Here is a 72,089-nt window from a genome sequence, read left to right as displayed (position 1 = left end):
AAATCTTTAAATTGTTGTAATGTGTGTGTCCCCCACCCCCTGTTTTTGTCTTAACGAATGTTTTACTTTGTTTTTATTCTGTTGTAAACCACCCAGAGATGTAAGTTTTGGATGGTATAAAAATGTTTTAATATAATAATAATAAATAAAAATTATACACCAAAGAATCCAAACACTTGAAAAATAGTCACCACACATTTTGCTCCATAGCTCCACTTCTACAAGGCCCTTTTAAAAAAAATGAAAGCTGGGAATCTGGAGAAAGTAATAGGAGGGATCCAAATCTCAAATTGATTTGAATAGAATCATACATGATTTGATTCGGATCCAAATCTAGCCAATGAACCACAGGGTTGATTTGTTTTGTCTCCAAATCACCCAAATCAGCTAGATCTAAATCGATGATTTAAACCCGAATCAGTTTACACATCTCTAGTTTTTATTACATTCCTATATTCACAGCAACTATGTCCCATCTCAACAGCTCAGGGAAATACTAATTCTCCAAAGAACCCTTTCAAACATTACATCTTACTTCGTTCAATTCTTTTCTTCCTTTAAAGCCAATTTAAAAGTTTCACTAGTTCAACTTGCTCTAATGCATCTTGATCATTAAGTACATGAAAGCCGGTGAACCGGGTTTCAATATCTCTCTTCTTCACGAAGCAAGGTGTAAGGTTAATACATTAAAGCAATCATTCTTATTGTACTGACATCAAAGAATACATGAAATCAGGATCATTCATGGCATGGAAAGTGTCGAATAAACCTTGGCCACACTTGGAAAGCCAATCACGTTTGCATAACCACTTGTTTGAATGGTGCAGAATAACCAAAAGAAAGCGTTCTTGATTTATGGAGCTTCCAAAAGTTAAACACTTTTTCCCAGGTGAATGTGTAGTTAACTTCTGTGTTAGACTGTTGTGGTCAAAAGAACATGGATTTGAAGGTGGGCAGGATCCCGTTGGAAATCCCTGGGTGATGTGATAAGGAGACTCTACACACGATCAAGATGGAGAGCCTCAAGGGGTCTGGTGGGGGGAGCAGGTTTAGCCTGCTCTCCCCGCACATGAGCAGTCGCTCATTGCTGGGTGGCCAGAACAGCTGGACGTGTGTTCCTGAAGCCAATACAAAGTGATGGAAGGTTCATTGGCCAATTTTAACTTCTGTGGAAGCAAGGTAGGAGGAAAACCTGGGTATAACTGATTGTGTGGAAGTAAGGTAGGAGGAAAACCTGGGTAGCTTTTCCTCCTAACTTGTTTCCACACCATCTCTTCTACCCAAGTTTTCCTCTAACCTTGCCTTCACACAACCAAAAATTGGGAGTACACACAGCTCCCAAATCTGTGTAGAACACAGTTCTGGGTTGAGTGAATGATCTCACTGTTGTAGTTCTAAGTATATTTACTCACCTGATCCTCCTTGAGCCTCAGTATTTGTCAACTGTAAAATGGGACTTCATGTTTAATGTGTTTTACTGTTCCATAAAACTGCAAATTAAAAACTATATGTGGCTGCTTTCGGTGTCTATCTTATGTTTCTTTTTAGACTGCAAGACCTCTGGGGACAAAGAGCCAGCTTGCTTGCTTATCTATCTATCTATCTATGTAAAATGCTTTGGGAACTTTTGTTGAGAAGTGGTATATAAGTAGTATTGATTGACTGATTTGATTTATATACCACCCTTCCAAAAACAGCTAAGGGCAGTTTACATCAAAATAAAAACAATTAAAAACAATTAACAATTCAAATCAAAGCTAAATCAATTAAACAATTCAAATCATTTAAACATTAAAAGCATTCACATTAAAATCATTTAAAACCAACATTAAAAATTTAAAATCCTGAATCTAATTAATAGCCTGGGTGTCTTCAGTGCCTTTTAAAAAGTGGCCAGAGATGGCAGGGCTCTTATTTCAACAGGGAGCGCATTCCAAAATTCAAGGGGCAGCAACCTGAGTAGATGCCAAATGAGTTGGCAGCAACCGCAGACAAACCTCTCCAAATGATCTTAACAGGCTCATGACAGTGATAGTAGTTGGCCACTCAAAGGCTATTTAAAGGGCCATTATAAATATCCATTGGATATTGTAAAAAAGAATGCCACTACAGAGCAGAATAGTTAAGGGATTCCAGAGTGCCAAGATCTGCTGAATTCCTTGTCTAGGCATCTTTTATTGATCATAGAAGCCACTAGGCCCTCTCTCTGCTCTGAGCCAGCATAGCATAGTGGTTAGAGTGTTGGACTAGGGGCAGGAAGACCTGGGTTTGAATCTCCATTCAACCATAAAACTCACTGGGTAACTCTGGGCCAGTCCTGTATCTCTCAGCCTAACCTACCTCACAGAGTTGTTGTGAGGATAAAGATAATGATCTGTTATTGGTCAAAGACCGAAATAAAGACTGACCTGAAAATAACCATCTAGGCTCCTTGGAGGAAGAGCAGCATACAGTATAAATGTTTAAATAAGATACAGATAAATAAATCATTCCACACTTTTCCTCGGGGTTTTGCTGCTTCTTCTATTTGGAGTTTGGATTTCGTCAGACACTGCAGTAGAGGTCTGAAATGTTTCCATGATCTGGCACGTTTCAAGTAGTGGTGTGGCTGAAGCTTAGTGGTAGAGCATCTGCTTTGCATGCAGAAGGTCCCAGGTGGCATCTCCAGGTAGGGCTGGGAAAGACACCTGCCTGAAACCCTGGAGAGCTGTGTCAGGAGGCTCCCCAGAATGCCCCGTGCACTCAAACAGGCTTTTTGGGAGGGCCTTCCAGGGGCCAGATTGCCCCAATCCTCACCACCCCAACTGGCTCTGTGACAGAGTCAGTAATCATGTGGGTGGTTGATCCGGCCACCCAGGGTGGGCTCCATACTCATCTGCAGGGAAAATGGGTCAAGCCCACTCTCCCTGCAGAACCCTCCTCAGCTCTCCAATGCAGAGAACCCTCCTCAGCTCTCCTCATGTGGAGAGCCTTTTGTATCTACATCGGTCTGTTCATCTGAATGTGTCTTCCAAGTGGGTATAAAAAGCCACAGATATACTGATCATGCATTTAAAAGTATCATCTGATTGGGCCCAATCAAAAGAAGCTGTGTGGAGAAGCTGTTTCATCTTGGGAGGAACCCTGACACTCAACTTTCAATTTCACTTTCTCCATAAAGGAACCTGAAATTTGCTTTCAATTTTCACTTTGGAGAGATTTCAGATCCAACTCAATTGCAGAAGCTGGGGTAGGTCTGCCACAAAGACTTTCACCCCAAGCTGAAGTGATAAATAAGAAAGGGCAAGGGAAGGGCTGTCTAGTGCTGATTTTATTTTATTTATTGTTCAATTTATAGATTGCTTTTCATTAAAATAATCCCAAAGCAATTTACAATATATTTAAAACAATGCACAATTAAAATACAAAAAGTAAAGGTATTAAATATAAATATATTATATCTCTACTTAAAAGTTTTAAAATGAATACCAATATGACAAATATGTTTATACTACTTTTCAACAAAAGTTCCCAAAGCAGTTTAAATAGATATAAATAAATAAACAAAACAACTTTATGTAAAACAGTAACACAAAAAATACAGCAGCAGCAAAATCTATACTCTAAAATAAAATTAGAATATTTATTCAATTTATATACTCAACATATACTGAGAGAAACTGGATTGGAAGAAGATGAGAGTGGCTATAAAATTGGAGGAAGAAACATCAATAACCTGCGCTACGCTGATGACACCACTCTGATAGGTGAGAATGCGGATGATCTGCAAGCTCTAGTAATGAAAGTCAAGGAGCACAGTGAACATACGAGACTAGACTATATGTAAAGAAGACTAAACTAATGACAACAGGTAGAGCAACTAGCCTCAGAATTGATAATGAAGACATTGAAGTGCTGGATAGCTTCTGCCTTTTAGGATCAACCATCAAAAGTAAAAGATCCAGCAGTCAAGAAATACGTCACAGACTGGCACTTGGTAGGGTTGCAATGAAGCCCTTGGAAAGGATATTTAGATGTTGTGATGTGTCTATACCTACAAAGATTAGAATAGTTCGTATAATGTTTTTTCCCCATGACACTCTATGGATGTGAAAGCTGGGCTTTGAAGATGCAAGCTAGAAAAAGAATTGAAATTTTTGAACTTTGGTGCTGGAGAAGACTTTTGAGGATACCGTGGACAGCCAGGAAAACAAATAGACCCTAGAACAAATGAATCCAGAATTTTCACTTGAGGCACAAATGACCAGGCTCAAACTATCATACTTCGGACACATTATGCAAAAATCCAACTCCTTTGAGAAGTCCCTAACGCTGGGAAAAGTTGAAGGCAAGAGAAGAAGAGGATGACCAGCAGCAAGGTGAATGGACTCGATTACTACAGCAATGGATGCACCACTGAGAGACCTTAAAGGCCAAGTTGAAGACAGATCATGCTGGAGAGAATCTATTGATGTGGTCGCTAAGAGTCAACACCAACTTGATTGCACTTAATCAATCAATCTATCAATATAAAATCTTTGGTGAAGAGCCAAATTTATACTTGTTTTCTAAAAATCATGATTGATGCTGAGGAATGGATGCCAGCTGGGAGAGCATTCCAAAGCCTGGGGGCAATGACTGAGAAGGCCCTGTCCCTAGTGATCACTGTCAGCATGCGGAACAGAGCACCCTCCAGTGATCTTGTCAAGCATTCAGAAACCCTTGGGAGCAGATATGAGATACCCTTCAGATATCCAGGACCCAAACGATCTGTAAAGGTCAAAAACAACACCTTAGATATGGACACAGAAGCAAATTGGTAGCCAGTGCAGGTCTTTTAGAATGGGTGTAATATGATCCCAACAGGCAGCTCTGGATGAAATCAACTTTTGAAAGTTGTATACAATGATGCCCTGTGAATATGCTGTCTGAAAGACTGCGCTGTTGTTGAATCTGTGAGTGCATGCCCAGATTACTATTGCTTTTTTAATTCCATCTATAATACATTATTATGAATAATTTCTTTTGTCACGGAACTCAAACATACATGCATGGAGTTCCCAGGGGCCTTCCCATCTAGGCAATCATCAGACGTAGACCTCCTTCGCTTCAGTAAGATGGCTGTGTCATGTGCCCTGGGACCATACTCTAGGGAAAGGGGCAAGGCAGTGATTGTTATCCCCAAATCCTCTTCCCACTACAGAGCAGTTTCAGCTCAAAAGAGAAATAGCTTGGCATTAGACATTTGAGAGTTGTATACAATGACGCCTTGTAAATATGCCATCTGAAATGGTGCACACATTCCAGGTCATTAGCAGCAGAAAACAAGGAAAGCATGCTTAAAGCCAAGTTAAATATTTATTAATGAATTATAGTAATGTAATTAGCATGAGATTAGGAGATACTTGAAATATGATTAATAGTTAATTAGTTTGGCTCACATGGGAAATCGTTGTTTCTATAAAGTTTGTGAAGCTGAAGATGATAGAGGTAGCTTTACTGGGAAAGAGTGGCAGAGGTATAAACAGTGCCATTATGTGGTAAATGCTTGGCAGAAATCTGGAAACTCAAGATGGTGTGAGCTAAGAAGTGAGGTGAAGTCTGTAACCTTAATGGATCAGAACTGAGATACTACACAACAGACAACAGCTTACATTTCTGATTGTTATGGCCACAACCAGCTCAGAAGGCAATACATCTGATTGCCTTGGAGGCATAATGCCTCTCAATACCAGTTGTAGGGGAGCAACAGCAGGAGAGAGGGCATGCTCTCACCTCTTGCCTGGGTTCCCCAGAGGCATCTGGTGGGCTATTCTGTGAAACGGGATGCTGGACTAGATGGGCCTTGGGCCTGATCCAGCAGGACTGTTCTTATGTTCTTTATTATTATTGTTGTTGTTAGCAAATTTATTGACCTCCTGACTTCCATAGACTCAAGACATTTTACATCACTTAAAACAACAACGAAAGTAAGAGAAAAAGGGGGGAAACATGTTCTTATGGAGCCCCCACCAAAATGTTCTTACCCTGACTCCTGGGGTTGAGGTGGTAGCTCAGTGGTGCTTTGCATGCAGAAGGTCCCAGTTTCAATCCCTCGCATTTCTAGTACCCTTGGAGAAGCCACTGCCTGTCTGAGTACACAATACTGAGCTAGATGGACCAATGGTCTGGCTTTGTATAAGGCAGATTCCTATGCTCCTTTAGGCCATCGGCCTTTTGTGTGTCTCTCATTTTCTCTGACAGTGATATTAATGTTTCCACCATGGTGGCAAGATTTTGTCACATTGCAAGCTGTGTAAAGAAGCAATTGGAACAATCATGAGTGTCGACTGTACTATATATTGTTATATTGTAAATGGTGGTTTGTAAGAATCATGATTGCTGGAGTTTACTACTTATCTACTGTGTTGCATTTTTGTCTGGTCAATGACCAAAATAAGATTCCAATCCATTCCTATGCTCCTAGGTTTTAATCCATTCCTATGCTCCTAGGTTTTAATCCTAATTTAATACAGTCTGACTGGAAGGAGAGGATAATATGCCTTTAAGAGAATTGAATGTGGTATGGCGCAGAGGGAAATGACTAGCAAGCATGAGGTTGCCGGGAAATGACTAGCAAGCATGAGGTTGCCGGTTCGAATCCCCACTGATACCTATATCGGGCAGCAGCAATACAGGAAGATACTGAAAGGCATCACCTCTTACTGCATGGGAGATGGCAATGGTAAACTCCTCCTGTATTCTACCAAAGAAAACTATATGGCTCTGAGGTCGCCAGGAGTCAACATTGACTTGATGGCACACCTAACCTTTACCTTTATGATAGATATAACTCCAGTCTTACTTAATCTTCACTGATTACCTCTTCATTTCCAAGGTCAGGAAGGTTTACATCAGAACAAAAACAATTAAAAACAATTAACAATTAAAATAAAAACTATTAAAATCATTAAAATCATTAAACAATTAAAATCATTTAAAACCAGCATTAAAAATTTAAAACCATGAACTAATTAAAAGCCTGGGTGAATAAATGTGTCTTCAGTACCTTTTAAAAAGTTTCCAGAGATGGGGAGACTCTTATTTCAACAGGGAGCACATTCCAAAGTCCAGGGGCAGCAACAGAGAATGCCTGTTCCTGAGTCTTCATATGTCCCTGAAGGTTGCATAGCCAACACTCTGCAATACATGATGACCATGGGATGTGGTTAGTGTCTGTCTAAAGCAGGTATCCGTAACTGTTTTGCATCTATAGATCTCCCAGAGCCAAGGCTGGCCCATCCAATAGGTGAACTAGGTGGTTGCCTAAGGAGCCAAGTGGGGAGGGATGCCGATGTCTGGGTCACATGCCAGCCAGTGAATTGAAAACAGGGCCAGCCCACCCACTAGGCAGACTTAGTTGTCTTCCTGAGGCAGCAATCTGTGGGGTGCACTGTTGCATCCCTGCCCCCATTGGCCTTTCCCATTGTCTATGCACCTCCCATTGTCCAAGTGAACCCAACCAGTCACCCACTTGCTCACCTTCCCATTTCCATGTTGGAAGTTGTAATTTTTACACCCACCCCCCTGATTAATCAGCAGAGCACTAAAGAAGCTACCCCCTCCAGTTACAGTGTAGTTGCAGAGTTTAGTTGTCACAGCTAGTTAGAGAAGACACATGGAGATTCTTGTAGAATAAATACTAAACATTTATTGGTGAAGTACACCTTTGGATAGGAAAGACCTAATCCTTAATCTAAAGAACTACATCATGAATAGGAAGAGAGAGAGAGAGAGAGAGAGATGTTTCCATCTGCTCTCTAAGAGGAAAGGAACGGATTCTGACTCAGCACAGGAAATACATGTAGAGTCATACCAGGGGTCATAGAGACAGGTAGAACAGTTAGAGAGACCCTTACTCACTATCTCTACTCCCAATACCCCTAGTGTTCATTAGGATAGTTGGTGCTGAAGGTCGATGCACTGGAAGTCCATCTCCAACAGCTAGTCTGCCACAGCACATCAGAATCGCATTGCCACACTGCGGCAGGCCAGCTGCCCAGAAGAAGCTGGAAGCAGCAGAAGCAGTGGGTGAAGGCAGCAGAGCGGCGAGGAAAGCAACTGGGCAAATGGACAGGCAACAGGGGATGTCCACTCACTTGCTTGGATTATCGAAGGCACCTGTCTACACTGGCAAATGAGTAGAGGTGCCAAAGCCAAGCTTCGCCCGAGGCACCAGAAATCCTTGGGCCAGCCCTGCCCAGAACCTCAATGATTACCCATGGAGCGCACCCATTGATATAGTAAGGCTCCAGTAAAAAAAAAAAAAACCTGGAGAAAATAAGTACTCATTCAGGAGGATAGTTATTGTCAAGAACTTTCTTCTGGCTCACCAGGAAGCAAATTAAATTCAGTGCAGCAAAGATTTTCCATGGACCCCCCTCCAAAGAGATCCATGGACCCCAGGTTGTGAGCTGCAGTTCAGGAAGGGAAGAGAGGCCGTAAATAATGGTACTTCGCTTGTGCAAGGCATTGACTCACCCACCCAAGAAATTACTAGAATCCTCTGCAAATGTAATAAAAGGCAGGCCAAAGGTTGCATATTATTATTATTATTTTCAGAGTAAAGGCTTGGTTGCATAATGATACCAAAGCATAATAGCACAAACACTTGGAGTGCAGCCAGCAACAAGCCTTGTTGGAATTGTCTGGGTCTCATCTTGCCTTAATCAAATCTTGCCTTTTCTTTTCTTTTTCATACTCAGTCCTAAACTCTCTGCATGGATTATAATACATGTATAAAAATCGGTATAAAAATCGAATACATACATACATACATTTAGAGGTTTCCCTCTGGAAACCACAAGAAAATACAAGGTTTTAAACTTGTAATTCTATCCCATGTTGCACTGTTTCCCTGCTCTTGAATCCTTTACTGGTGGCTGCAATTTGTTATTTGATGATTACTTCTCTGGTTTTATTTGTGTAGTGTTTCGCTGTACGGTAGGAGTCTTTGTTTATGCAATCTGTGGCATGCATCATTTGTTTTAATGGAAAGGTTTGCTCAAAAATTATATAGATATATAGATATATAGATACACATACACACACACACACACACATGCTCTAAAACAGCTTGGCTTGGCAAAAGAGGCACCTTTTACCATGGTGATTCTCTTTATTTAGCAGGGGGAGAGTAACTGGCCCTATCCACCCCCAGCACAGTACTTCCAGTGACTGTTGCTGGTGTGTGTCTTATGTTTCTTTTTAGAATGTGAGCCCTTTGGGGACAGGGTTCCATCTTATGTGTTTGTTATTTCTCTGTGTAAACCACCCTGAGCCATTTTTGGAAGGGCGGTACAGAAATTGAATTATTATCTATATATATAATTCTCCTGGGTGTGCCCAGGAGAAATGTGTCCCGGCAGCCCAGCTGATTGGCTGGGCTGCAGGGGGTGCCTGATTGGCTGGCAGCACACCCAGGAGAATTCGCTTGCTGGGTGGCTGCGGAGGCAAGGCGGCGGGCCCAGGGCCGCGGCGGCGGAGCCCAGCGAGGTGGTGGGCCCAGAGCGATGGCGGCGGGCCAGGCCGTGGTGGCGGGGCCCAGCGAGTGGTGGGCCCAGCGAGGCGGGGCAAGGCGGTGGGGCCCAGTGAGGCGGCGGGGCCGGGCCCGGCCGCGGAAGCGAGGCGGCGGGACTGGCCGGGCTGGGCCTGGCCGCGGAGGCAAGGCGGCGGGCCTGATGGCGGCACTCTGGGGCCGGCCGCGGCATCGGCGGCGGCACTCTGGGGCCGGCCAGGCCCGCTGGCGGCAGCGGCCGCACTCTGCCCCACCGGAGACGGGGGGCGGGAGGAGAGAGAGAGGTAGCCTGGCCGGGCCGGGCCCGGCCGCGGAAGCGAGGCGGCGGGACTGGCCGGGCCGCGGAGGCGAGGCAGCGGGACTGGCCGGGCCCGGCCGCGGAGGCGAGGCGTTGGCGGCTGCACTCAGCCCCCGCAGGGCGGCGGCGGCCGCACGGGTCAGCTAGTTATTATTATTTCTTGTTTACACAGTCAGACAGGTGTTATTGACTGGTTTGTTTTATCCAGACATTGAGTCCTTCCCAAGGACCTGGGATGGCTGAATTTTATTGTCAATTGTTATAGATATTGTTGCAGAATATAGGCTGTTCCCAGTAAAGCTGCTTTTTGTAATTGGCTGATGGTGATTTCTGTGGCCCCGATGGTGTTGAGGTGCTCTTCAAGGTCTTTTGGAAGTGCACCTAGGGCGCCAATTACCACTGGGCTTATTTTGGTCTTTTTCTGCCACAGCCTTGCAATTTCAATTTGCAGATCTTTGTATTTGGTGATTTTTTTCGATTTCTTTTTCTTCTATTCTGCTATCCCCTGGTATTGCTATGTCGATTATTTTGACTTGTTTTTCTTTCTTCTCAACTATAATTATATCTGGTGTATTGTGTGGCAGATGTTTGTCTGTTTGTAGTCGGGAGTCCCATAATATTTTTACATCTTCATTTTCTTCAACTTTTTCAATTTTATGGTCCTACCAATTTTTGGCTACAGGTAGCTTGTATTTTTTGCAGATGTTCCAGTGTATCATCCCTGCTACCTTGGCATGCCTTTGTTTGTAATCAGTCTGTGTAATCTTTTTACAACAGCTGATTAGGTGGTCCACGATTTCATCTGCTTCTTTGCAGAGGCGGCACTTGCTGTTTGTTGTTGATTTTTCAACTTTTGCTCTTATTGTATTTGTTCTTAGTGCCTGTTCTTGCACAGCCAGTGTTAAACCCTCTGTTTCTTTCTTCAAGTTGCCATTCTTAAGCCATTGCCAGGTCTTGGTGATGTCTGATTTTCCACTTATATTGTGCAAATATTGACTATGCAGGGGCTTATTTTTTCCATTTTCCTGCTTGGTTCTTGACTTGTTCTTTCTTGTAGGCCTGCTTTATTTCATTGGTGTTGAACATAAGAAATAGTTTTATTCTTATTCTTATTCTTATTGTGAATAAATGAATGAATGAATCATCTAGGCAGAAGGTAAGCTGGATCATGCCTTCTCCCTTGCCCTTCCCACTATTCACACATGCCTGTGTGAATAGCCTTAATAAGCAGGGGCAATTAGAGTGTAGGCCTGTTCACACAACCATCAACATCAAGGTAGGAGGCTGTGGAACCTGGTTTGCAAGGGTGTGTTAATATGACACACCTATTGCAATCACTTTATATGCTGCATAATATGCCAGTGTAACATGGGATAGAATTACATCAGCTGATGATGTAATGTGGCTTGCCAGTTTACTGGCAGCACAAGGCATGTTGGCAGGAGCGTAACTATAATAGGGCAAGGGCAGACAGTTGTCTGGGGGCCCACTGCCCTGGGGGCCCCCCAGAGACAAGTCACATGACTGACTCCCCCAGCCACACGGGCTTCCTTCAGTTGTATTCATTCTCCAAAACTGATGTGAGTGTTAAGACCTGGAGCTACCAGAACAGCATCTCTTTCTCTAGTACCATTAAATGACTTGCATCATCCACAATTTACAAAACCTTTTAAAAAATAATTTAGGATGATGTTCTATTGTGGCACATAGGTTATATGTTACACACACAATACATATACACACACATACGTGTGTGTGTGTGTGTGTATAGATAGATAGATAGATAGATAGATAGATAGATAGATAGATAGATAGATAGACAGATAGAGTGTGTTACCACTATTCAGCCTCATTTAAGATTTCTTTACTTCATGAGCTGAGCTTCAGTGAGGGGGGCCCATTTTAAAATCTTGTCTCTGGGCCCACTCCAACCTTGCTATGCCCCTGCTTGTTGGGAAGGTCTTCTCAGCCTTAAGGGGACTTTCTGGGCCTCCAGCTTCTGATTTAATCAATGGAAGCCTCGCTTGGCTTTTTTGTGTCTCTGTGTGCGCTGTATTTGGTGACCCAACCCCCCACCACGGTCCACCCCCATATTGACTTATGAAAGTCTCTTGTATAGGTTACATGGAATATACAAGTTTGTGAGTAAGTAAGGTAAATCTCACAATGCCGGCAGCCATTGAAACCATAGAGAACGGGGGAAGGAGTGACCCGGCCTCTAGAGTTTCCATAATGTACTGTGTTGCTTGTGTAGTGCATTGTGGGATATCTGGAGGCCAGGCTTCATTCCCCTGGCCTCTAATTGGTCATGCCACGTGCTGCAGTGTGGATCATGTGGGTGTGCGAGCAGCACAGCTGCAACAGAACAGCGGTCATGTGGGGGAAGGTGGGAACAATCCTGCCCTCAGCCTTCCCCAGGCCCGGGTATTATGGTCATAAAAATGACTTTATTGTTAAGTATGAATGGGTTATTGGGAAAAAGCTTTCCCATCCCTTGAGCTGGGAAATGTTCATTTATTGTAAATGTTAATTTACCAGGCTAGTGAATATAAGTTCTTTCTTCCATTTATATACCTTTATCAGCCATTAACAAAGGTTCTGCTCCAGAACTGGGTCCCCATTCTGATAGGGCACAGTGTCTTTCATCTGCAGTTCAGTTTGTTACAGAACAAAGCACACACAAGTGAGGTCCTACTATTGTGAAACCAGTCCACACAAAACACCTGGATGAATTGTAATAAACAAAAATTGCCATTAAACTCTCAGCTTATGCCATCTAATATTGTGTGAATAAATTTCATTTTCTAACATTATGGAACAGCCAAGAGTATAATAAATTACCTACCTAAGCCCTTTGAGAATTTTTGCATAATTTACCAAAACAAATTGATTTTAGGAGAAAAGCTGCTAATTTACATGAGTAGGATGGTCTTTTCTTAGCGTGATGAATTTAATTTCAATTTCCCTGTTTGCATGAATTCACTCCAGCAATTCATCACTGCTAGAATTAAATAGCAGCCACATTTTAGGTGAGGATGTTCATAACTTATAATATATGTATGAATGACAGTAAAAGGATTGAAGGGTAAAAAGAATATTGTTGGAAACAAGGACAAAATCAAGAAAAATACCCCTCGTGTGTTGATGTTATAATATTGAGCACATTGCTGCCAAATCTACATAAAGGAAGCACAAGACAAAGGCCAGAGCTGTAATTGGGTGGCCAGGTTCAAAGAAGCCGAGTCACCTGGCTCGCCCCTCCCCCTGAGCTCTGGCCATCCTCATTGTCATGTGGCTTCATTGTCTTCTTTGATTTATCCGCTGAGTGAAGGAGACCATTCAGCAAAGTTGTCTGGAAAATTAGCTCCAAAGGGCCACGTGGTACCTTACCAGTTGCTGGTCATGGCCCCTGTGTGTGATGTCACATAAGAACAGTCCTGCTGGATCCGGCCCAGGGCCTATCTAATCCAGCATCCTGTTTCCCACAGTGGCCCATCAGATGACTCTGGGGAGCTCACAGGCAAGAGCTGAGGGCATACCCTCTCTCCTGCTGTTGCTCCCCTGCAACTGGTGTTCAGAGGCATCTTGCTTCGTAGGCTGCAGGTGGCCCTCAGACTGGTAGCCATTGATAGACTTGTCTGATAGCCATTGATAGACTTGTCCTCCATGAATTTATCTAAGCCCCTCTTAAAGCCATCCAGGCTGGTGGTTGTCACCACATTGTGTGGCAGAGAATTCCATTGGCTAATTAAGTATTATATGACAACATTACTTCCTATTATTGGCCTTAAATTTCATGGCAAGTGGCCGAAGTGCAAACAAGGTGGGGGGGCGTTCACGGACAGGTCGCATCCCCAGAGGGTGGGAAACGATTTCACCAAGGGGCTACAAGCCCAGTGTTCCTTCTAACAGGGATTCCCAGATGTTGTGGACTACAACTTCCAGCATCCCTAGCTGCAATGGCTTCTGCTTGGGGATTCTGGGAGTTGTAGTCAACAACGTCGGGGGATCCCTGTTAGAGGGAACACTGTACAAGCCCTGCTGCTTCTCCTCCCATTGCTTCCACTTCTCCTCCTCTTGGCGTGCTCTCCCTCTGCTCTCCCCTGCTCGCCAGTCCAAGTGGTAGCAGGGAGACAACTATAGCAACTCACTTGAAACATATTGAACAAGGCATCCCCAAGCGGCAAAAAAATAGGAACTGAATAGGAACAGTGATTTGCTACGGATAGATTCCAGAAAATAGGGTCAATCCCTGAAAATAAGGACGTTTGTCCCTATGTAATCACGAGGCTATTCCCATGACAAGGAGAAACTGGGCGACGCGGCTCCTGGCAGCAAACCTCATTGATTCCCCCTCCCCTTAAATGAGGTTAGAGGAGCCAGTAATCATTTGGGCGGACTAAGCCTGCTCTCCCCACAAACCACCTCTAGGTGCTTCACTTTGATCGTGTGAAGTGCACCACAATGTATGTAATCACATATGGCCTGATATACAACATATGATATATAATATAATATGATATATAATATTGCTCACATTTCCAAGAGTCGTCGAGAAGAAAATTGCAGTTAAAAAACCATACATTTGGCCTGTCCATGAATTTTGATCACAAAACCTGGTATTGTGTTTTTTTAGAAAATGTGATCAATGTAATATAGTGATCAAGCAAGCTTTTCTCCCAAAGTTCACTCTGGGAGAAAAGCTTACTTGATCAATATGTTACATTTTGTAATAAAATGTAATAAACCTCACTTTTTCAATGAAGGAATGCTGAGATTCTCAGTGGCCAACATACTGCGCAGCCCTCCCCCCCCCGCCCCGCGAGTGTTGTTGTGAACAATATGAGAGCTGCTGAATGCTCTTAACAGCAGAGTTCACACAGTTATGCAAGAGCATGGTTGTGCAAATACCTGAACTGCAGAAAACACAGTTGCACAATGATATGGCCATTGGAAATAATGGCCAGGCCATCACATTGCATTTATGTAATTCCTGCATTGCAAGACAGCCTGGATATTACTGTTAAGAGTGTACAGCAACTCTCAGAGTGCTGATACCACCCGCAGGATGCTGCACAGTAAGCCAGCCACCATTTTTGACTAGACCCACCTGAGTTCATGCATAAATAAATCATTCACATGGTAGATCCCACACTCAAGTGAGGTGACCAGGATCCAGTGAGACTTTTGCTATTGGTTACAATGCAGTATGGGAGCAGCATGTTAAAAAGTGGGCAATCCTGTGCTTTATTTTTATGCATAAATGATTAAACATGAAATCTACACTTTTAAACCATGAGCTGTTCAATCTAATAGTTACATTCCCCGCTACATCTTGAAATACGTCCTAAACAGATGCATTCTCACCATAGCTTTTATCACCAGCTCCTGCAGTAATCCTTCTGGTTAATGATCCTGATTTAAAAAATCATTACAGTTAACAACTACTGATATTTTACTTTCAGCATTTTGGCAGTCAGAATTGCTTAAATGAAACAGTTCAATCTTTCTAAATGACAATAATGGTTCTCATTATGGCAACCTGCAGGACTTCTACTTTGGTGCATTTTGATCTATTATAGCCCCTGATCCTGTCGTCATTAGCACAGTGTTACAATGCTATAGGTCTTAGTCAGAAAGTTCATCAGAAATTTTTGTTGGAGGCCTACAACCAGGACCTTGTAATGAATATCTGCTTCTCTGTTCTTTCATTGAAAATAGGCTACAGGAATTCTATAACACAACAGAGAAATAGTTTCACTTTATGTTCTTTAATTAATGATACCCAGCAAGGCTATTATTTGTTTTGAACAACTCTGTTGCCCTCATCCAGTAATTATTTGCATGAGTGTCTCATAAACGCAGCAGTGCATGGCACGAGGATCTATTATGGACCTCTGCATTCAGTTCAAGGACTTCCACATTCGGTTTCAAGGACTTGCACAGCTGTAAGAGACTCCCCATCTCTTAAAACTTTTAAAAAAGCAGTCAAGAGCCATTTGTTCACCCAGACTTTTAATTAGACATTGTTTTAATTGTGTTTTAATTGTGTTTTAATAGTTTTAACATTTTAAATTTTAATTGTTGAAATGTGTAAACCTTTTTATTGGTTGTTTTTCTTGTCTTGTAAACCGCCCAGAGAACTTGTGTTTTGGGCAGTATAAAAATGTGATAAACAAACAAACAATCTAATTATTTATTTGATGAGGTGGTTCAGGAGATGCATATAAAGGACTTCTGGGAACCCTGCTAACTGAGCAAAGAGACACCTTTCAAAGTGGTGATTCTCTTATATTTAGCAGGGGGCAACTGGCCCTCTCCAACCCCAGCACAGCATCCCTCCAGTGGCTGTTGCTGGTATCAGCCTTATGTTTCTTTTTTGATTGTGAGCCCTTTGGGAACAGGGGGCCATCTTATTTATGTATTATTTATTTTTCTATGTAAATCTCTTTGGGTATTTTGGTGAAGAGCGGTATAAATATTTGTCGTCGTCGTCGTCGTAGTAGTAGTAAAGGTAGTGTGCTGTCAAGTCAATTTCGACTCCTGGGACCCACAGAGACCTGTGGTTTTCTATAGTAGAATACAGGAGGGGTTTCCCATTGCCTCCTCCCGCGCAGTCTGAGATGATGCCTTTCAGCATCTTCCTATATCGCTGCTGCCCAATATAGTAGCAGTGGGAATTGAACTGGCAACCTTCTGACCGTTAGTCAAGCATTTCCCTGCTACGCCATTTAAGGTGGTTGTAGCTCCTCCTATACTGAGCCTATACAAATGAGCAAGTTACCATGGGATGAGTCTCCATGAGACGTTACACCCACATCTGCCCTGCTATGCTTGTGAACTTCCGTTCTTTTGGTTGTCAGCATTCAGTACTGTTTTGACACTCTCTGACCAGTTCCTCTGGCATTGATGAGATCTCTTGACAATCCCAATGAGGAGGTAGTGCTACTCCCATTCATGCAATGAAGAAGATTGCTTCACCCAGAGAAGTAGAACAGCAAAGTGATGCTTAGGGTTGCTTCACAGAACTGCCTGTAAGTACTTACAAAGCAGGTATGAGAAGAACCAGAGATCAACGAGAGCACGTACTCCCATTGGGTCTGACATCTGTCCAAGTCCAGCTCTTAATATCAGCTGAGGAGCGACTCCTTCCCTCATTGGCCAACCACTGTCACGTGGAGGGGGAGGCAAGATGGCACCCATTCCGGCCTCATGTGATGGGGGCAGAACCCCACCCCTGCCTCATCACGCTGGCATGGCGGCGGGGACTGGCATTCTGTTTATACCTATTTATTAATTTCTTATGCATTTACCGGTGATTGTGTGGACCTATTGAAAGAACCCATTCATAAGAGGTAGTGGGCAATTTCTACAAGGGGGAGAACTGCACCAAATGGGAGTTTTTTGTTGCATTTAATTCATTTGGAGCTGAATGGAACCCTAATGGCTCATGTCAAAACTGGGCAGGTATTTGCTTGAAAGATTTCCTGTTTTAAAGTAGTGCTTCTGTCAGTATCCCTGTTTTTTCAAAGGTAAAGAGAAAGGTTGTGCCATTGAGTCGGTGTCAACTCCTGGTGACCACAGAGCCATGTGATTTTCTTGGTAGAATACAGGAGAGGTTTGCCATTGCCATCTCCCGCACGGTAGGAGATGAAGCCTTTCAGCACCTTCCTATATTGCTGCTACCCAATATAGATGTTTTCCCATATTCTGAGAAACACACCAGCAGGGATTCAGACCAACAGCCTCCTGCTCTCTAGGCAGGTTGCTTCCCGGCTGCACCATTTTGCGCCATCAAAAGGACCACAATAAATTTGACAAATGAAATCAGATGAATATAAATATATTAACATCATAAATATCTGTTTCCTCTTCTCTGCAGTTATTATTTAAATCTTTATGTGGAATATTAAGCTATCATTTGGATTTTGCTGTCTTGTCTTTATTAAAAGCTACATCAAATAATTAATAGATGCTAATATCATTTCCGCAAGCTACGCAGATTTCTGTCTCTCCCCTCCCCCATTATTCTCTTTGCCAATGACAACATGTATTAGGATCAGCTATTTTAAGCTTTATTAATGCTCCCAGAACAACATATTTGTGAAGCCATTTTGGCTGTTAATATTAATAACTCTATATAAGTTTCAACAAAAAAATATATGACTTTAGTCAGCATATGATTGCCTTATAATGATATCCATCTTGCTATTGTGATTTTTGAGGACTTGGAGATTATTAGTTTTGTTAAGGAATACTTATTTGCATTTTAATAATAAAAGTAAACTAGTTTTGAGGTCTGGATCGGTGGAGGTGACTACAAGGGCAAAATTGCAATCAGCTGACAGTATGAAGAGAATGTGGCAAAGAACCAGAGAGCAGAAGATACTTGGTACAATTCTGCAAAAGTTTCATCAACATACTTAAGTTGCATGTAGGTGTGTGCACAGAACCGGTCTGGCCGGTTCAGTAGGAATCTGATTTGCACCAACCCGGCCCAACCAGTTCTGTGTCTGGCTGAACTGGTATATTTGGTATACAAGTATATTTGGGAGATATACTTGTAAAGGGGAATCCTGCAAGTATTCCCATTTTAAAGTATTATTATTTATTTTATTTTTTTACATTTATATCCTGCTCTTCCTCCAAGGAGCCCAGAGTGGTGTACTACATACTTAAGTTTCTCTTTCACAACAACCCTGTGAAGTATGTTAGGCTGAGAGAGAAGTGACTGGTCCAGAGTCACTCAGCAAGTCTCATGGCTGAATGGGGATTTGAACTCGGGTCTCCATGGTCCTAGTCCAGCACTCTAAACACCACAGCACACTGGCTCTCATATCAAGTAAAGGGGTATTCCCCAGGTGGCAGCGGCGAGAGGGGGGGCAAGCTACTTACCCCAGCCTCTCACCACCACTTGACCTTCCAGCGCAGCAAGCACACTCCCCCCTCCACGCACATGTACGGATGCCAGAACTGAGCTGACTCCTAGCTGGCAACTCAGTAAAGGAGAGGGCAGCACTTGCCATGCTGGGCAAGTGGCAGTGAGGGGAGAGCATAAGCAGCCCCCCCCCACTGCCGTCATCTCGGGAATGCCCCTCTACTTCCAAAGGGAAATCCTCACCAGATTGCCCTTTACAAGTATATCCCCCAAACCAGTTTGGCCCAGTTTGGGGGTCAAACCGGACCAGACCTGGTTTGGCCAGACACGGAACTGAACTGGCCAAACCAGTTCTGGATGGTAAGGGTCAAGTTTGGGCAAACTAGTTCGGGACGGTACGGGGCATTCCCGAGGCAGCAGGGGTGAGGGGGGGAGTTGCTTACCCTGGCTGCTCACCACTGCTTGCCTTCCCAATGTGGCACATGTGCTTTCCCCTCCTTTACCAAGCTGCCGTCAATTGGCTGGCTCGGTAAAAGAAGTGGGGGCATGTTTGCCACGCTGGGAGGGTGAGCGATGGTGAGTAGCCAGGGTAAGCAGCTTTCCCCCCCTCTTGCCACCACTACCTCTGGAATGCCCCTTACCATCCCGAACCAGTTTGCCAATACTTGACCCAGTTCAGTTTGATCACAGACCGAACCGCCCCAGTTCAGTCCATGATTGAACCTTCGAACTGGCCCCATTTTGAGGTAAACCAGTTTGGGACAAATGATTTGTGCACATCCCTGGTCACATTCTAGACAAAGGGATCATCATGTGGGGAAACTGGCTGACATCTAGAACACTAGACATGATTGTGAGCACTACAAGATCTGCTGCATGCTTATAGAACTTCATTGATGCAGTTGCACAAGAGCACTCTTGGGCAAGCATATGAAGTTGCAATTATGGAGTTGTGCAATGGACAGAGTTTGTGCAATTGTGTGCATTTGTGCAAGAGAGCTCTTGTGCAATTACATCAACAGTTGTTGCCTGCAGGATGCTGCAGTATGTCGGCCATCTTCCTTCCCCACTGCCACTGCACTCGCATGTGCAGGGGGAGGGATTTGGGGACATCTTCCATGCCTTTGGAAATGCCCTGTGCTTCCAAAAGCAGGAACAATTATCCTCCTGCCAGTGCAAGCACAATGGCAGTGGGGAAGCCTCCAGTTGAGAGAATCCAGATCCCATTGTGTTTTGTTCTGAACGTCAGCCACCATTTCATGACTTCAGAATGAAGAAGAGTGAACCTATGAAGCATGTAACTTATGCTACTGAGCAATAATCTTCCACACTGGATGCTTGCGTGTCTGAGTTACCGCCAGGTTAGAATAGATGTGTTCTGGCAGAGCAGGAGCATACATTTCATTAGCCCCACTATTGTATTCTTGAGCCATAACAACTTCTGGTTTAGTCAGGGCCAGTATCAGCACATGGCACTCTCCAGCCAAATTCAGGGCCCAGGCACCCTAAGAGGCCTTCTACTGACACTTGCCAGGGGGAAATATAGGCTCAGCAGCAACCAAGAGTTGCTAGTTGGACCCCACTACTTAGAGTGTGATGGCAGGAGAGAATTGCTCTCATTCTCACCGCTGCCTCTGGTGGTAGCTAGCTAGTGGCAGCAAAACAGTTGCTGCCCACCATGGTTTCCCCCCAGTGATGTTACACAGTGTCATGTGTTTTCAGATCTCATGTAACATAATGTGGCACATTGCGTAGGCGGGTTGGAACGGCAGGTGATAGCAGGTTGGAATGTTGTTGCCACTATTAGCCAGATACTGATGGAATCGAAAATTTCATATGAAGACTCATTTAAGGAGGCCTCAGCAGTTTGTTCTCTGCCCTCTTGCTTCTCTGAGCCCCTTCCCCTTGGCAGTGGATATGCAGAAGACAAAGGTTTCTTTTCTTCCTGTGGCTTTAAAAAACATTGAAAACTAAGTATATCTTGGGTATCTCTTATACATATATGAGCCATTCAGGATGCACATTAGAATTCTATTGTTTACTGGACAATACCAATGCAAGAAACTGTTGCTGGTTGGTTTTTTCCACTCTCTGCAGTAAGTGAAGTACTCTGGGATTTCTTTTGATTTCTTTTTATACTTTCCAATAATTTAATATTGGCTGTTTTAGTCCTGTTTTTGTGTAGCTATTTTGTACCTTTTTTCTTTTAAACATTTTGGTCTGTTTTCTGAAATCAGTGGGTTTGGTACTTTTGAGAGAGCCAGTGTGGTATAGTGGTTAGAGTGCTGGAGTAGGACCGGGGAGACTTGAGTTCAAATCCCCATTCAGCCACAATAATAGCTGGGTGACTCTGGGCCAGTCACTTCTCTCTCAGCCTAGCCTACTTCACAGGGTTGTTGTGAAAGAGAAACTTAAGTATGTAATACACCACTCTGGGCTCCTTGGAGGAAGAGCAGGATATAAATGTAATAATAATAATAATAATAATAATAATAATAATAATATTTTGCATCGTATTTGCATTTTTCAATGGGTCTGTGACCATTTAATAAATCTGACTGATCGACAATGCTTGTAGGCAATTAGCATTTCAAAATCTGTGTGTCTTCAGAAACTTTTGATCTTCTTCAGATTACAAAGTCAGACTGGGAAAAGGAGTTGTTTACTCATGTCAGGTCAATCACTTGGCTGAGCAGTCATGAAAATAAAACAAAATGGATCCATATATCTACACATTTCACTACCTGCTGCTCAATGGAAAAGACTAACCATAGAGCATTCATGTAAAACTACCAAGCTCTCCATCGCATATTTCTTCACTTTCCATTTGGAGAGGAGGGCCACATTTGTGTTTTGTAGTAAAGGTAAAGTCGTGCCACCGAGTCGGTGTCAACTCCTGGTGACCACACAGCCATGTGGTTTTCTTTGGTAGAATACAGGAGGGGTTTACCATTGCCATCTCCCATGCAGTAGAAGATGATGCCTTTCAGCATCTTCCTATATTGCTGCTGTCCAATATAGGTGTTTCCCAGAGTCTGGGAAACAGACTAGCAGGGATTAGAACCAGCAACCTCTTGCTCCCTAGGCAAGTTATTTCCTCACAGTGCCATTAGGTGGTTCCATGTTTTGTAGTACCTTATTCCAAACATTTGTAACATCATGACACAAGTGACAGAGAATCTCACACAGAACTTGATACCTTGCTCATCACCTCTTTATGTGTTAAAAGTAATCTTTCTAACATGATCATCCTTTTCATAAATTATACAAACACATGGAAAGGGATCATGAGCCTACCCAGCCTTCACACATTCAATATGAAGTCTGAGAAACTCTGTGTTGTGTGTAGCTGTGCGCTCAGAAACTTTCCCAGACTTTATTTCAAATGAGCAGAGGTCAGGTGTATCCCAACACCCTGCACATTCAGATAACTTTGACCTAATTTCTTCTTGAGAAATAAGAAATGTTCTTCAAATCAGCTGGTATAGTGGCGATGGTATATGCATGATGACAACTCGAAACAGTTCTCCATTAGAGACCTCCTTTATTGTGTATAAAAGGTTAATCCAACAGGACTCTGTTAAAAGCAAACATTTCAACCTAAAGACATCAAGGCTATTCTCACGACCAGCAAAAATTGGGCTAGGAGAGCCTAGTCCAATTTTTGCTGCTTGTGTAAACTACCAGGCTCGCAGGTGAGCCCGGTGGTTTACAAGTGGCTAACCCGCTTGAGAAGCCCTCCCCTTAGCCCAGGTTAGTGGAGTAAGCACTAACTGGGTTTAACAGATTGTGTTCTGCCATGGCACAGCTCTGCATCGCAGCAATCCATGAGGAGAACTCCAACTGGGAGGCTAAAAAGTAGCCTCTTGGCTCGGAGGGTCTCTCCAGCATGCTCTGCACGCTCGCACAGGGCATGCTGGAACTTCCGGGAGCCATGCGGCCCCCAAACTCCCAGGCCCCCACTGGCTCCATGATGGAGCTGGCAGTCGTGTAGGCAGCTGATCCGGCCACCCAGGCAGGGCTTGCTGATCGTCTGCAGGGAGAGCTGGCTGAGCCTGCTCTCCCCACAAATCCTTTCAAAGTGGGTCTCACTAATCGTGAGACCCACCTCATCACTTTCAATGCTTGATGTTTAACAGTGTTTGAACCAACATTCTTATATAGCAAAACTGAAACTCTCTCTGATGAAAAGCACAGGGGAGAAGAGATAAGAACACTTTCCCAAGCTCAGTACTAACAAGGAGCGGGGAGGGGAAAGTAAATGTTCTGCAGGATTAGGCCCCAAAATCCATCTAGTCCAACATTCTGAAGACCATTGCCCAGGCATATCCTGGGCAGATCTTGTTTGACCCAGCCTGACTTCTTAATGAAGCATGAGGCATTTGGGGCTCTTTGACTGGCTGATAATCAAGTGGACAGACTTTGATGAGCTGCTGGCTCTTATCCACCCAGATCCTCATTTAGTGAAAGGCCACCTTACCCACCAACCCCAGAATATAGTACAGGCTGAGAATCCTTGATCCGGAATGCTTGGGATCAGAGGTGTTCCAGATTTCAGAATATGTTCATAAATAAGATATCTTGGGCATGAAAGGTTCCCGGGTCTTTTTCTCCAACAACCCCTGAAGTTCCTTCCTGCCTTCCAGCCAAGCTCCTTCCCACTTCCCCTCCTTCCCCTCTCACAGACTGGCTTGAGAAGCATGTGAGTGGCAATGCAATCCCATTCACAAAATCGACTTGGCTCTGTCCTGAAGGAGGACTCTTCCCCTGTTCGGAGCACCTTTGCAGATGGAGCCCTGGATGCTGCTTTGCCTCCCTGGACCCTGTCCTGCTTGCAAGTGCCCTTCAATGCCCTTAAAGCTGCCAGCAAAGTGCCCATCCATGTGGGAAGGGAAGAGGGGCCAAGGCTGAGGAGGGGCCAAGCAACCACCATTGCAGACAGAGCCGCAGGTGCTGCTTTGCCTCTCTGTGAGTTGCGGGTGCTGCTTAGTTTGGGGGCTTTTTGCTGCTTTGCCACAGTTAGCTGCTGAGTTGGGGCTGGGATGAGTGGTTGAAGCTACAGGTCAAGAATCCAAGCGGAAAATAAAAGCAGAGTTTGTTTTTTCTCAGCGTGTTGTCCAGATTTTGGAGCTTTCTGGATTTCGGGAGTCCAGTTAAAGACCTGGGGTTCAGATGGTCGTCCTTTTAGAGTCCAGATAGGAATCTTTTGGCATTAATCAAATTGGCTGCTGCTGAGAGGTGCTTTCATTTTTTGCCCACCCCACACTATGCGCTATAGCAGGGCTTCTCAACTTCAGCCCTCTTGCAGATGTTGGCCTACAACTCCCATAATCCTTGGCTATTAGCCACTGGGGCTAGGGATTGTGGGAGTTGTAGGCCAAAAACAGCTGTAGGGGCCCAAATTAAGCAAGCCTGTGCTCTATGGTTCGATTCCTTCCCTGGTCACAACTGCAGGTACAGTGCGGAGCAGGGGATTTAAGATGATGGCTTGGTGAGCACCCTAAGGCAAGTGTGCTGCGTGGCAGCTTTCTTCAACCTTCAGAGGCATCACCAATTTTATAGACTGCATGGCTTGGGGGTGAGGGTGTGGTTTCCTGCATATGCCTTGACTCTTTTGGTTGGCTGAGAGGAGCAACAATCGGCCGCAGCACCATGATGCCGTGCTGCACCTGATATTATGTGATACAAGCATGGACTTACACAATGACTGGTGAGCCAATAGTTCCCACACGGTAGAGGGGTGGAGCTCCAGTCTGAAGTCAGAAACATTAAGGTTGTTCTCATGAAGAAATGGCAGGTGGCGGGGGTGGGGGAAGCTTGAAGGAAGGAACAGCATGATGTAAGGCCAATCAGGGCTCTGCCGCATACATTCTCACATGAATGGTGCTGTGGTGAGCTGGATGGCGATGGTGGGGAGGAAGCCAGGCCATCAGGTATGCAAGCAACGCTGCACACTGGGAAAGCTCTTTGCTGCCAGGTTGCTCATCCCTGCCCGGCCCCCCAGCAATATGACCAAGATGGCTGCCAGTAGCCTGGGAGACCTGCCGGCAGACAGATGACCAGCGAGTGAGGTAGGAGGCACATGCTTTTCCTGCTACCTCACTGTAAATATGAGTTTAAAATAAGGGCTACCAGGGAGAAGAATGGCGGGATCAGGTGTAATCCTGGAACTTCACGTAACCAGCCCTACCTGGGCTAGCCCTGTCTTACCCCAATAGGGCTAGTCACGTGAACTATTATGGTTTATAATCAACATAATCTATACACCACTTTTCAATACAAGAAAGTTCTCATAGCTTACTGTCTCATTAGAGAGACCAACTCATAGGTGGTTATCCAGTGTTACCCTGCTAACCGAGCAAAGAGGCATCTTTTTAAAGTGGTGATGCTCTTATATTTAGCAGGGGAAGAGCAACTGGCCCTATCCTACCCCAGCACAGCATCCCTCCAGTGGTTGTTGCTGGTATCTGCCTTATGTTTTCTTTTTAGGGACAGGGGGCCATCTTCTTGATGTATTATTTATTTTTCTATGTAAACTGCTTTTAGAACTTTGGTTGAAGAGTGGTATATAATAATAATAATAATTATTATTATTATTAGTATATTATACCATGCCCTAAGGAGATTACTGGTATCCTGTTAATTCTATCACCCACTATACCTTTAGATCAGGCCTACTCAACTTCAGACCTCTTTTTGGACTACAACTCTCTAAACTCCCAGCAACAATGGCCAATAATCAGGGATTATGGGAGTTGTAGGTCAACATCTACAGGCCGACCAAAGTTGAACAGCCTTGCTTTAGATCAGGAATTCTCAATGTTGGGTCCCCAGATGTTATTGGACTTCAACTCCCATAATCCCCAGCCAAAGGCCACTGAGGCTAGGGATGATGGGAGGTGAGGTCCAATAACATCCGGGGACCCAGCGTTGAGAATCCCTGCTTTAGATGGTTCTAAACATGTTATAGCCCACCTAATCATCTTTCAAGCATTTTGTATTTAAACTCTTATTTATAGAATAAATCGATATGTTGGCGATGCCGACATATCAAGTCTTATTTATAGGCTCATTTATTCATATTTTAATCTTCAGATTTCTAAACTGAATTTACGATGGCTTCCCATTTCAATGTTTTCATGCTTTGTCCTTTTTACATCCTTTTCTTTCTTACATCCCGGTGCTCTAATTTTTCTAGGTCACCATTAATTTTAATCCTGTCCCCGAAATTGTTTGTAGTTCTTCCAGATTTTGTGAAGTGGAGGTAAAAAGGCTGACAGCCCTTTAACCATTCTGCTACTTCACATGAGCTCTGTCCTTTCCAGTGGCCTTCTTTGGTGCCTGGTCTCTTTATTTAAGCTGAGCATTATCCTTTAGGACCTTAAACTTCTGAAAATATTAAGAAAAAAGAACCACTCCCTCTTGTTTTGTATCATTCACAATACATTTACATATCAAAGAAATGTTGCCCCTGGCAAAAATAAAGGAGCTTTACACAGAGGTCTTTTAAGTGAGAAACAAATATTATGCTGGTGATAGCTGGATGGAGGGAAAAGGGTTAGTAAGATTTTAAGGGTAACAGATACACATGAACAGGCTTTCTGGAACAGAGATAGAGAGATCTGGTCTAGGATAGCCAGGGGAAAAAATGAAGGGAAAGGACTGCTCCAACAGAAAATTGTTATTCAAAGCAACCTGACACCAGTCAGATTAAGAAACAGAGGAGTGAGATTCTAGGCAGAATGCAAACGCATGAGTGGATTACATACATATGAATGAGAAACAGAGAGCAATTATGTCTTTTTTAGTGGTGAGCTATATTTTGTGATATTTCTCCATTGGTGCTGGCATTGATGAGGAACAAGAAAGAACATTGGACGGCTGGTTGATCTGAAGGGGTGAGATGATCTGCAAATGGCTTGCCATGAATCGCTGGGTCATACTTCTTGCTTCCAACATTTACATTTTATTTAAAATAAAATATCCGCAGCGGCTTACATTATGGCTGTATTTACATGTAACAAGAAACTGCAGTTTGACGAACAAGGGTTTCATTATTGAAACCGGGATTCGGAAACCTCCCGTCTCAGGCAGGATATCCCTTCCCTCCACCTCACCTGCAGAGGCCGCATCCTGGTGATCCACCTGCCAGCCGCTCACCTCGCCAGACTGTGGGCAGGGCATCAGCAGCACATCGTCAAGTCGGCTGCCATTGGTCATGATCCCCATGCACGATCAGGCCCTGGCAGCCTTGCCGGCCAGCTTAATCAGGGCAAACACATTTTAACCCCTTCATCACTGTACTCATAGCAATGTCCTTGCTGGAAATCAGCCACCGCACATTGATGTGCTAGCTAAATCTTCAATAGGCAGGACTACTGAGGGGCACCTCCACATGAAGGAGGGATGAGGGGCACTCGTCACGGCAGATCCTTGTTTTTGGAGAGTGCTCGGCCTGTTACTGGATGCAGGCAGGGGTTGGGAGAAATGGGGAAGCCTGCTTGCCAGGCTCCATGGCAAATTTGCCAAATATCATACAAAAAGATGGTTGCTATTGAATGGAAAGGAGGATCCTTGCATTCCCCTGATGGAGGTCCTATTTTGACCTCCCTGGGGAAAGGTGGACTGCCTTCCCAAGGCAGCTTTGAGGGGCTTTGAGCCCCCTTCTTCCCACCCACCAAGAAGAGAAGTCTCCTGTTCTCTTCACTTCTCAAGTGTAAAGTTATAAACAATGCACTTTGCTGAAGAAGCAGTGTCTGCTGGGTACTTTTATTTCCCCCACTCCATGCAACCCATCCCCCTATTTCTGTGCCGGTCAGATATTTTGACTTTGCAGGGCTGCCGAGGAGATGGCTTGCTTGTACCCTGCAGCTCCAACTGCAGCTGTCTGAAGACAGACATTGTCACCCCAACCCAGGATCCTTGCACCTGCTGATCCATGACCTGCAATAGGCACAGACAGCATGTGTATGGTCACCTAGGCAGATCTTGAAGTGATCCCACACCATACGGCCAGCTTGCTCTCCAGCCTGTGGCCACTTCAGTGATGGCGGGGCTGCTGGTTCCTTCTCAGGTACGCCACCACCACCCTTGGTCCAGACCTTACATGGTGCAGAAACAGGAAGCACAATGACTTCCTCCCACTCCTCCTCAGCCTCAGATCAGGGGCTCACACTGCTAAGGGGAATTGGAGAGGATGGTGAGACCAATCTGGCTAAGCTAGCAGCCGAAGCAGTCTGCACCTTCTCCACGGCTGCCACAGGAAGAGCATCTTCACTGACATGGGAGGATCTTCTCCCTAACTCCTGCTTGACCAAAATCATTGGTTGTGCTTCTGGGTCATCCAAAGAGGTGAGCCTGCACTCAGCCAAAAAAACAAGGGCAGGGGTGACTTTGGGAGTGGGCCCCTGTCACCTCCATCCCACACGGCAACATGCATCACCCCTCCCTCTCCCTGGCAGCCTGCTCCTAGATCTTCCTCACTGCTTCCCAGACATCCTTGGGGTCTTAATTTAAGCCCTAACTCTAATTGGGGTAGGGGTGGGGGAGGTTGGTATCTAAAAAAGGGGTGTGGGGTTGTGGGGTCTATATTTATGCTGTGCATACTGCAAACACACAATGCTACAGCACTCTAGTACACATACACAGCAGCTTAAAAAGATCCAATCCCCCCAAATAAATAGCAGGCTTTATTTTACAGGGGAGCCCTTTTGGGGGACAAAGCAAGAGCAAGCAACAATGGGGTGAGTCAAAGGGGAGGGGGATTAGTCTGTGTCCTCTCTAAGTTACCCTTCCAATCCTTCAGACCTACCTAAGATTCCCTTCCCCCAACTAGGCCTTATTTAGAAGAAACTGTAAGGCGGTTCCCATGATCAGGGGGAGCTGCCTATAAAGGGTTAGCGGGGAGAGTGGGCTTAGCCTGCACTGTCTGGCTAAGTCTGCTCTGGCCGGCTGAACTGCAGGCTCCATTACAGAGCCGGCGGGGGCTGGGGGGGGGATCAGGGGCTGCGTGGCCCCTGGAAGCTCCAGCATGCCCTGCACAAGCATGCAGGGCATGCTGGAGAGACCCCCGAGCCAGGCTGCTTTTAAGCCTCCTGGCCAGGGGTCTATTCATGAGTTGCTGTGGTGCAGAGCCATGCGGCGGCAACTCGTGATCGTAGAGCTCCGCTAACCTGGGCTTTGGGGAGGGTTATTTAAGTGGGTGACCCGCTTAAGAACCACTGGGCTCTCAGCCAGGCCCAGTGGTTCTCACAATGGGAGAAAATCGGGCTAGCATCTGGTAGCCCAATTTTCTCTCATCGTGTGAATAGCCTCAGTCTCTCTCTGTCTCTGTCTGTATTAGGGGGGACTCACAGCTCCATAGTCTTCTCCTTTTACTGGTCTTCTGATGAAGTCTATCCAGGAGCCATAGACCATCAGGCCAAGCAACACACATTGGCACTAGACAGCCGGGTGTGTGGGGGTGTAGCTGGGTACCACAGGGCGAACATGCACATCCCTATCTCGTGCTCATCTCCTAAGGTTTCTTCACCTGTTCCTGATGGGTAAGACATCAACCTCAGGTTCATGACAAATACTGAACTAGATGGTCGAATGGTCTGATTTGGTATAAGGCAGCTTCCTATATTCATGACTAATTTCCATTGAAATTAAGGAAGCGTAATATAAGTCATGACTAGCTTCTCTCATTTATAGCAGTGGTGCTTAATCCTGAACAGCTAGCTCCTGTCCATTGTGCAAAAGAGAAAAACAACTTTCATATGAAACACAGTAATATAAAACCAATTAGCAAGTCACTATTTTGCAGTTGTTCTTTCTAATTCTCCCAAAGTATGAACCCAAAACGTTATCACAAATTAAAGAATGCAGAAAGAAATCCCTATTGATAGAACATGTAGGAGAAAAAATGATGGGAAATATATCATGTTTGGCCTTCGTAACCTCCGATCGAAATTTAAATTGTGTTCGGGAGAAACCATTATATTTTAATTATTTCCTCAAAGGCCTTATGGTTATTAGAATAGCATAGGATTTATCCCTAAATGATATTCTAAGAATGAAAATGATTCCTTCAGAAAGCAAGTATCTTGTTTGAAAGAGAAATGAAATTGAGACAGGGACTTGGTGCTTGCACTTGGAACATGAACAGAGTGGATTTAAACATATATAACCATTGCTGAGAGCTCCTTAACCTGACCACCAAGGAAAATTAAGCTAACTAGTTTACTACCTCTAAGGAACTTAATTATGGCCATCAGTCTCTCTAATTAGTCCTTTTCATTTTGTTTTGATTAAGAACACCTTGATGGTGCATGTTTGCACTCTCACCTGATTTTAATTAGGTCCCAAGGAACCCAAATTTGGCCAATCTTAACATTCAGCTCATTAGAATAGTAGATAAATGAGCCTTAGACAGTGTACATCATGAAAATAAACCCTGTTTCCCAGCAAACGTCTGCTAGCAGTAATGTTATTCTTACCCTATTGCTATATATTTACAATAGCCAATTAAGAAGGTACAAAGTACTATTGATGTCTGGGGGCTTGTGTAAATCTACAGGTGTCAATGATGCCATTAAATCAAAGTTTAAAAAAAAAAAGATTTTCCAGCATGTATAATAGTGCGCTAGTGCTTGCTACTATAACCAAGGAAATCATAGCTGGCCTGCTTTCAAACGATTCAAATTAACATATATGTACAAAATGTCAGCAAATAGGAGAGTAAAATATTACATATTAATGCTACATACTTTGATTATTCTTTTTAATTTAATTTACTAGGATCTGTAGTAGAGATCTTAATGGTCCAACCATGAAGGGATCTGGTTTAAAAGCTTCCATTCATTTAAATATATTTTCCAATATCACCATATTGTACTAACAGGATCTCCCTTGGCATAGAGCCACATGTAGTTTTTGTAATTATGCCTAAATACAAATGCATTAGGTGACAAACTGAATTTAATTAAAATTTGTATATTAAATTGCCTGTGCACTTAACATATTGTTACACAATCCATTTTCTTAAACTAACATTATGACCTTATTCACACAACCAGTCAAACCCAAGTTTAATGTGGATTACCAACATTAGTGTGATTGTGTGAACCCATGCCAAGGTAGGAATCTCAGATTCATTTTGGGCCATGAGTGCACTTGGCATCACCCTTACCAATCATACTAATGTTGGTAAGTCATATTAAACCTAGATATGAATGACTGTGTGAATGAGGCATGTAACTTCTTACCCAACCTAATTTGCTAAGCTGTTGGCATATTTAAGAAGTTAAACTAATCACAAGTGCCTGTGTAACTAACTGGAAAATGAAAGAAAAGGATTCCAGTTAATTAGGGGCTCTTTTCTCATGCTTTGTTTTATCTCAGGCTAATTTTTATCTCACACATAGAACAGTCTGTCATGTTCAGGATTTATTACAAGTTACAGAGGCTGACATTCAGACTAACACTACATGTGCTGAAATATTTTTTTTTGCATGAGCCAATCAGCTCTTCCCTCTGCCTCCCCCCAATCCCCCTCCAGCACAAAATCTTGTTCAACACAGTTTTTCGGTTTGTCTGGATTTTAGCAAGTGACCAGAAGATAATCTAAGAAGATGGGGGGAAATATTCACCTCTGATTCAGTAAAAGCAATCTGACACCATTTTATTTCAATAGGAAGGCTACAGTTTGCAAATTTTGACATGAGTCCTATTAAAGCCCTGCTAGACAAAGAGGCACCTGTTGATTCTCCATATATTTAGTAGGGGGAGAGCAACTGTTGCTGGTGTCTTGCGTTTCTTGCTAGATTATGAGTCCTTTGAGCAGAGGAAACCATCTTTTAATTCTTATTCTGTGTCATCCAGAGGTGCAGCTAGGTAATTTTGGAGTCTGGACCAAAAGGCCTTTGGAGGCCGCCCCTCCCTTGCAAATTAAGCATCCTCATGCTTGGCCGGGTGACCACACCACCCGGAACATACTAAAGACCCCAAAGTCCAGGAGTAAGAGCACTTCTGGTGTCATCTAAATCTTATTCTACATCACTTTGGGAACCTTTTTGTTGAAAAATGATAAATAAATAAATAAATGATGATGACTATAACAATGATGATGATTTATCATTAGTGGCCATCAGTGCTACATAGGCCCAGGCCCCAAGGAACTTACAATCTAAACACATAAAACAGAAAATAGCAGAGGGAGAAAAGGAAGGAGGGCTAGGGAAGGATTAATGTAGGCCCATGCCACTGACAATGCTTCAAGCTTGGTCTCACTTGAGAATGAAGATTAAAGGGATAAGCCAAAATCCAAACAGAAAAGGTGGGTTTTGAGAAGGGATTGGAATACTGATTTAACTATTATTACATATTTAATTTCCTATATAACTCACTGTCATTCAGGGTACATGTTATCATTCAGGGACACCAACTGACATTCTGACTAAGTCATTGACCACATTTGCATGTAATGCAGAAACAGAGTTTAAGGGGGCAGAGGTTTTCTTACCATTACGTCTGAATGCAGGAAGCTCCAGTTCCACGAGGCAACCAGCCCGCGAGGCAACCAACCTGAAGTTCCTCCATCCCTCTGGCCGTGATTGGCTGTGCTGGCTGCCCTCCATCCTTCATGCCAGAAGTAAGCCCGCACAGCCAGTTCCCCCTCCTTTCTGCAGTCTCACTGACTGCGTAGAGCGCTCTCTCTGTTACGTCCAAATTCTGATAGAAGAGTGCGGTGGGATGGGGAGTGGAATTGCGGGTCCCCTGGAACTGTGTTTCTGTATTATGTATGAATGCGGCCAATGGGGGCACTCCTAACTATGTGCATTCCACATGAGTTCCTGCACAAGTTTCAAAGTGTGGGTGTTCTTGTGCAAGAGTACAATACTCTTGCAGCTCGCCTGCACTTTGGAAGCACTTTGTTGGAGTGGAAACATATCATTAAGGGCCAGACAATGTGTGTGTGCTCTAGCAGAATACTTCTGGAGTGCAGGCAAGTTTCCAAAAATATTTGTGCTTTTGTGCAAGAGCACCCATATTTCGGAACTAGCAAAGGGGCTAGTGTGGAGTGGGGGTGTCCACACTGTGTTAGACAGGATGCCAGCCATTAACTCTATTACTTTCACATTTGGCAATGTACCACTGATTTATTTCCACTTGAAACAATGATGAGGTTGTGCACAAAACTGTGCTGGGGAGGGCAGGCAGGCTGCAGTTCATAAGTCAAGGGAGGCTTACCTGCCTCCCTTGACTTATGAGCAGTTGCTGTCCTGCCTTCTGTCACTCAGTGATACAGCAGTGGGAGATACTGGGTGTGGGAGGACTCCATCCTCCTGCATCCCAGGGTGCACCAGGGCACGGGTGTGGCATCTGCTCTCATTAGAGGAGCTGCTGTGCTTGGTGTGGCTGCTCCCTCCACCCCCGGCTCATTGCCAGAAATGACAGCTGGCTGGGGGAAAGCCATTTAACCCAGATGATCACCAGACATGGTTATGCGAACCAAAGGTTCACTTAACCCAGCTAAACACCAGGTTAAAAACTCAGGCTTGGTGTGAGGGCAGCATCAGGATCGGGCTCAATCCTGGTGCTTCACACACACAGCCTAGCCCTGTCTGCACATGTGAATACCCTTAGTATTTCAGAGATATCTGAAATGCATCTGAAAACATGAAAGGAAGATCTTCCAACAATGGAGAAGGAGATTGTCCACAATCAGGTAGAATGCCAGCTACAGAAACAGACACCATCACAACATGAAACTCAGAGGAATTGTCTTACTTCCTTCTCAGGTTCATGATAAGAACGGGTAGAACTTACTTCTGAATTTTTTGCCTTGACTCTTCAATGTCCTTCTGAGCAGCTGTAATCCTGCACCTGACAACATATGGAAAGACAAATGGTTGGGGTTTCCTACCCTCCTCTGTGAGACAGGGCTGTTTACCCAGTCAAATGGCAGTGTGCCGAGAGAAGCAGAGAGCTCCAGTAGCCAGGACAACCCCAGTCAGTACTTACCTTTCAGGAGTCAGGAAGTGCTCAGAGAGGTGGGCAACAGCTGCTATCAGCTCCACAGCTGCAGCCTTGTGGGGAAATGCTAGAGAAGTGGGTGGAGTTGGAGAACAAGGCCCCTTGGGAGGCCAGGGATTGGGCAGCCAATCCACTTGCTTGGCCAAAGAAGAAGGAGCAAGCAGGAAGGGGGGAGGAGTGTCCTAAATTTAGGGCTTTATTTAAGGCAGGGGCTGCTGAAGATGAGATGATTAGCAGGGATGAGGTTTGTTGGTTTGGTGGACTCCTGGAGAGGAGCTCAGACCTTTGCTTCCACTGATAGGCCAATGAGTGGAGTGACTATACTTTACTTCTCCCCCAACTCTGAGGCAATGCCTGTGCCTATCATTAAGTGTGAGAGGGTGGGGAGGTTAATTCCTCCTCCCTAAACACAGACACAGATAAGTAGCTGTAGCTGGAGAAGTGAAACCAGCAGCTTTCTCCAGGCAAATGGCTTTGTCTCTTCTGTGAAACATCCATCTTTTGTTAGCTCTCGACTTTCCATGCTCAGGCTGTACTCAAACACTGCCCTCCCAGATTGCAAGCTGATGCTTTGCTGTGGGCTGCTTCAGCTGGGAAAGGAAATGTAGGACTTCTAAGTGTGGTTGGAAAAGGTCTCCCTGCTTGGCCTTCTGAACACTTCAGAGTATATAAAAGAACAGCCCTACTGGTTCAGGCCCAAGGTCTATCTAGTCCAGCATCCTGTTTCCCACAGTGGCCCACCAGATGGCTCTGAGGAGCCCACAGGCATGAGATGGGGACATGCCCCCTCTCTTGCAGGGATGTGCACAAACCATAGCCGTTCTATCAGTGACTACTAATCTGATGGCTATAGGCCACCTCCAGCCTCAGAGGCGAGATCCCTCCAAATATCAGTTGCAGGGGAACAAAAGAAGGAGAGTAAGTCCGAACCACAGTTTGATCACATTTTGGTTGTGGGGCCTGGGAGCTTTAAGAAAAATGAAAGCAGTTCTTTCCCTGCTCTTTGTCGCCCCATGCAGCTTCCTACTGGGGCAACACCCATCCCAAGAAGCCCTGCACGGTGCCAGCAGGCACATGGTATCCATGCATGCACAGGCACCATTTGCATGGTCAGCAACACCATGCTAACCACACAAATGGTGCCCGTGCATGCTAAGATGGCTTCTTAGGACATGCACCACTCTGGCAGGAAGCTGCATGGGGTGGTGGAGAGCCGATAGTTTAAGAAAGATTTTGAGGCTGGAGGTGGCCCATTGATTAATTGATTGATTGATTAAGAGCCGTCAAGTCGGTGTCAACTCTTAGTGACCACATAGCCATCATATTAGTATCCATTGATAGACCTGTCCTCCATGAATTTGTCTAAGCCCCTTTTGAAGCCACTCAAGCTAGTGGCCATCACCACATTATGTGGCAGAGAATTTCATAGATTAATTATGCATTCTTATCAGTGACTTGTCCTTGCATTTGCTGTTTTTATGTTAACAGGGCACAGAGGCACCTTTTTAACATGGTGATTCTCTTTATTTAGCAGGGGAAGAGTAACTGGCCCCATCCATCCCCTTCACAGTATTTCATGACTGTTGCTGATATCTATCTTATGTTTCTTTTTAGACTGTGAGCCCTTTGGGGACAGGGACCCATCTTAATTATTTATTATTTCTCTATCTAAACCACTTTGGAACCTTTTGTTGAAAAGCGGTATATAAATATTTGCTGCTGTTGTTGTTCTTCAAGACATTTAGCAAAGGTACAATTTGAATGTCTTGATTCTGCCCATCCATATCTGTTGTGAAGGTTATCAGAAATATGAAGAACATTCTTCCCAATCCACAAATCTATGTAGTATTGCCACTGATTTTTGTCAGTATGCAAACCTAGTCAGGGATCTCACCCTGTGTTGTTGCAAGTGCCCATCTGACCTCTGTTTTACATTGTGGGTAGTATGGCCACGAATGCTCTTTTCTTTTTGACATAAAACATTAGCGTTGTTCTCATATTATACTTCCATAAATCCATCGAATAGCTTTTCAGAAGATGAATGGCTGTGCAGCTTCAGCTGGGAAATTAATAGGTGGTTTGCAAACCAGAGCCAATGGGAACACCATAGACCCACATATCAGCTTGGCAATGTTTTTGCTAAAAGCCTCTGCAGCTGGGTGATTGGAGTGCAATTTATTTTCAAAGGCCATCATTTCAGGCAGTTTCAGTTGGCTTTTAGAAGATATTAGTGCTATTGCCTTGCATGAATCATTGTTCTTTCATGTCTTACTCTCTTCTATTTGTGCTGCTATATATGGGTGGGAAGGTAACTTTTGGCATGACATCAAGTATCCTGCAGCAGCCACACAAGGTAGGGGAGAGAATTAACACAGCATTTAATGTTCACCCTTTCTGTATCTTCCCTTCCTACTGTTGAATTAGTCTTTCAGTGCTACTATGGGTTCTCCTGTGATGACATAGGAAAATAGGAAACTGTCATATACTGAGTCAGACCATTGGTCTATCTAGCTCAGTGTTGTCTTCACAGATGGGCATTGGCTTCTCCAAGGTGGCAGGCAGGAATCTCTCTCAGCCCTATCTTGGAGAAGCCAGGGAGGAAACTTGAAACCTTCTGCTCTTCCCAGAGCGGGTTCATCCCCTGAGGGGAATCTCTTACAGTGCTCACACATCAAGTGTCCCATTCAGATGCAACCAGGGCAGACCCTGCTTAGCTATGGGAACAAGTCATGCTTGCTACCACAAGACCAGCTCTCCTCTCCATGACAGCTCGAGGCCTGAAGAAATTTAGAGCTGTATTGTATTTTATACTCTATCATTAGTTTTGCCACCACACTATACCACATTACACCACACTATACCACATTATACTCTATCATGAGTTTGTACACCACCCTAAGCTCCTTGGAAGAACAATGGGAGATTTTCCCTATGGTGTACATAAGAACATAAGGACAGTCCTGCTGGATCAGGCCCAAGGACTATCTAGTCCAGAATCCTGTTTCACACAATGGCCCACCAGATGCCCCTGAGAAGCCCACAGGCAAGAGGTGAGGGCATGTGACACTGCTTTTAGCCAGGGTGTAATCACTCGGTAAGCTACATAATAACAGCCCAGTTGAATCAGGCCCAAGGCCTATCTAGTCCAGCATTCTGTTTCTTGCAGTCACCCACCAGATGCCTCTGGGAAGCCCACAGGCAAGAGGTGGACAATTTCTGCCATTTGAGAAATGCCGGGACATTGTTAGGTGCTTAAAGGATTGGAGGTCTGGGCTTACAGCCTCCTTTTTGATATTTAAATGCAATCATATCCCCCCAAGAATCATCTTCTATGTATATATTTCTCTTAGGTGGACCTGTCGCTAATCCCATGGGTGGCAACTCTCACGAGAGTTCGCAAGCAGCTGCCAGATAGCGACAGGGATGGGCAGAATGGAAGAAAATGGAGGTGGTGGCAGCAGCTGGGTCAGGGGCCTGCGGGGCGGGGGGAAGACAGCGGTGGGCAGTGGCGGCAGTGGGTGGCCAGGCAGAGAAAATGGTGCGGGCAGGTGGGCGGTAGAAGTCGGTGAAGGTTGGGCAGGAAGAAAACAATAGCGGCAGTGGGCAGGTGGGGGGAGCAGTGGCGGGCAGGTGTGGGGGAGGAAACGGTGTGGATGGGGGGAATAACCCGATGGCACACTTTACCTAGAATTGTCATAACTGCGTATATTCTGCATCAGACTAGAATAGCCCTTCCACTGTTGGAGTATTCAGCCTAATCAGGCATTCTGGAAAGCTGTCAACAATCCTGGCAAAACTACCTGGGGTTAGGGTGGAGGTTGCATATCCCTAGGTAAGCAGGGGAGAATAAATGTTTGAAGAAAGTATTTTCCTGCCAAAGGGAAGAATAAGTTATCTCTGAAGCCTTGAGGATGTTGGAAAGGGAGGAAATGTCTTGGCACCAGCCTGAGGGAGAGAGAAAAGAATTAAAGGAAGGGAGAACTTTTTTTTATTCCAGGCACCAAAATAGCAAAGGGTGGTATAGTTCAATTGCATGATTTCAACTAGGAAAGGACAATAATAATCTTACAATTCTTCAGTTATTTCACTGAGAACTACATTTCCAGTCATTTGTTACCATTGTGCATAAGCTTCATTTGTGCTTCCTTTTAATCATCATGATAATTGCACGGAAGAAAGAGGTTTCCAACAGAGGCTATTATTATTTTTTCCAATAATTATTAATCAGATAGTTTCATGCCCAATGTGCACATTGAACAGGATGTGACAATTCTTACAGACTAATTTTCAACAAGAATCTATACAACACGAGGAGGTTTGGCAGAGCCTGGCTCTTTATGCTTCCAGAATAAATTACTATTAAACAAGCGCTGATTTTAAAATTACACTGGAAAAAAAATTCTATCAGTGGCAGTCTTTATAGGCAGAGGCACTTTGGGGAATAAAACCCCCAGCCAGTTGCCATGCGAGTGGGAGTGTAATGATAGCTTGATGCAACAAAAAAATTGGTTTCTTTGAAGGTTGTGCCCTTGAGATTTGAAAAGTAAATGCTCATTACCATAATGCTGGAATCCTGTACAGTTTGACAAGTTTACTTCCCTTAACCTGCTTGATCATTTTGTACAGCCATTCATAATTCACCTTCTACATATTTTAGCATTCTTTGGTTGGCATAGTAACAAAATACGATGAAATGGCAAGATGTCCCTTCTATGCAAACCAGCATTGTACTAAAGGCTTGTCTTGGGACCAGGCTAGGGATCTGGGCCACTGAACCCAAATGTTGACTTGTGGCCATACTATACATCACTGAGGTCCATTAATTAGGGCTGTTGTGTTGAGTTTGGTCCTCACTAGATTGGGTGGATTCAGACAACTACTAGTGAGTCTGCAAGCTGGTAACAAGTGAGGAACATGTCACGATGCAACACTTTGTGCTCCTCGAGGACATGACATCTGAACTCACAAGCCTGATTCCTGTGCCACATTACCAACATTCGACTGATGTTCTCCACCCAGCTTCAGATGTTGGGTGAATGTCAGTAACACATCATGGGAACCGGACTTGGTTGGGTACAGATGTCACACCTGCCAGGAGTGCTCAAAATTACTATTACTTACATCTATATCCCATTGTTCTTCCAAGGAGCTTAGTGTGTGGTGTACACAGACTGTTCTCCATGTACACCACTCAACGGCCCTGTGATGTAGGTAAGGCTGAGGGGTGGTGATTGGCCCAAGGTCGTGTGAGGTCTGAGTAGGGTTAGGTCTCCTCAGTTCTAAATCAACACACTAACCCTTGTGCAATACACATTCTTGGACAGCAAAAATGGAACCAATTTGTTAATTTCTGGGTGAAGGAAGGAAAAGGAAGCTGAAAGGGGGCTTGCTGGTGGCAGGCTGGTGTCATTGGTATTAGTGGGCCTATAGACTCTAGATTTCTTTCCCAGATGCTTGTTTGAGTGATGCTACATCATCAAACAACAAAAACACTTGAAAGAAAAAAGAATACATATATTAGACAGAGAGAAAGAGAGAAAGGGAGACACTTTTCAAGCATTCAACAAAAATAGAAATACTCAAACTCCACATTTGTTTAAGTGACCTATTGATGGTGCACATTATTATTATTTTCTGACATATCTGTTCAAGTTGTGACCCACCAAATGTGATCCTGCCAACCAGCTGCTTAGGCCTACTACATGCTTGAGAATCCTCCTGCTATTGCCCCTACCAGACAGCAAAAAGAGGTTTATCAAGTCCCTGATGGGCCACAAATTGTAGAGTACATGCTTTGTCCCAGGATCAATCCCTAAATGGAATTAAATGCACAAGGATAAGATGGGGGAAGTCCTGGCTTGGCAGTAGTGGAAGGGACCTCGGAGTCTTCATGGACAAGAAGTATGAGCCAGCCGTGTGATGCAGCTGCTTTAAAAGCTAATTCAGTCTTAAGCAGCCTAAAAGGTAAAGTGTGCCTTCGAGTTGGTGTTGACTCCTGGTGCCCACAGAGCCCTGTGGTTGTCTTTGGTCCTACAGGAGGGATTTACTCTTGCCTCCTCCCGTGCAGTATAAGATGATGCCTTTCAGCAACTTCCTATATCGCTGCTGCCCAATGTGTTTCCCATAGTCTGGGAAACATACCAGCATGGTGTAGTGGTTAGAGTGCTGGACCAGGACCGGGGAGTTCAAATCCCCATTCAGCCATGAGACTTGCTGGGTGACTCTGGGCCCGTCACTTCTCTCTCAGCCTAACCTACTTCACAGGGTTGTTGTGAGGAGAAACTTATGTATGTAGTACACTGCTCTGGGCTCCTTGGAGGAAGAGCAGGATATAAAATATAGATACTACTACTACTACTACTACTACTACTTCTAATAATAATAATAATAATAATCACCATCAGCCAATTACAAAAAGCAGCTTTACTGGGAACAGCCTATATTTTGTGACAACATCTATAATAATAATAACAACGATATTGATAATAAAATTCAACCATCCCCGGTCCTTGGGAAGGACTCAATGTCTGGATAAAACAAAAGAGTCAATAACACCTGTCTGACTGGGTAAACAATAAATAATAATAATTTGAACCAGCAACCTCTGGCTTGCTGGTCATTTCCCTGCTGCACCATTACGTGGCTGCATTAACTGAAGCCTATTGTTCAGGTGACAAGAAGTAATCCTTCCACTTTATTCTTCACTGGACAAACCTCACTTGAAATACTGTGTCCAATTCTGGACCCAACATTTTAGGAAGAATGTTGATAAACTGGAATGGGTTCAGAGGGTCTAGTCCCAGGTCACAGCACAGAGTTCCCGAGTTCTGGTGGAGAATTAAATGAGGCAAGTCAACATTGGTCAGGACAGCACCATGGACAAGTACAATGGCCACACTGATTCAACAGTGGCCAGAAGCAGACAGAGTTATTAAATACTTCTGAGCTCAGTCTTCCTCCCCTGGGCTTTGCCTCCTTTCCTGGAAAGCAGCAATCTTTAAAGGGCCTGGGAGTTATTCACACTTGGCTTCATGCTGCGGGGTAAATGTTGAGCAAAGCCACTTCGAATTACACTCGCGACATTGAGGGAATCTGCCCCTCCCCTCTGCTCTTGGACTTTTTTTTGGTGCAGGTGCACACTGCATGCCTCTGTGTTTTCCTTCTAGCAAATGGGCGGGGGGTGAGGAGAGATTTCTAAAGCCTATATCTGCATTCCTAAAGAGGGTTTCCCTCTTATCATGTTAATGATTCTACGTCCGTGCCTCTCCCTATTTGTTCCAACATTTTCAGAAAACGTCACTTAAAACCAGCATTTTAAAAACCTAGAAATACATCGAGATAAGCTAGAATTTGGAAGACAAAGCCCGATTTGTGTGTGGAGGGGTTCCAAGGATCTCGAATGGACTTCGGGGTATGTTTGGCTGGTGTGTGAAAGCACACACTCTTTTCTGGAGGAGATTAGGGGTAACAGCCCTGTCTGTAAAGCCTGCTGGAATCTGGAACTCCTCCTCCTTCTCTCCAGCTGATCCTGTCTCACAGGACACAGGTGCTTACGTGCACTCATCACAGAGGATGATGGAAGGGGAGGAGCTAGCTCCCCCAGGGGCTTTGAGGGTGGGGGCTCAGGATCTACAGATGTGTCTTGAGAGGCTTCATCTCTGGAGCTCTCTTAGACTCTTGCCTGTGGTCAAGGTCTGAGTCTGGCTCTGATGCTTGTCCTGACTCTTTGGGGGTCAGACTCTAGCCCCATTCACACATTATGTTCAACACTCATACGAGTCTACTGGGAACCAGATATGTACACTGATACAGCTTTTCACATGTTATGTTGAACACAGATACAGCAGTACATTTCCAATCTATACCCTGCATTTGAGGGGCCAGTGAACCCAGGTTCACTGTTTAAATGAACACAGGTACAGTCATTCACACGAGAACATGTTATCTGTAAATTTGTACAGCATCCTGTCTGAATCGGACTTCTGAGTCACTAGTCAGGGCAAGGGTTGGGCAGAGAAGGGACTGGGGTTAGAGACAGGAGGGCAACATGGTGAACATTCTAGAGACAAAGTCCTATGAGAAACGGTGGAAGGAGCTGGGTACGTTTAGTCTGGAGGAGAGATCAAGGGGAGATATGATAGCTGCCTTCAAAGATATAGTTGGCTGTCCCATACAAGAAAGAGCAGATGTGTTCTTTGTTGCTCTTGAGGGCAGGACTAGAACCAGTGGATTGATATTTAAGAGAAAAACGCTTTCTTTGGTATGAACCCCACCTCCTATTAAGATCTTCAGGGGAGGTTCATCTGATGGTGCCACCGGCTCCTCTGGTGGCAACTCAAGGACATACCTTCTCTGTAGTTTCCCCAGAGCTGTGGAACACACTTCCTGCTGAGATTACAGCTGCTCCATCTGTTGGCTTTTAGGAAACAACTAAAGACACATCTCTTCAGCCAAGCTTTTTTAGTTTGTTGATAGTTTTAATGGGTATCATTTTAATTTGCACTTTTATATGTGTTAATTGTCTTAAAACTTCTTGGTTTGTTTTATTGCTGTAAGCCACCTAGACACTTTGGTAGTGGGTGGCATACAAACATGTTAGATAAATGAATGAATAAATGAATAATGAAGAATTACAAAGACACACATTCAGGTAAGACATTTTAGATTGTGAGCCCTTTGGGGACAGGGATCCATCTTATTCATTCATTCATTCATTTATTCATCCATTCATTCATGCATTCATTATTTCTCTATGTAAACTGCTTTGGACACTTTTGTTAAAAAGCAGTATATAAATATTTGTCGTTGTTATTAGGAACAATGTCCGAACTCTGCAAGCTGTTCAACAGTGGAACACTCTGCCTCATGAAGTGGTGGGCTCTCCTTTGCTGGTGGTTTTCAAAATCAGACTTGGCTGATTGAGATCTGTCAGAGAAGCTGTAGCAGTTTCCTGCACTGAGCAGGGGGCTGGACGAGAAGACCTCCAAGGTCCCTTCCAAATTCAATCATAGAATTCAAAATTGATATGACAGGAAGGGTTGGGAAAGACCCATCTGAAACCCTGGCAATACAGAGATCCATGGTCTGTCTCAGTATAAGGAAGCTTCAGATCTTCATATCTTCCATAATATCCAGTAATGAGCTTTGTTTGCTTGGTGGCCATAAGTTGTTCAGACCGTGATTCTGAGGAAGGGCAGCACAATTCCTGGCACAGGAGCAAATCTGAAAGAGAAACTGACGAGGCATGAAAAACTAGTATCTGAAGAAAACTTTTGTCAATACCACCTGAATGAATACTGAAAGCCTTTTCATGCTGCTCTAGCAGAGCCCCCTACTGAAAGTTAGATAGCACAGGTTTATTAGAATGCCTTACTGGAGTCTCAGCAGCAAAAGCAATATAAGATATCTGCAGACCACTTAGAAATCTGCCATTGAGAATAAACACACACACACAACACGGACACACATACTCACATGCTCCCCATGTCATTCACAGATTGCATAAATTCAATTGCTGTAGTTCATGCACCATATTTGATGCTAAATGGCAAAAAATCGGAGGGGTGGAAGCCAAAAGTCCCAGATAACCCTCCTACTGAGATTTTCAAAGATGCTCAGTGAGTGAAGGTTAAATGGTGTCATACATTATCCAAGACAAGAAAGGAGATTGGCAAGGTCAGTCTATTTCTAGCTTCAGCATTAAGACACTGGTTAGACTGAAACTTGAAAAGGCTTGAGAAGTCAAGGGACAATGGTGCACGTAAAAAAAAGATTAAACAAGATTTCCCTCCTAGGTAGTATTGAGGCAAAACAGGAATCCACTTAGCTAAGTAATGTGCTTCAATGTAACAAGTAAAAGCAAATAAAGAAAAGCAAATCATCACAGATATTAAAACACAGGAGGAGACCAGAGGAGAGAGGGAGGGTGAATAAGTTATGTTATTGCTATTAGGAGAAAGGCAGGATGTTCCAGAGTCTCCTCTGCTGTTTTCTGAGCCATCGAAATGTCACAGGAAATGAAATCAGAGCAAATTTGGAGGTTCCCCCTTCAAGAGAAATATCTGAAGAATGTCGAGAGAAACCAACAGACTCTTGAGCCCTCTTCCGATGTTGCAACGTCACCCTGCTGTGGCTGTGTACAGTGGGGCAAAGGGAAAGGAAGTCCCGCTCCTGCTGCATCACTAACACATGTGCCCTGCCACTAACAGTTATGATGAGGCTTGTCTGAATAGGGCAGAGCCCTTCCTGTGACGTTGGGCACTCCCACGATTCTGAGACTGGATCACGGAGAGGTCTCTGCGCTCTTTAGACAAGCCTTAACTGTAAGAAGTTCGGCACACACGTGAGTGATGCTGTGGGGGGGTGGGACTTCCTCTCCCTTTGCCCTGCTGTTCATAGCTACAGCAGGGCAAAGTTATAACATCTGAAGCTACCTTTGGTAACACCAGGTAAAATCTCAGGGGTGTCTGTGTATAACCCAAGATTTTTTATTCAGTCAAATCAAAATATGAAATCAAAATATTGGGGGTCCCTCCTTAGGATCTCCAAATCTTAAAGACACCTAGTTTGAAGACAATTTAAAAGTGCTCTCACCCCTGCTAACTAAGCAAAGAGGCATCTTTCAAAGTGGTGATTCTCTTATATTTAGCAGGGGGAGAGCAACTGGCCCTATCCAACCCCAGCACAGCATCCCTCCAGTGGCTGTTGCTGGTAAGTGCTTTATGTTTCTTTTTAGATTGTTAGCCCTTTGGGGACAGGGGACCATCTTCTTGCTGTATTATTTAGTTTTCTATGTAATCCACTTTGAGAACTTTGGTTGACGAGTAGTATATAAATATTGTAGTAGTAATAGTAGTAGTAGCAGCAGCAGCAGCAACAACAACAACAACAAAAGCAAGCCTAAATAGCTTTAGAAAGACAAACATTTCTCAGGGAGTTGGCTTATCCCTAGCGTGTTATAATTTCAAACATATCCAAGCTGATTTCTAGTGTGGAATGTGTCTCACTTCTTAACAAATCACACTGTTAGAAGAGAGAGATTCTCTCTGACGCTCATCTCTTGGTTAGGTAATATTCACCGGTCACCAATATCATCATTTCAAATAAAGCATTTCATGTTAGCAAAAGCTTCTGGGTGTGGCCACCCCCCCCAGCAGTTTATCTGTCTTATATACTGAGCTGTAAAAACTTTTGGACATGCACATTGTAAAGAAGCCAAAGCATTGTATACAACCTTTTAACCCCAAAGGTTCCAATTTGCTTCCAAGTGCCATAGTTCTCACTCACTCATAGTTTATTTATTTATATTTTATTTTTAAATGTATAACCCGCTTTTTCCTCCAAGGAGCTCAGAGCACTGTACATGGTTATGTTTATCCTTACAACAACCCTGTGAGGTAGGTTAGGCTGAGAGATACATGACTGGCCCAGAGAGTTACCCAGTGAGTTTCGTGGTTGATTGGGGATTCAAATGCTGGTCTTCCCGGTCCTAGTCCAGCACTCTAACCACTACACTATGCTATCTGAGTTCTCACTCAGATCTTCTCAAGAGATCTGGCTTGTGGCCTTGGCCTGGTTCCCCTCCCTGCTTGAGACATACTTTCAAGCAGTGTCAAATCCAGAGATAGCAATAGCAATAGCACTTACATTTATATACCGCTCTATAGCCAGAGCTCTCTAAGTGGTTTACAATGATTTTTTAAATGAAAGTTTGGGCAGTATATAAATGAGATGAATGAATGAATAAATAAATAAATATCCTCAAGGCGAGGGTGGGGGAAAAATCTATCAACCATTGATAAGGCGTGTTTCCTAGTTAGTTAAGTGCTGTTCAAACCAGTCGTGCTTTTTGGCTGTTGAAAGCAAGTTGTAAATAATATTCCAACAACACCTATCCTCCAACACCTGTACTGACTTTCTAAAACATTCCAGGCGCTCTTCAAAACACTCATTCATCAAGGTAACATAGGAAGCCATCTCTTAACAGGGACAAGCAGAGGCAGGAGAAAAGTCACTAGTCCAGGACCACCAACTGAATGGCTAAAGTCTGCTTTTTTGCAACCCCCCCCCCACCCCAGTTCCCAATTTACTTCCATTGTATGAAATTTGGCTCACTTCAGTGTTGGTTTGTAATGTGGCTGCCATTTTATAGCAAATGACAGCCATTTTGTATCTGTTTGTTTTCAGGAGGCGGAGCTTACCTCCTGAAAAGGAGCAAAGCAATTGGCTTTTTCCTCCATTCTTTTTACGTTTGAAAATAGAAAAGAAACAACTTTGGTGGACTCTAATAGCAGTCATGTTCCCCCAGCCCCACAATGCCTGGATATTGTGCCATTCTCAATCATAGTGAGAACACCATGGCTGCCATTAGTGTGTGTGTGTGGATCATATTTTGGGGGGTGGAAGCCACCCCAATACCAATTTTCCAAATTAATGGAATATCAATGGCATGTCCGCCAATCATTAAGTTAATGCAAGTGGTGCTCTTAGACTATGTTTCGGTTTCTCCTACCTTTCCTCAAAAATATTTGGAAATGTATTTGAGCTGTATTGTATTCTATCTAGTTATCTTTGGGGTTTTGTTGTTTGGATATGTGTCCCAGTGGGGAATCTGGAGGTGGAGTCAGAAAGGAAAAGGGAGGGCAAGTAATTAAAATGGAGTTGTTGCTGAATAAACCTCTAGTTAAATCTACTTAAGTTTTCTCTGTTTGTATGAGGGAAGCATTTATTAAATAAGTTGCTTCTTCCAAGCCTGATAAAAATGCCTTAGGTTTATCATGTATATACATATAAATATTGCATTCTAATCCAAGTTAGTTTCTGCTGCATTATCTAATGGACAGAAGTCTGAGTCCGGTCCAGAAAACTAGAGATGTGCATGAACCGGTTTGGCGGTGTGCATGTGCATCAGGCACTTCCGGTTTTATGCTGACCAGGACTGCAGGGAGGTACACAGCAGCCTTGTGCCAGCGGTTTCAGCAGCAGCGCCGATGGGGGAAAGTGTGTGTGTGTGTGTGTGTGTGTGTGTGTGTGTGTGTGTGTGTGTGAAGGTAAGGGCACCCTCCCTGCTCCTTATAGGTAACCCCCACCACCGCCGAACCATCCGACTGACGGTTCATGCACATCCCTACAAAAACCCAGTTTCATACAGACAGATCAAGATAAATGTGTCAAATTGCACAGAGGAAATTTATCCCTGCATCCTTCCAGAGAGTGGCCAACATCCTGATTAAATTTATATGAGGACGTCTCACTGATATTAAAACAACATTATTTTAAATAAACTTGCCACTTTAATGTTGCTGGGTTAGATGTCAACCAGTGTTCATAGATAATTCAAAATTGCTCCTGATTAAGAGCAGAAATATCTTAGATAGTTTGCTGCTTTCACATTATGTGAAAAGCATCACCTATGGGATTTGTTCCTCATATGCAATTCAGACACAGAAATATTAGTAGCATACGGGAGTTTGCTGCAGAAAAGCTGCCCCCATATCACCAAAGTAATATTGGAATTAGGGCTTGCAAACATGTCACAGTAGCATCCACTTGACATGTGTAACAAGAAACAGGCTCTTCTCAAAAAAGAGGAGTAATTTACTATTTGTGAAATACCTTAAGCAGCAACAAAAGCAACCTGAATCTATCTTTTGAGCAGTTTGGTATCTTAGGATGGAGCTATCTGTCTGATTGCCTCTAGATGGTGCTGATATCACAGGAACCACAGTTAATATAAAAATGTAAAGATTAGGATTGTGTGTAAACCTGCATTAATTTATCTAAGCGGCTGTGGCAAATTATTGAAGCTGTCCTACAGAGCTGTACTTAAACAGATCCAGTCTGATTCTTTTCTATAAATACAGTGGAACAAATAAGGATAAACAAAATCACTTGTGATGCACAGAGAAGAGTGAAACATAATTCCCTTTACTTTTTTGAAATTGATTTTAATTATTAATTATCTCATTTATATCCCATTTGTCTTCCATGATGGAATTCAAGCCAGTGTACAAAGGGTTTCAAGCAGATCTCCCATCAAGGCCATGGCCAGACCTAAACCTACTTACCTACAGCAAGACTGCTGTACAAAGTGCCTTCAGACCACATATGAAGCATATTTCTTCTATAGAACTTTGTATCCAAAGTTTATCATGGTCTCTCTATCTCATTTGTTTTAATAAAGGTAGGTCACTTTATTAGATAACTTGAAGGAGGTCACTATTATCATTATTATTCCTATTACACAGATGAGAAACTGAGGCTGTCAGAAAGCAAGATGCCCAAGACTACTTAGTGAGCCCGTGGATGAAAACTGCAATACAGTCCAAGTCCAACATTCTATGCTGTAAAGGCAAAATACAGATTGCTCCAAGTGGTAAATTACCATCATGTGCATGTAACCACTTAATAAGGTATTCATCTGTATCATTCTACCAAGGGGTGAGGAGAATTGTAAAGGTAAAGTGGGCTGTCGAGTTGGTGTCAACTCCTGGCAACCACAGAGCCCTGTGGTTGTCTTTGGTAGAATACAGTATTTTGTAAAGGATACAGGAGTATTTGGGTAGAATACTTCTAGTTTACCATTGCCATCTCCCGTGCAGTATGAGATGATGCCTTTCAGCATCTTCCTATGTTGCTGCTGCCCGATAGAGGTGTTTCCCATAGTCTGGAAAACATACCAGTAGGGATTCGAACTGGCAGCCTCTGGCTTGCTAGTCAAGTCATTTCCCTACTGCAACATTAGGTGGTAGCAAGTAAGAATTGTTCCAGACAACCAGATGAGTCCTCATTAATTCTTCTAGCCTTCCCTGCAATTCATGTGACTGGTAACAGTTCTTCCCCCAGTCGTATGTGCTAGGTAGAGATTTACAGAGGCCGTGTTCAGACGTACTGGGAAACCAGAGGTCTCTTCACTTCTGGTTTCTTGCTGGGGAAGGGGTGCCATGGAGGGGAGGATGGCGCACAACCTCACTGTCTCCAAAGCTAATTATGTGCATTTCCTTTTCACAACTGCAGGTACAGTGCAGGACTGGGGAATTTAAGAGAGTGTATTGGTGAGCACCATAAAGCCCGTGTGTGGCATGAGGAAGACTCCTTGTTCAGTCCCTAGACGCTGGACGGCTTAGGGCATGCTGGCTGGGGGCTTTCTCTAACCTGCAGGTGCTAAAGAAACCAATCTTAAAGGCAGTATTAATTTGTTTGTTTGTTTGATTTCTATACCGCCCTTCCAAAATGGTTCGGGGTGGTTTACAATGAAAAACAAAACAATTAAAATAATTAAAATCAATTAAAAGTTAAAACAAAAATTATAAAAGACTATAAAGACAAGAATCAAACAATCAGAAAAAATGAAAAACCAGGTTACAACATTTACAACAATTTAAAAACCTGGAAGGCCAGGCCAACAAAGAATTCAGATTATAGATTCCTGCAGGGAGTGCATTCCACAGTCCAGGAGCGGCTACAGAGAAGGCCCACCTCTGAGTTGCCACCATATGTACTGGTGGTAACTGGAGACGGACCTCCTCAGATGACCTTAACGTGCGATGGGGATCATACAGAAGAAGGCGCTACCTTAGGTAGCCGTTCAGGGCTTTAAAGCTAATAACCAGCACTTTGTATTTTGCCTGGAAACATTTTGGCAGCCAGTGCAACGGTTTCAAGTCAGGCATAATATGGTCTCTTCGGGTTGCCCCAGAGACCAATCTGGCTGCCGCATTTTGAACCAAATGTAGAGCACATTGCAGAAGTCAAGCCTGGAGGTTACCTGCTGGTGCACCACTGTATGTGTTTTCTAAGTATGACTTGGAGGAGGCGGGAGTGATGCTTCCTGCAGATGTTTGACCCCTTTGGTTGACTAAGAGGAGCAGCAATTGTCCTTAGGCCATGATGCTGCTCTGAGCCAGGTTGTAATTGCTGGACATGATATAAGTTATATACTCACACCTAAAGTGGTGAGTCGTTACCTCCCATACTGTAGGGTAGAGGTGAGCCAATCCCTTTGTTGTTTGATTTGGCCGTTAATTGAATAACATTCTGGCTCTTTTCTCCAATTTAAGCCTCCTGTCTTCATTGGTGTGAGTGCAAAGTTCAGGAGCTCTCCTGAACTGTGCTTCACAGTTCTTCAAAGCTTTTAAAAACAGCCTTTAGGTTCTTTCTTGCCAAAGTTCACCATTTCCTGCTTCTGCATATCAATTTGCTCATAGCACTCATATGTTCTACAAACCAAGCATAATTTCCCCGAGAAGATTTTTCTCTGCTTTTGAATGTCAAATGGAGTTCTGAACATGTATGATCAGTATTCAACCTCATCAGGCTGCTTGGCAGACCCTTAATCTTAATGAAACTCTTGTTGAAACTCTCATTTATGGTTGTGAAGCTTCATGACTCCTAACTTACCCTGAAGTGAAATTTGAAGGGGGATGTCAGAGTTCCTCTCAAGGAAATACACCAGCACATTTCCACCCAGATTATTTCTCTGCGTTTAAATAAGATGGTATAATGGCAATGAACATTTATATGTGACTTAAGAAGCCTTTTTTTAAGGGAGGGGGAGGGTCATCTCCTCTTTTAGGGCCATAAGCATGATTGTTTCTTGCTGTGCCTTCCTTTGTTTCTTGATGTGTTGTGTTGGGAGGGGGTTGTAGTACAATTCCAGCAGGCAATATAATAAGATATATGCACAGTGCACAATCAATCCACATGCACCAACAAACATTATGAAACAGAAGAGACCCACTCAGAACAAGCTGAGCTTTACTCTGAGGGATTTTTTTTGTAGGAAAGGTTGCCCATCAAAAAATAAATGCAAATTTACGGGACACTCAAAAATGTATCAAAAAGCAGAAGTACTTTTTGACAATTGCAAATGTGAAAGAACAGCTAAATGAGCTGTTTCAGTTCAGCTGTATCTTCCAGGGATGTGAAGAAACCATTTCAGAAAATGATCCAGCATTTTTCCTTGGAGACACCTTGAAATTCTCTTTGAATTTCAATTTCTCTTTGGAGGAACCCTGAGATTCTCTTCTGAGTTGCACTGTGGAGAAATCTTAGCTCCTCCACCCTAAGTCAGTATTCTGTGCTGAGGAGGACATTGTCCCCATACCTGAAGACATGATGTAAATGAAAACATCAGACTATTTCACTAGATTAAAAGGCCAGAACAGTATTGAACAATTTTTAGAACCTGGTTGGAATATAACTCTGCCTCCCATGTAACTTTCCCCAAACCTTGTGGGTGACCCAGCATGACTCAGAGCATCAAATGAGGCTGTCACTGATTCCTGTGCTTTCAACCTACACAGGAGTAAGGGCACTTTTGTGGGTTTCACTTCTCCAAACCACTAAGCCTTAGTGGTTTAGTAGAGTCCAGAGCAGACATGAGTTTTAGTGACAGCCTTTCAGCTGTGCAAGCCACTAAAGATCGATTCACTACTGTTCCTTCTCTAAATCAGCCCAAGGGTGCTCACCAACCAACTCCTCTACACACACACACACACACACACACACACACACACACACACACACACACACCAGCCAGGCCAGACTGCAACTGCCTAGTTGTGACCTATGGCTAACTAAGGAAGGAAAGAAAGAAAACTGCAATTAGGTGAAAAAAACTCCTCAAACTCAGCCAACCTTTTGGGGAGTGAAAAATTCCTACTCCCCCCTCCCCCGGCCTCCAAAAGGATGACCAACAAAATCCATTCTGTACCTGCCTGGGTAAAGATTGCTACAAGAGGACATTAGACCACATATAGCAAGCAAAGCTCCTCCACTCTCCCTGCAACAGGCAATGGTCCTTAAGCTTCTATGAATTGGCAGCTGACCAGCAAATAAAGGGAACACTACAATTATCCTGACACCTAATGGCATAGCACTTACATTTATATACCGCTCTATAGCTGGGAGCTCTCTAAGCGGTTTACAATGATTTAGCATATTTCCCCCCAACATTCTGGGTACTCATTTTACCGACCTCGGAAGGATGGAAGGCTGAGTCAACCTTGACTCAACCTTGACTCAACCCCTGGTCAGGATCGAACTTGTAACCTTCTGGTTACAGGGCAGCAGTTTTACCACTGCGCCACCAGGGGCTCATTTCATAGCGGTGAAATGACTTGACTTGAATAGTGAGCCAGAAGTTGCTGGTTTAAATCCCCACTGGTATGTTTCCCAGACTATGGCAGGCAGCAGCAATATAGGAAGGTGCTGAAACCTCCCCATCTCATACTGCACAGGAGATGGCAATGGTAAACCCCTCCTGTATTCTACCAAAGACAACCACAGGGCTTTGTGGTCGCCAGGGCTGACACCGACTCGATGGCAAACTTTACCTTTACAAGCAGCTAGCTTGCAAGCAAGCACCATACAAAGACCTCCAGTTTGAGATTCACAACTGACATTTCTGTGTTTGATATACTTTCTGATTGATTGATTGATTAAGTGCCATCAAGTCAGTGTCAACTCTTCGCGACGACATAGATAGATTCTCTCCAGGATGATCTGTTTTCAACTTGGTCTTTAAAGTCTCTCAGTGGTGCCTTCATTGCTGTTGTAATCGAGTCCATCCACCTTGCTGCTGGTCGTCCTCTTCCTCTCTTTCCTTCAACTATCCCCAGGATTATGGACTTCTCAAGGGAGCTGGGTATATAATGTGACCAAAGTATGATAGTTTGAGCCTGGTCATTTGTGCCTTGAGTGAAAATTCTGGATTGATCCAAACATTAATCAGTTCATTCATTCCAGGCATTGCAAAATCTATTGCTAATTCACAGGCATAGACCTGGGTTTTGCAAAGCAATTGGGTACCGTACCAAAGGAATTACAGCTTTAAAGTCTTCTTTCTAGAGGGGCAAGAGGCAATAAAGCAGAATCATGAAAATACTGACATTTCTCAGAAGCTGGAATTCACTAAGCCAAAAGGTTACAAAGCTTTATCCTTTCCTTCTTTTGTCGTATTTGTTCATTGCCAACGTAACTTCCAATTACCTTCCAATTTCTAGTGCAGAATGAAACGAGTCTCAGAGATGAGTGGGCTGATTTCCCCCCTCAAGTCTCTTTGACATCTTGGTGTTAGTATTCTCCATAGGAAGTTGCAATTTTAGCTATGATTTAAGGAATAAGAGTAATTTCTTGCCTCCACCAACCCCCTTAGGAAACATTATTTCTGGTTTTAACATTATTAAATGCTCTGTTTGGGTTTTGTGCCTCCTTGAAGGATGTATTTATTTTATATAGCTCTGTAAGAATTATTTTGCAGCTGTAATGTACAGTTCAGTCACAAACTCATTATATGGGAGATATTTTCTCTTATGTTGCAACTAGGCATGCTTTGGAGTCCACTCTTAGTCCCATTCATACATGGCTTGTGCCAAGAATCATCTAGGTTATTTTTCAAATTCTTTTACAAGTAATTCTAAGATAATTATGCCTCTTTCTTTAAAATCATAGGGATTCTCCACACTGCAGGTTCCTTTATGGCTGGTTTTGCACTTTAAGGCTAAACTCACATTTGGGGTGAGATCTAACAAGGAATAGGATCTAATTAGCCTGCTTCAAATCTCTGTTTTTGTTCCATCTGAATTTTGCCCATATTCCTTTGATTTCTGTTGGGCCCTCTTCTGTTTAAAATCTCCAAATTGATTTTCATCACCAAAAAGCCCAACTGCATTTAAATACACATTTGCACACAAATTTAAATGCAACAGTTTTCAAATATTTTACTTATTTTCTTTACGAACAGTGGGAGCAGTAAGAAGTTTCAAAGTACACATGTAAAATATGCATTTTTCTGCAAATGTTCAGAATGCCTCTGAGAGGAATTCTGATTGTTGTATAGGAATACAACAAATATTTATATACAAATATCAATATTCGCTCCAATGGTCATATTAATATGCCTGGGAGACTTGGGCAGCTTGAACCCACCCAGGTCCTTCATTCAACTTGTGAGTGGTGTCCTCACTCAGTTTGGGCTTTTGCTGGTCATTCTATTAGGGGATGGGTATTATTATTATTATTATTATTATTATTATTATTATTATTATTATTATTATTATTACACTTACAGTATATCCCGCTCTTCCTCCAAGGAGCCCAGAGTAGTGTACTATATACTTGAGTTTCTCTTTCACAACAACCCTGTGAAGTAGGTTAGGCTGAGAGAGAAGTGACTGGCCCAGAGTCACCCAGCTAGTTTCATGGCTGAATGGGGATTTGAACTCGGGTCTCCCCGGTCCTAGTCCAGCACTCTAACCACTACACCACGCTGGCTCTCCATCAGGCATTTTATGGGCTCTCCATTAATTGGCATTTGTGGGGAGGGATTTTTCTTCTTCTTTTCTTTTCTTGCTTATTTTACACTTTGAGGTCATTCACAAAATCAAAAACTGTGTTCTGCTTGGGGTTTGGGAGCTGTGTGTGCACTCCTAATTTTTGGTTGTGTGGAAGCAAGATATGGGGAAAACCTGGGTAGAAGTGATTGTGTGGAAGGAAGGTGGGAGGAAAAGGTATCCAGGTGGTTGGTGCGCCACACTTTTGCCCAGGGACTGGGAAGCTCGTGGGATCACCAGGGACCTTACTTTTCTTGAATCATTTCCTATTGTGTTAGCTGTGTACATCTAGGCTAACCATTTTGCCAACTCTACAGTCAGGTTTTGGTGTGACAACATGTCCGTGGTCCATGTGATTAACACCCAAACATCCAGATCAAGCAGGGTGATGTCTTTGGCCTGCATTTTTTGTGCTGCAGTATCTGTGCCACAATATTCTGTTTGTGGCTCGTCACATCCCTGGGTTGCAATATGGCAACCCAGATGCCATACCTCTGTGGCTGTGGAGCCTCAGCGCTTAGAGGCATGTGTAGCAATTTGGACCTCCTTAGCACCAAACATGCTGGTGGCATATGGCAGAAAGGCCAGGGTTTTCCAGTGTTTCAGATTGCACATAGAGTTAGATTATCTTTGGCCAGCTCTGCCTGAGCACCTTATGCAGTTTTTGGTCCATCTCTGCTCCTCTCATCTTTCTTCTACCACAATGGCAGGGTACCCTGGCTGCCTAAGCATTTTTCCCCAAGGTGCAGGGTTATTCAGACTTTAGACACTTTAGACTTTACATCAGGCAGATGTTTGAGGGTTGGTCCTGAGGATGCCCAACTTTGCCGGATGTCCACCGGCCATTTTCACCAGATATCTTGGAGTCCTTGTTGGGGCTCCTTCCCTCCCTTTGTGAATCAGCCTATGAAGTGTCCCTCTCTCATACTGTCATGGTAGTGGCCTTTTGGCGGGGTGTGTGTATGCGCATTTCAGGCTTCTGAACATTTCCCCAAGGGTTGGCAAGACCCCAGGGCTAGGCTGCTCCATTGGGGTGATGGGACCATCTTTGCACAGCTGTGTTTCTCTAAAACTGATCATAAGGGCAAGGGGCACCTGGTTATCCTGCGGCCAGATTTGGCTTATTTTAAGCCAAATTCTGGGTTATGGCCCATTTGACCCACAAGTATACCCCTTAGGTTCTGTCAGCCTTGGATCCACTACGGCCAGGCTGGCATTTTTGGAGCCAGAGGTTCAGAGGCTGGGGTGGGGCGCTCGAAAGCCTACACTTATTATATTCGTAATTGTTGGATCTTGAAGTTTATTCTTATTTATTCATTCATTCATTCATTCATTCATTCATTTATTTGTCAAATTTGTATACCGCTCCAAACTTTTGTCTCTGGGTGGTTTACAATAACATAAAACCAGTTAAAAACACATACAAAAACTTAAAAACAATTTAAAATTTTTAAAATAACCAGAAATTAAAACCCGAAAAGATTAGGAAGCTGAAAAAGCTTGGGAGAAAAGATGGGTTTTCAGGTGTTTTTTGAAAATTGCCAAGAGATGGGGAGGATCGTATCTCAGCAGGGACTTGTTCCTCTCTTTCGACAGGTCCTTGACTTGTTCCTCTCTTTCAACAGGTCCAGTTCTGTCCTGTCGGCTGGCTAGGGAAATCCGTGTCCAGATGTGCTCCTGCTACACTTGGGGAGAATGACTTGGTAGATAGGTTAGGGCTAGCCATGTCATATCAGGCAATCAGGTACATTGTGGGGTTGAGGATTTGGATCCCTGGGGTGTGGGTCTTATGGTCTGACCTTCTGCAGCGCCGGGTATGGCATGGTGCCTTGAAGCCAGGAAGGATTGACAAGGCCTGTAAAAAGGTTAATTGGGAATTGGGCAAGTTTGTTTCTTCAGTTGAGGGAGGGTTTATTCCACATCCGGATATTGTTTTCTCCCATCTGGAACTGTTTCATGGATATGGAGTGTATTTATCTCCTAGGGGGTCTGGTTTGTTTTTGGCAGACTTAAGAAGGGGATTGGCTGATTTTTCTGGATGGTTGGTGGAGGTGGGGGGAAGGTGCCAAGCTAGTCTGGACCCTCCCTTTGTCAGGCACAGAGCAGTGTAAATGTGCAGTTCAGGGTGGTGAGCACTTTAAAGCACACATTTATCATCAGGAGAAGTCCTGGCAGTCCTTAGAGGCTTCCCATCTTTCAAGGGAAGCCAAAGGAAACTAGACAAACTTAGCAAGATTCTCAGGGTTGCTTTTGGGAAAAATAAAAATGGAAACAAATGACAACTAACTGAGGGTCTTTTGTTGCCATCAGTCAGTCTCCTGACTTGGATTGCATACATGCGAGCAAAAGAAATGTGCATGCAGGGGCTGCGGCCCTACAATGCACAAGTGCTTGTTCATGGAGCATAACTTCACTAACCTTCCCTTCCCCCAGAAGCGTTCTGTGCCACCCACACAGCTCTCAGGAACATATCTTCAGGTGGCACCTAGCAATTGCAGGGAAGGGGAGAGAGGCAGAAAAACTGCACCCTCCTGCATGAGCACCTGCACTTTAGAAGCAGGACTGAAGCTACCACAGACATCCTTCTTTTGCTTGCACATGCACAGTCTCAGTCAGGGCGTCAGCCATTGTTTCCATTTGTTCTGTTGGGCGTTCAGAGGCGCTCTTACCCCTGGACTTCGGGGCCGAAGTCCAGGGCCTCCACAGTCCCTGCCCCCCCCATCCTCTTTAGTCTGTCCTGGGTGGTGTGGTCACTAGGCAGAGTATGATAATGCTTAATTTGGAGGGGAGCCCCCCCCTCAAGGCATTTAGATCCAGGTTCCAAAATTACTTAGGTGCACCTCTGGGGGTGTTCATTTTGGAACAAATGGAAACAGATATGAAGGAAACCCATCCGTATCCATTTCCAGTCATTCTGAAAATGAAAGCACACAGCTAGTAACCCTTATAGCCCCTGGTCTGTTAGTGAGATGAACTGGAATTAGTACAGTACTCACATATGGCTCACAGAATAATATAAGATATATGAATCCCTGGATAAAGAAAACAAAATTAAAAATGCAATTTATAAAGTACTATATATAGTTTTTCAGGTTTGGAGCACCACTGTAGGACTACATGATACTGCCCTGCCAGAATATGTCTGGATATCACTGACGGAAATATTGATATACCATTATATCAGTTGCATGATTCTGCCCATTATATAAACATAGCACGCCAATGAAGTATTTTGGATTTGAATGGAAAATTTTGACTCTCTCCTCTGAATCTTTCCTCTGAACAGGGCCATAGCTACAATTAAAAAGGGGGGAACAGATGTCCCTGGGTCCCTAAGGGAGGGGGACAGGCCAGCTGGGTGACAGCTTGCTCTTTGCTAGCCCCCTTGCACCTCCCTGAAAAAAGAAGGTGCCCATCTTCACTTTCTGAGCCAGGGTCCACTCCAAACTTCCTATTGATCTGTCCAAGAAATTCAGAGAACAGCAAGTTACCTCCGATATTAACCTACCTCAAAGGGACAGATGTGCAGATAAAATGATCATTCCATTTCCACCTCCCTGTGCTATCTGAAATAAGAACAAATGGATGGAGCTATAATAGTGTGGTTGGGTTCATGCCCTTCATCCAGGAGCTACTGAGGTCCAGGAGGAGCCTCCAAGCTTTCCCCTCCAGTTGGCCAGGGGTCCCACCACTCCCACCACACCACCACCACCAGCCACCTCTGTTGGCCACTTGCCCAGCTGCCAGGCCCATTGTCCATGGACTGATGGAGGGATAGCAGTCCTGAGAACTGAGCAAGTGACAGCAAGTGGCCAGCTGGAGGAGAGAAGCTAATGTGGGAGGGGAGTGAGTGGGGTGGGGTGCACACATGAACATGTGTGCCACCACAGGAGGCACAGCCGCAAGTGGGGAGGCTACCCATGTTCCCTATGCAAACACTTTTATTAGAGAATGTTTAGCATATGGTTTACAAAAGCAATACAGCAGTGAATAGAATTTCCTGATAAAACATGGCCGCATACTAAAGAGTGCATGGTTGCAATGGTAGAGAGAATATAGCATATATACTGTACAGAATATATATACTGTACGTGAATTCCTATGGGTTTGGGTAAAGTCCGGTTAAAAGAGTTCAGTGAGAGGAATGTCCAAAGGGTCCAAGGGAGGGCCTGATCCCAGCCTCACTTTGCGTGTGGCTGGCAGGGCCGTTCCAGTCTTCTTCTGCCAATTGCAGCCTCTGGGCGTGGGTCCTTGATGGAAGAGGGTCTTCTCCAGGTCCACGGGTCCTCCAGGGGTGTTGTCAGCAGGAGTTCCTGGCATGGTCAGCCGCTGTGCTGGCATAATATCTGGCTCGGAACACCAATGCTACTCCTGCCACACATTTCCCCAAGAGAGTGAGGGTTCCTTTTCAAAGCAAAACATCTCATGAACTTTGATGGTTTTCATATAAGATCAACACCACTTGTCTAGTGCTGTCTTCACACATGTAGGTTGCCATCACTTTTCACATAAAATGGAAATCTCAACAATTGGTTCCTCCTCAGGTAAAACCTTAGAGGAATTTCAATGGCAGCCGAAAGAGATTCAATAAGCCCATCACAATTTCTTGCAGGAGATAGGTAGCTAATTCTACTGCACAATAAGCAGAAATACTGAGGAGCAGCTACAGACCAAAGACTGCAAATGATTCGGAGATTATTAGTCTTAAGTGGACATTCAACATTTGTGTGGCTATACCTTTATGTTAAAACATAATCTTCAAATCTGAAATTATATTGCTAAAGGCACCCCAGCTCTTTGTGTCTGCAAGAGCACATCTTCTTGGAAACTTTAATCTTTAAAGCAATCCTCTATTCATCCACTCACTTGTGTGTATTGCCTACTGATTGCGCTATTTGTAGCTTCTTTCCTGCTTGCATAGAAATTACACAACCTACTTCAGCATTCTTTGGTCTTTAACAAGCGGGACTGGGAATTGAGGAATAATCAGTAATGGTTATCTGCCTTTCCTATTTAAGAACAATAATGATGTTCGCTCATCCTGAACAAGGCCTTTAATTAATCATTGTAGTTATGCAGGTTGAAGTCCCAATGTTACCATCGCTGAAGCATAACAGTAATATAAACTCTTCCTTAAGTGCTTTTGTTCTGTGAAATAAATCTTTACATCCATCTCTAATAATTTATTAAAAAGTTGGACTCTGCCCTAATATTATGCGTATGCTTTACTGCAATATTTTAAAAGCAAGTTTTTCTTTAAAAAAGGAACTCTAAACACAAAATTAAATCAATCCCTTTAAGCTGTTCAAAGCTACAGCTTCTAAGAATTTAAGTAGACATTTTGCAAGTGTAAACACACACATCCTATTTTCATCGTTGTCTGAAAAGGAAAATTATGTCACAGCTAATCTTGAATTAACTTTCAAAAGAAGCAATCTCCGTTTACACCAGGCCTGTACAACATAAGGCCCCGGGGCCAAATCTGGCCTGCAGGAACTTTTTTGCTGGCCCCAAGGAAGGTGTATCCTGCAGTAGGAACCATGAACAGCAGGATCCATGAAGAGCTCTAGGACTGCATGCCTAGATCAGAGCTTAAAATCAACTATGACTGAGGAAGAGGAAGAGACGACTTGGTATTTATTTGGGGCTGGCATACACTCCAGGTACCCCACTGACTGAGCAGGGATAGGGCCTATTTTATGGGCACTCTCCTTGGCTAAAATTGTGGGCCCTTTGACAGGGGGAAAGATTCACAAGTAACTAATAGTTGCTTCCATTAATGTTTTTAATAATTTTAATGTCATAATGCACTGAAAATTGACCTCGGCCCCTTGTTATACTAAGGGTTGTGTATAAATATAAATAAGTAAGTAAGTAAGTATATAAAACAAGCTGAAGAACTATTCCTACAATTTTATTTCCTATTGCAATGTAACATCACTAATCTGGAAGCTGTGTTAATAGTCTGATTAGAATAATTTCATAAATATAGTAACATTTTCTGGAAAATACTTGCTAATATTTCTTTAGGGCTTGCAAGAATTTCTGAAAATCCAAAGCAGTTGACTAGATACATGCATTTAATAAATACAAATTACAAGTCTACATTGTGCTTAAAGGGATACATATGATAGAGGTTTAGGAACATAGGAAGCTGCCATATAGTGAGTCCGACCATTGTTCTATCTAGCTCAGTATTGTCTTCACAGACTGGCAGCGGCTTCTTCAAGGTTGCAGGCAGGAATCTCTCTCAGCCCTATCTTGGAGATGCTGCCAGGGAGGGAACTTGGAACCTTCTGCTCTTCCCCGAGCAGCCCCATCCCCTGAGGGGGATATCTTACGGTGCTCACACTTGTAGTCTCATATTCATAAGCATCCAGGGTGGACCCTGCTTAGCTAAGGGGACAAGTCATGCTTGCTACCTCAAGACCAGCTCTCCTCCTCTCAAGAGTTTTCACCTACCTAAAATTTGACAGAAACTAAATTTTCCATCTATGCACCTTATATGCTTAGGGCTGGGGCTATATCCAGAATTAAATAAGTCTGAGAGTCAGGTCATAGCCCTCTAATTGTCCTGTTGCTGTGGCTGCATGAAAGAAGTGATGTTTTACTTGGTGAAACCAGCTTGACAGACACTGGCAAGTTCATAGATTGCATGACACCCCAGAAGTGTTATCTGTCAACATGACTTAATTGCTTTGTGAGTTACTTCCATAGAGCTGTTCCAGTCTCTACAGATGCTGAGGGCTGCTTCCAGGTAGGGTTGCAACTAAAATTCCACACAAAATGAAACTGGAAGCAAAATTTAGGGCTCCTCCCGCAGAGATGCATCTGAGAATGACAAAAGAAAGCCAAAGAAGTATCTAAAAGGAAAGTGAAATTTCTCAGGTGTTTTTTGCACATCCCTTCTTCGAAGTAGTTGATGGTGCTGTTATTCACTCTGGGGTGCTGTTATTCACTCTGGTATGTGACCACATAGATATTTAATCTAGATGATTTCCTAGTGAGCCAATCTGAAGTGATGTTTATCACCTGCTCTGTGTCTCTCTTCATCTGAAGTCCAGTTCATGTAAGGTGGCCATGTCCCCTGGAATTTAGGGTAGCCCCTGAATTTTGCCTCCTCCACCTGATTGCTAAATTCCACCCGGATTTACAGGGATTTCAAATGTGCAGCCCGGATTGCCCGGATTTTACTCTGGATCCGATCACATCGGAGGGCAGAGAAGGAGGGGAAAATATACAAATCTGTCAAAATAAAATAAATAAATAAAATGCAAATTAGTTGCTACCTAATTTGCATAATATGTAATATTAATTTGTATAATAATATGCAAATTAGGCCACCCAGATTTAGGAAGCTTGAATATGGCAACCCTAAGTTCATGTCTGAGGGTTGTCTTCATTGTCTTCTTTGCAGCTCCCTTCTTCAGAAAGCCCAGCTAACTTCCTCCCTGCTGACCTTTCTGAGATTAATGAACATCACATTGTTTAAACAGGCCTTCACTGCAGTTTAATATGTCCCCCTGAGTGATAAAGATGGGGGGAAAACCTCCTTGGAAATTTCAATAGCTTACATACAGTGCAGCACACTGTTCACAGAAGAGGAAACACACTGCCGATGCAGCAGTGACAATATTCTCATTATTCCCCAAGGAAGTGGCATCACTTCAGCGGTGACACAATACTTACAGTAGGAGGCTCTGTGAGCTCAGTAGGATGCAGTAGGATCTCAGTAGGATACAGCCAACACATGTTATCTATTGTGAACTCATTTATTTTTGAGGTGGTGTATAGCTTCTGCCTTTTAGGATCGACCATCAACAGTAAAGGATGCAGCAGTCAAGTAATACACCTCAGACTAGCACTTGGTAGGGTTGCAATGAAGATCATGGAAAAGATATTTAGATGCCATGACCTGTCTATACCTACCAAGATTAGAATAGTTTGTACAATGGTTTTTCCTGTGACAGTCTATGAGTGTGAAAGCTGGACTTTGAAGAAGCCAGATAGAAAAAGTATTGATACTTTTGGACTTTGATGCTGGAGAAGACTTTTGATTATACCATGGACAGTTAGCATAACCAAAAAATGGATCATAGGACAAATCAATCAAGCATTTTCACTTGAGGCACAAATGACCAGGCTCAAACTACCATACTTTGGACACATTATGCGAAGACCCAGCTCCCTTGAGAAGTCTATAATGCTGAGAAAAGTTGAAGGAAAGAGAAGAAGAGGACGACCAGCAGCAAGGTGGATGGACTCAACTTACGATAGGAATGAATGCACCACTGAGAGACCTTAAAGGCCAAGTTGAAGACAGATCATCTTGGAGATAGTCTATCTATGTGGTCGCTAAGAGTCGACACCAACTTGATGGCACTTAATCAATCAATCAAATCGATCAATCAATCAATCAATCAGGCAAAGTCTGTTCTGTATTCTCAGGTTTTTAATGGTATATGAGATCTTGAGATGGTCTTTTATCTACTACTTGTGTATGGTTTATACATTTACCACTGTATCTGCTGTTTTTGCTCTTTTATCTTATTGGTCACACTCTATTTATTGTGGCATTATATTATATAACATTTTATTCTTGCAGGACACCTTGAGGTCATTTTATGGTGAAAGGGAAGGTAGATATTTTATAAATAATATAATTATCCTCATGGATGCATAAACAGAGCATCTGCGGGCAAGAGGAAGGTACTGACAGATTTAGGGTAATCCACAGCAATGTTTGTTCACAAAAATCTGAAGAGGAAAAAAAACCTAAGGGGGTAAAAGCAACAAGAACCCAAGAACCCCATAACTGCCCCATGTAATTCAATGGAGCAGAATGTTTGTGGCTGCAGGGTGTGTTGGGATTTTCTATAGTCAGTTGTTTGTATGGGGCATGCTTCTATAATTTGAATGTTTCTATGTACTGTCTTACTGGTGGAATCACACTGTTTTGCTTGTCTGCTCCTCACTTGCTAGCTTGGATTCAAACTGAGAGGTTCTCCCTCTCTCTGCATAAGAGACAGTTAGTCTATTGTTTTCTTAGCCTATGTTCTAGTTAGTAATATATATCAAACTCTTGTCTCTCAGTTAAAGTTGCTTCCTGTACAATTACTTACAGCAGATAAGTAATTTCTCTGCAACAGGGGGCACTTAATGGACACGTTCATGGGCAGAACTAATATAACTCAGTGGCTAAGAAGGGGGAAAGGAGAGCTTGAGTGGGGGGAGTGGGAAATTTCTCAGATTGAAGAATACTCCCTCAAGACCAACACAATCCTTCTGCTTCTGAGAGGGAAAGATGCCTAAAACTTTCACCATGCTCAGCCACAGGCTTAGGTAACAAGCACACCAGAGATATATTGCAACATTTTGCTGTGAGCCCATAAGTTATGTTCTTAAGAACATAAGCTCTGCTGGATCAGGCCAAAGGCCCATCCTGTCCAACATCCTGTTACATACAGTGTCATCTGGTGGGCCACTGTGTGTAACAGGATGCAGGACTGACTGGGCCTTCAACCTGCGACCTGAATGGGCCTTCGACCTGAATGGGAGAAGAGAGCTGGTCTTATGTGTGCAAGCATGATTTGTCCCCTAAGCTAAGAAGGGTCTGCCTAGGTTGCATATGAAGGGGAGACTTGATGTGTGAGCACTGTAAGATCTTCCCCTCATGGGATGGAGCTGCTCTGGGAAGAGCAGAAGGTTCCAAGTTCCCTCCCTGGCATCTCCAAGATAGGGCTGAGAGAGATTCCTGCCTGCAACCTTGGAGAAGGTACTGCCAGTCTGGGTAGACAATACTGAGCTAGATGGACCTATGGTCTGACTCACTATATGGCAGCTTCCTATGCCCTGATACATCAGGGCTGTTCTTAAGTGTAAATAAACAATCCCCAGTTTGCAAGTCAGGTTTAGTAAGATTCTCCTCTTCACCAATACAGAGTTTAGCAGAATTTAAAGGAATAAAACATTTAAACAGATTGCAGGCCTGATAAATAAGTCATCTTGCTTTTAGTGATGGGAGCTGACTATTTTTCTTTGCTACTTTAAATAATTTTTTTAAAAAAACAAAAACCCTTCATTGTCTCTTCTCCTACCCCCACATCCAACCTCCCTCTTTTAATAGTTTTAACTTTCCCAGAAATAGATACAAAGAAAGGTGGATTCACTGAACAAGGAGGATATCAAAGACTGATTGTCCCTTGGTGTTTTCTCCACATGAAAGCATTCCCTGAGCATTCTCCCGCTCCTCTTAGTGGTTTGTATAACGAGATTGGTAGGAATCAGGGCGGCTGCTAGGAGCTAAAGGATCACTCTGCTATGGTAATTATTCTATTTGAAAAGGGGATATTTGCTGCCACTGCCTTTCTTCTTTTTCATACTTCATATGTTATGCACCGAAAGTGTGCTCCACTCTGGTACGAGAGAGGCTCAGTCCTGGCCCCCGAGAGCTTACAATTTAAAAGGGAGAGAGAAAGAAAAAAGAGATCAGACAAAACACACGGGGGAGGGGGCAAGGAAGATTGGTTAAGAACTAAAGAGAAAGGATTGTGAGGAATAATGATGACATTAATGCAGGGGCTGTGAGGATTTCCAAACGAGAGCTGGTTTTCAAACAGGAGGCTATGCAGCCAACAGTAGAGGAGTTCAGATCCGTTCGCTAGTGAATCGATCCACTGTGAATTGGGGGCAGTTCGCTGATTCATTCACAAGTCAAATCACCCCCTAAATGAAGGGGCTGATTCGATCACAAATTGTATCACCCCCGATCACAAGGATCGATCTGCTAGTAATTCATTTAGTGGATGCCATTTTGTCTGCATGTTTTCCGATCACTGATTGGTCACCTGGCACTGGCTTCCAATTGGTTTGAGATCTCCTTGCTTCTTCGTTGGCTAGTTGTCTTTCAGATCAAGTATAGGCAGGGGCACCGGTGCCCCCCTTTGACTGGGAGGAGGGAGCAGGGATGGGGCAGCCAAAGGAGGGAGTTTCAAAATGTAAATAACGTGTTGCTTGGAGGCAGAGAGCCATTGCTTTTGCACCTCAGAGAGGAGAGAAGAACTCTGATAGAGACAGAGAGAGAGACTGCAGCAGCACAGTAGCACTGAGGAGAGCAGAGAGACTGCTGGCCCCACTGCTATTTTTAACCTTTTAATTGCAGTGTCTGCCAAATGCTGTATTCCCCACAACACACACACACACACACACACTTGTTTCCAGCAGGACCAATGCCTTTGACTGGGTGCTGCTTGGAATTTTATTTTATTATTCTCACTTCTAGCTGGCCCCACCAGTGACATTAATAACTGGGTGCCACCAATTATTTTAAAATAGTAACAGCATTCCAGTGGCTTAACTAGGTGCTGTTTGGCATTTATATTTCCTTGTTTGTTTGTTTGTTTGTTTGTTTTCTCATTGCATGTAGCCACTAGCCAGCCCCCTTTAATAACTGAGTGCTGTGATATTTTTATTTTATTGTATTTAAATAAATTATACAAGCAGCACCAGTGCCTTTAACTGGGTGCTGCTTAGAATTTTATTCCTTGTTTATTTGTTCCCTCCTTAAATAACTGGGGTGTGCCGTGGACATGGCTTTTTCAATCAGGAAAGCCAGCATGGTATAGTGGTTAGAGTGCTGGACTAGGACCGGGGAGATCCGAGTTCAAATCCCCATTCAGCCTTGATACAAAGTGGTTTATATAGAAAAATAAATAATACCGAAATAAGATGGTCCCCTGTTCCTAGGATATGGGAGGAGCCCACCGAGTCCTGCAGGACTGCTGAGCAGTATGTGCTCCAGTACCTGCCAGAGCCGGAGGCAGACCATGAGGTGGAGCCAATCCAGTTTGGGGCAACACATCTCCATGTCCGGTCATACTTGGCAACGGTTACCAGATGGTTCCTCTCATGCCCGCCAACCAGCATCCAGTGAGTTCTCTATGGCCGGGGGTGTGGTGACACTGAGATGGTAGAGTGGCTGGTCTTCCTGAAGGCCAACCTCCCCCTGCTGGACTATCCTAAGTTATCCATGGAGGGTGAGTGACTCACCACTGCAACACCACTGGCAGCTCTTCCCACCCTGGCCAACATGGCCAGCCCCAGATGTGTCACAATATGCCCATTAGTGCTGCTGACACATGCAGACATGCACGCACACCACCTCTTCAGTCAAAATGTGGCTGAAGAGGTTGAATTAGTTGCTGGCTGCTACAGGTGCTGCTGTGGCAGCTGTTGTAAGGTGTCATTTTTCTCTGTGAGAGAGCAACTTGTGGTGTTACTGTGCTTTTGGTAAATTTTGGTCTTCTGTTTTGGGAGGGACTGTGTGTGCTTCTGTTCTGCAGGGTGTTTGTTTGTTTGTTTGTTTGTTTGTTTGAAAGCACTAGTAGGCTAGGGTGCAAAATATGTGCTTGAATCACTCCATTTTTCTTGAATCACTCCATTGTTCCCCATGGGTAGGCCCTAGGGATATCAAAGTAGGTGTAGCCCAACCCCACCCAACTCACAAAGCAATCAAGCAATTTTAAATGAATTTTTGAATTTTATCTAGATCAATAGGTCACTATGGTCAGTAGGTCATTTTTGAATTTGATCTGGATCAGTAGGTCATTGACCTATTGACCCAGATAAAATTCAAAAATTCATTAAAACTCACCTGACTGCCCAATTGCTTTGTGGGTTGGGTGGTAGGTAGGTTGAGTCAGTAAGAACACTTTGGTGTCCCTATTTAGGTAAAGGTAAAGTGTGCCATCAAGTCAGTGTCAACTCCTGGCAACTACAGAGCCCTGTGCTTGTTTTTAGTAGAATACAGGAGGGGTTTACCATTGCCTCCTCCCACATAATATGCGATGATGCCTTTCAGCATCATCCTGTATCACTGCTGCCCTATATAGATGTTTCCCATAGTCTAGGAAACATCCCAGCAGGGATTCAAACCGGCAACCTCTATTTTGCTAGTCAAGTCATTTCCCTGCTGTTTCATTAGGTGGCCTGTATGTAGGTAGATAGATTTTATTTGCATTTAGTCATCTGACCCTACAATGAAATACCATTTTTAAAATCTACTTCATAAAACACTACATATAAGTAAAGTAACATCTTTTCACAGACCCCAATAAAAATCCAATAAAAATAAAAAGAAACATTTACAACTCACATTTCAGTATCCCCCAACAAGCCCAAGAGTTTATTTTCTCTAATATCAGTCACTGTAGATCCAGAACATGCACTTGATCTCTGTTTCCTGTTCCTAGCAGCTAGCTTGCAAAAGACTTTGTGCTACAATTATTTGGAGGAATTTTGAAAGATCCACTAAAAAAATCACATGAAAAAAATCGCATGAAAAATCACATGAAAACATTAGACATCCTATAGAACATGTGAAACTTCCATTTTATCATGGCCTTACCTCCGGATCCTAACTAAGGCTTACTTGGAAGCAAGTCTTCTGGATATCAAAGGAACAGATTCCCAAGGAACTGCCTAGAATGGCAGCTTTAGTTTGACTGCGGGCAGGGTCCTAGCAGGGTCTTAATAGGCTCCACAGAACTTTAAGTAAGGAATGAATCCTGTCATCTCAGCCAATTTATTTAAATCCATGCCTTAATTCTCTTGCCCCAGGACGCGTTTTCTAAAGGATGCATACCTCTTCAGTGTTCTAGTGGATTTGCAAAACATTAACCTATTTAAAATACTCAGATGGTGTGGATGAATAAAAAGGTTATGCTTTGGAAAACTTTTTTTTAAAAAGTCTTTATCCTATGCATCACTTTATTTTACAACACTATAAAATATCTCCATTGTTTAAAGAAGAAAAACTGAAAACTATAAATCCGCACCATCCGCACCAACTCATAATCCTTTAAGAAGCAGCACAAAGGTGTAGCTATAATTGACGAATGTGTGTGATGTACACAATTTAAAAACAATAAATATAATACAGAATAAAAAACATTAAAAGATCTTGACAGAATAAAAGATTAAAACAATCTCCTTAATAAACCTGTACAAAATATCTGGACCTTAAACGCCTGTCTGACACACACTTGTTCGGTTATAATTGGGATCATTTAAATCCCTTCGCTATAATTTGAACTTGGGTCTTTCCGGTCCTCGTCCAGTACTGTAACCAATACACCACACTGGTTGGTGATCTTATTGTTGAGCTGTGTTAAATGCCATTTTGGTTGGCAGATTATACATCTCTTAAAGAAATAAATAATAGAGCCACAAAGAGAGCCCTGAGACTCTTTAGGTTTGAATAATAGAATTTTCCAGTTGGATGGGCCTTGGAGTTTTGTAGTCCAACCCCCTACTCAGTGCAATGTTCGTTTGGAATATTTTCAATTTCTGAATATTTCATTCTCTAAAAGATGTGATTCAGTATCTTTCTTCCTGTTTGCATGAATACTAAACAGATTTTCTTCCATTATTTTGTGTTAAGAATATTTGATGCACTGTGTCATCATGAGACATGTCACAATAAAAGAAGGATCAAACACTGAAATAACTACTTTGTTTGCCCGTCACAGAACAATATCAGTCCATCAGCACTCAAATTATTATAGAACTGTTTGATATGTATACTAAAAAGACGAGAGATAGGCTGTGTTCTTGCCTTGCCTTGCTGTACTTCAGCAAATAGAATTACTTAATAGGATTACTATTGAACTGTGCTGCATATTTCTGTTTCAGTAATAGTCTTTGTACATGGTCTCACTTTGTACTTTACATTTGTAACCATATTAGCTCTTAGTATAAAAAGTCATATAAAAATGTTTTTGCCATGCGCAATATCGAACAATAAATTCTGTTTTGCCAATAACGCTTTAACAAGCCGCAATAAATCAGCTTCTGGAAATTAATGCTTTTTAATAAAATGAATTGACCTATTCTATGTTTTTATCATTTTTCCTACATAAAGGTATCAAAGAAAATTATTCCTGTTCTGGTGCTTCCTGAAAAAGACGATTAAGCTGTAAAAACATACCGATTTTGGACATGACCTGGACTGGTGTCCAAGGTGCAGTGCATGAACTGAACTCATTTATTTACGGTCAAATAAACACTACAGCAAAGAGCAATACAGTACCAAAGGTACAATGCATGATGGGGCTCAAACTGGGAGCCGTATGTTTCTTTGGGAGCACCAGATTGGTCTTCCAGTATCACCTGACTTGTAGTTCTGACCAGTACCAATCCCAGTGGCCATATGACACTACATGCTATTCCAGCCAGGAGTCCGTCACAGCAGCCCAGAATCCTCTTGATATGGGAAGTCAGGTGATACTAGAAGACCAATCTGGTGCTACTGCTGGATATTAAGGGTCACAAGCCCTATTCATATTAAGCTCAACATAAAGTTTGCAACAGCTTATACATGTACAGTGATCCACACATTATATTCAACACAGGTGCCATCGTGCAAGGGAACTGTACCCAGGATCCACGTGCAATCATTCACACAACATGTACATGTATACGTCTGGATAGGGCTACCAACAGAATTCCCTTGGTCTAAGAGCTTCTCTCTAAGGAAGGCCACCTGTCTTCCTTCTGTGCCTCCAGATTCCTAGTTTCCAGGCTGCCTGCCCCTAGCTTAAAGTCTATCTACCTTCAAGGTCCCTGTGGATAGGTCTGCACACCTTACGCAAGATACCTGAAGCTACATCTAATGCCATATTTATCATAATGCCATACATGTAATGCTGAAGATACATCTAATGCCATATTTTCCCCTTTTATCTGTCTCAGTCTGAGCTGGAGGTGCTGCTCAATGGAAAGGAAGCTATGATGATGACCTCTTTACAAAACACAATGGGGTGATTCACATGGTTGTCCTGGGCACTCTGGGAGGTTGCAGGGAAGCCTGGTAGGGCACTTAATCTACCTTCTCCCCAGATGACCAAACTTCCCTTTCTCCCTTTCTTTCCGCCTCCCACATGCCCACATGGACAGCCCTATAGTGGGCAGCTCCATGAAGGATGGAACAGGGCAGAGGAATCCAGGGCTGGAACTTGTTGTTCCAGCCTCTGGGCATGCAACGTGCGGCATGTGTGTTGCATTGGGGATTCTCCCATCAGATGGGTGCTCTATGAGCCCATCTCTGTGACTACTCCACCTGCACGAAGCCTGATGAATCACACGATACCTGGTAGCTGCAGAAGGGGTGCAAGACCCCTTTTTGTAATTTTAAAATCTGTTAAACATGTGTGCATTAATGCCTTTTGGCCCTGCTTTTATTATTAGGAGCATACGTACTGCACAATGCCCTGCTGACCCAGAGGCAGGCTGGTTCCAAGTGACTCCCGAAAGCCTCTGTGGAAAGCCTCTGTAGCTCTGAAGAAGTGGGTCACCCTTGTAGCATTGCTTCCTTTGGGAGGAATGGGAACAGTGCCAAAGTCCTTAGGAGTCACTGAGGCTCTTTGCATTTGTTAGCAGTGGCAAGAGGCTTGAGAGTCATTCAGAACCAGTTCACATGCCCCACTCTTGGGTCAGCAGGGGAACTCACATTGTGGAAAGGGGCCCTGTGGTTTCCTTTGGTAGAATACAAGAGGGGTTTACCATTGCCTCCTCCCGCTCAGTGTGAGATGATGCCTTTCAGCACCTTCTTATATTGCTGCCGCCTGATATAGGTGTTCCCCATAGTCTGGGAAACATACCAGCGGGGATTCAAACCAGAAATCTCTGGCTTGATGATCAAGCCATTTCCCCATTGCAACATTAGGTGGCTCACATTGTGGAAGGTGCATTATTAATATGGTGCTATTTGTTAAGCAACTGATCATATACATGCTGACTGCTTGCAGAACTACTCTTACTGAAAATATGTATATGCTTTAAACAAGAGCATTGTTGTTCTCTCTTCTGCATTGCAAATGTATAGAAGAGATATGCCCCCAAAGGGCTCACCATGAAGACCAGGGAGACACCAGTCACAAAAGATACATGATGCTGATTAATCTAATTAGTCATCAGGTCTACCATATTGCTTTGTTCCACTGAATGCACCAAAGAAACCTCTAGTAGTAGCCCATGTGTCTGCCAATACGTACAGAACAGAACCTGCAAGAAATGCTTGCCTCACTAATGTCAATGAAAGAGCAGCTGTAATAGATGTGCTCAGTGATCTCAGGAATTGAAGTGACTATCAGCCAGCATAGCATAGTGGTTGGAGTGTTGGACTAGGACCGAGAAGACCCAAGTTTGGATCTCCATTCAACCATGAAACTCACAGGGTGACTCTGGGACAGTCTTGTGTCTCTCGGCCTAACCTACCTCCCAGGGTTGTTGTGAGGATACAGATGACCATGTACACCACTCTGAGCTTCTCAGAGGAAGAGTGGGATATAAAGGTTAAACAAACAAACAAACCCTTCAGCTGAAGTCAATGAGAAGGGCTCTTTCAACGTTCTTTCAATGCAGAGAGGGGCAATTTTGTATGTAGCTAAATAAGCCATCTTATTTATTTATTGTTTCTCTTTGTAAACCGCCCTGAGCTATTTTTGGAAGGACGATATAGAAATCAAAATAATAATAAATAATAATAGCTGAGAAAGAGGCCAGTATTGGATAGTAGGGGGCTAAGTTCAGGAAACAGCTCCTGCTTCTGCAAGGTACTGCTTGAGGTGTGAAAGGGGAGTATAAATGGGGGCACCCATTTGGGGGCAGCATTAGTCATGTGGGTGGGCAATTGCACACTTGCTGGGTGGGCAATTGCACATATTTGCTGGGTGACTCTGGGCCAGTCACTTCTCTCTCAGCCTAACCTACTTCACAGGGTTATTGTGAGTAGGAACTTACGTATGTAGTACAGCACTCTGGGCTCCTTGGAGGAAGAGCGGGATATAAATGTAAAATAATAATAATAATAATAATAATAATTATTATTATTATTATTATTATTATTATTATTATTATTATTATTAAATTCTTTAATTGATTATTTAATTCATTAATTATTTCATTATTTGATTTCTGTGGCCTCATAGGGAACACAGAAATCACCATCAGCCAATTACAAAAAGCAAC

The sequence above is a fragment of the Hemicordylus capensis genome, chromosome 9 (assembly GCF_027244095.1).
Source record: "Hemicordylus capensis ecotype Gifberg chromosome 9, rHemCap1.1.pri, whole genome shotgun sequence".
Classification (NCBI taxonomy): domain Eukaryota; kingdom Metazoa; phylum Chordata; class Lepidosauria; order Squamata; family Cordylidae; genus Hemicordylus; species Hemicordylus capensis.
Note: the sequence above shows the minus strand (reverse complement) of the source record.